A 72,089-nucleotide genomic window follows, 5' to 3' on the forward strand; every position below is an offset into this window, starting at 1 on the left:
GGTCTATTCTTCAACTAGAGATATTGCCTACACATAAATGAAAATTCTTATAAGGCAAGGATGTTATCCCCTCTCTTAGCCAATCGTTTTCTCATGTCCTTGACCTCCTAGACTGAGGTATGACATGGTACCATTATGAATTGGCGGTGGATATACACCAAGATTTTAACTACTCCTCTCTCCATGTCTACTTTATAAGAACTTAATGATTCACTGTGAAATAACACACGCTAATAAAAGTTCGAAAGTCTGTGCCGATGGTTAGACTATGTATAGTAGTCTATCACGCGCACTAACCCATTCTTGCCCTATCATTCTTCTTAAAAGTTTTATGATTCAGTTTCAAATTCCAAACACTGATGAGAACTTGAAAACTCTGTGTTGATCGGTATATCATGTACCATGATGTATTACACGCACCTACCCACTCTCGCCCTCTTTCTTCTAATAGAAGTAGTTAATGATTCAACGTATAAAGTCGTATGCTGATGAGACTACACAAAACTATATATATATATATATATATATATATATATATATATATATATATATATATATGTTGAAATAAAAAAGTGACCCTCTTCAACTAAAAGGAACCGCAAACTTTTGCACTTGGTGATACCGCAGAGAAGTAACTACCAGAGTCTGTTTTGTACGTTGTAGAACCGCAGAGTTGAAGATGAACCGCAGAGTGAAGTTATGCATAAATATAGTTTAAGTTACTTTAATTGACATTGCTTGTATTCCGTGTATTATCCGGTGAACCATTCATGGTCACCGTAGTCAGTTACTTTAGATTATTTTACTCTTTTGATGTAACTTTTGGGACTCTATAAATAGAGCATCCCACTTCATGTAATCCTTACCAATTCACCATTTTATCAATCTATCGATCACTGAATGTTTATCAATATCAGATTGTTCATCTCTATATCTTAAGTTATCTTAATTGATACTTAATCGAGTCCCTTTTCACTTGTGTTGTTCATCTTATACTAATTTGTGTTTGCATGCAAACCTTGTTACGATTCAACCTCGTGTCTACTTGTTTACTGCTTATTGATATAAACTTGCTGCTATTTATTTTCCTTACATTTCCGCAATCTAACTATTATTATTGTTTAGCTAACAAGATCCCCTAAGATTAACTTTAATTTCACAACTTGTTATCTTGTACTAATGTTTGTTCAAGTTTTTCTCTCAACAATTGGTATCAGAGCCAAAGTTCTTGCCTTTTAATTCCTTTTAAAATCGAATATTTTGTTCTCAAAACTCCGATTTAAAAGGTCTTCTATACCACTAAAGCTCAAAAAAAATTTTCAAAAAAAAAAAACAAGGAAAATGGCACAAGATTATACTCTAAATGTTTCAAACAGTGTTGGTGGTTCTAATAGAGCCCCAATATTCGCTGTAGGTGAATATCATCATTGGTACCAAAGAATGGAAATATATCTAAAGAGGCTCCGTAGAGATGTGTGGAGATCTGTAGAAGAAGGACCTCATATCCCTATTCTCACTCCTGTTGCAGCAGACGGTGCTCAAGCAAGACTTGGTGGAGGTCAAGCAGCCATGAACAGACCTACCAATGATGACTTAGAGAAGATGGAGAAAGATGCTATAGCCTTCTACGAAATCTCATGTGGTGTTGCTCCTGACAACTTTGACATCATTATAAACTGTGAATTTGATAAAGAGATCTGGGATGTTCCCAAAAATCTCTATCAAGGGTCTGAACAGGCTCAATACAAGAAGCTTACAACAGCTCTCAATGAATTCACCAACTTAAAAGTCTTACCTGGTGAAAGCCTTGATGACTCCTTTAAGAGATTCAACCTCGTCATCACCAAATTTTCAAACGTTGGCACTGTTAGAAGCAATCATGAAACATGCCTGCAGTTTCTAAATGGTCTTGGTAGACATTGGACTACTGCTAAGATGATAGTCCAAGGAGATAGAAAGATCCAAAATCTCTCACTGTTTAAGCTATATGGTGAACTTCAAGCTCAAGAATCGAGGTGTTAAAGGAATCTACAGACATTGGTGGACCATTTGCTTTAATGTCTCAAGCTCCACAGTACCCATATCCCACATAATCATCATACCAAAACTCATATGATATCTCACCGCAGTCGTATGAAGCTGATGCAGAACTGGATGACGAAGAAGAGTTTCAGAATGTCGTTGCCCTGGTCACCCAACAGTTCAATAAACTCCCACCACCATCCTTTCGTAAAAACCAATAGTTCACCAAACCACCTTTCAATTGCAACTTCAACCCGTGGAGTAACCATCTAAGATATCCCAGGAACCCTCATCATCAATCACAGCAACAGAATGCTCCTTCAAAAGAAACACCACATATCAACAAACCTTCAGACTCCGGTACCACTACCGAAGACAAAGACGGAGTCATTATTTTTCATAAGTGTCACAAAGAAAATCACTTTGCCAAAGACTGCAAAGCAAACATGGTAAAAGATAAGGCATTCTACCTCATAATGACTCAAGAAATATAGGAAAAAGAAAAGGAAAGAGCTTATGTTGCTCAAGTGCGAAGGGATCATCAAGTGTAGTCTTCGGGTGATGAAGATGAAGAGATTGAAAACAACAAGAAGAAAAGGAAAATATGCATGGTAGCAACAAGCGAGGAAGACGGATCAATGAACCTGCAGAGGAATTGCTACTACATGGCAAAAGATGGAAATCTCATAATCGTTGAGCAGGTAAAAATTATGATTCAGTCTAATGATTACAGCATGCGTGATTGTGAACCTTACTTAGAAAGACTTAATGACACGTGTGTTTTCGTCTTTACAAACTACAACCAAGCCCTACATGAAAAGAACATAGTGACCCAAGAGTTGTACCATGTGAGAGGAAGACTAGAAGAAAAAAAATCTTAAGATCACTATGTTAGAAAAAGACTTGTTAGAAAAAGATGCTAGAATGTTAAGTGAAACTTAATTAGATATTGCTTTAAATCAACGAGATATTGCCCGAAAAGAAATTGTACGTTTGAACCGTTTAATTGAAAAACTGTTTAATGAAAGTGAAGCAATTGATAATTTAGTTAACAATGGGACCGTAGACAACACTTACAATTAGGGATGGTCCAATAGGTACTCTACCGATGAAAACTCTCCTCCTCGGTTTGATGTCGATCGTCCCTAAGTCCTACCAGACAGGACTTTTCATTATCCCATCAATGACAAGACTTATCCCGAAGACATAAGATGTCACTTCGGTAGACTTCATGAACTTATCAACAATTGTGTCATTGAGGAAATTCTTCCTGAATCCTCGGGTAATCTAGATGATCTCTTACCCATCATTGGCACTTATCTCGGCTCTCAGTCCATTTCAGGTGTGGGTGAAGAAATTGTTTTGGAAGGACCTGAATTAGTTGTAAATCGTCCATCCTTGCCTTCCAAGACATGTCCCAAAGAGTCACGAAAGACTTACTCTACAGTAGTCCAGTCTTCTCTACCGTAGACCCCAGTCAAAAGCACAACAAATCTTCAGCCCATCTTGCATGAACAACCCATTGAAAATTTTGAATTTGGACAGTGTTCTTAGGGTCATGAACTTTCTAGTTCTCATGATTCAAGTTCTTGATTCTTACCTCAAACAAAAACTTCCAAGAAACCTCAACTAAATGTTTATGATGTTGTCCCACGAAAGAAAGAAGCAAAATTGGCTCTAGGAAAAGAGATCAGATCCCGACGTGAAAAGCGGGAAGCTGGTTCCAAAAACAAAAATTTCAAAAACCAGACCAAGTTTTTAAACAAAAGGAATTTTGAAAAAACCCACTACTGCAAAAAACTTTTCAAAATCCACTGCAGTTGATGGATCGTGCAAAAAGTCATGTCCAGTGACTAAATCTCTTGACTCAAACAAAACGGAAGAATTTCAAAAGGAGGTCAAGTCAACATCATCAAATTCCTTAAAAGACACAAAAATGAAGGATATTTTACACACTTCACAAACTTCGAAATCCCTTCCACCAGTTAAAAGTTCTAAACCTACAACTGCCTCTTTCAAAGGATGTATTCAAAATTCAGTAGACAATACCAAAGAAACATCAAGCTCGGACCAATCACAAACAAAAGACCACACCCTCCAGACCGTTGACCATGTATGGTATGTGGATTAATGAAAAGAACTTATCTTTTTTCTTTTATCCACTACCATCAAACACTTGTCCAATCCCAACTCTAAAAACTCCAAAAGATGTAACACATCGTGGTTCCAATCAAACATGGAAAAAGAAATCTATTTGCAAGACCCACATGCATGCATCTATTAAGAAAGTTTCCCACGTTACCATGGGCTCCAAACTTGTTTGGGTGCCCAAACTAACCAACTGATTGTGTAGAAAATGTGTAAGGAGGAACAATAAGAAGAATGGTTGATCGATAATGCCTGCTCCTTGAACATGACTGGAAGGTTGGAATACCTTCGAGATTTCAGGCCAATCAGTAGTGGTGGACACGTCACCTTTAGGAACAACGCAAACAGGATCATCAAGGGTTATGGAATATTAACTACGAGAAGCTTCTCTGATCAACGAGTTGCTTACGTAGAAGGCCTAAAACATAATTTGATCAGTGTGGGTCAATTATGCAAAGCTGGTAATCGGGTTGAGTTTGATAGTGAATATTGCTACAACGTGACAAATGTCAGAAACACGTGCTTGATCAAATCTAAAGTCGAAGGGACAATGTATCCATTGGATGTCTCTCTGATCATTGGCAAACCGCAGTTGTGTTTTCTGTTAAAGGTAGTATCTGAAGTGAGTTGGTCATGGCACCGCAAACTTGCTCACCTCAACTTCAGATATATCAAAAAACTGGTAACCAAAGAGTTAGTATGTGGACTACCAATCTTGAAGTACAACAATGATACTTTATGCCCAACCTGTGAATGTGGTAAACAAACTAAGGGTATACATCCTATGATAGTTGATTCTTCAATCGTTGAACCTCTAGATTAACTTCACATTGATCTCTACGGTCCATCAATCGTAGCCAGCCTTCACCACAAGAAATATATTATGGTCATAGTTGATGACTTTACACGCTTCACTTGGGTCTTCTTTTTTAGACTCAAATCAGAAACACCGCAGATCATGATCAACTTCATCAATGAAATAGAGCTCCAGATCAAACTACCAGTCATGCAGATAAGGAGTGATAATGGCATTGAGTTTACTAATCAGCCCTTGAATAGCTTTTTAGTTTCCAAGGGAATCAGCTATAACTTCTCGGCACCTTACAAAAACGGAGTAGTTGAGAGAAGGAATAGAACATTGGTCGAAGCAGCTAGATCGATGTTGAATTTTGCCAATTTACCTCTCTACTTCTAGGCAGAAGCAGTGGCAACTGCATGCTTTGTTCAAAATCGAAGCATCATTTGTAAACTCCTCAACAAGACTCCCTATGAAGGTCTCAACAATCGAAAACCCAATGTACGATTATTTTACATTTTTGGTTGCAGATGCTTTGTGATCAAAAACAAGGATCATTTTAACAAGTTTGCACCGATGTCAGATGAAGGCATTTTTCATGGTTACTCAAACAACAAAGTTACATACAAGGTTCTCATACGGCATACAAGACTAATAGTCGAAAGATTTTACGTCAAATTCGATGACTATTACGTACGCAACACTGCTTCTTCAACAGAAACCAACTTCATCTTGGAAAGTAATATCCCAATCTCATCGGTTCTGTTAAACATAGTTAAACTCAACTACGATGACCTCTTCGATCCCGCAAAGATAGCACATCTATCAGAAATTTTGGTGTTTCCGGTATCCCAACAACAAAATGCAGAAGTATCTGGACCAATCATGTCTGAAGGAACGTCATTCAATACTTACACCTCGCCGGTTGAGGGGGAAAGTTCAGTTCCTTTGGAAGTTACTGTTGGGTTTTGAGCATTCTAACACTCCTATGGTGTACATGCAACCCTAGATGCTTTGGATCTATGTTTTCTCTAATATACATGCAAACTTTTATTTTTCCAAAGCATCATCCTAACTAGCATACAATGGAGTATCTTTACTACAAAATTCTAGTTAGATGACATACCTTTTTTGTAGTTGGAAACCTTGGACCTTTAAGAACTTAGTGCCCCAAGTGTTGCAACTCAAATGGAATCACACAACACCACCAACAATGGAGGAACTTGAGAGGAGGTTACTTGCACTCATAAAATCAGCTTGCCCTCTTGTAAGCTTACTTAGGTTTGATTTCATGAGTTAGAGGGGTTCTTATATAGTGTGGCTTAATTAGGGTTACACCGTGCAAACCCTAATGTGCATGACCTTCCATATTCCTCATTCTCCATGGGTTTAAACCTCCATGGATCATCCATGGGTCACCACATGGGTTTAGCCCAACACAAAGAACTATGGATCATAAGCCCACTTAAGAATGAATGATTTACATAATCAATCCCCATATATTTAATTATTCTCTTTTGATCACAAAATTAATTTCAAAGTAATTCTTGATCAATACTAATTAAATAATATGATTTCATATTAATATATTATAACTTATAATATATTAATAAACCATAAATAACCTCTTCTTAATTATCCATCCTTCAGATTGCTCCGGTGCCATGCAACCCAAATGGACCATGCTACTCTTCGGTCAAGTACATACCAATTATAGTTATGGACTTGGACACTAATCCAACAGTTACATCCATTGAGGTTCCAGTAATTGAATATGCTACTCCAACACCCAACCTCAGAACCAATCAGTCAACCGTGTCGGAAGACTCTGAGGATAAAGAGGTTGAAAACATTGATACAAGAACGAATCCAAGGATTATTAATCACTCAGCAGTCCAAGGGGAACCAAGGTCACTGGTTCAGGGGGAAATCCTATATACAATCCAGGGGAACCTCCTTTACCTACCGCAAAACCAATCCCAACAGTCCAAGACTCATCTGCGGGCTGTTCACACATCGAGGGGGAACTACCTTCTTCAACCAGAGCCAAAGAGTCCTTTGACGTGGATGATATTCCCTCAACCGCATCCACTGACCATCAGCAATCTCGTCTACACATTTGGACGAAAGATTCACAGGGTCAAATCGTCGGCAACCCGTCTTCAGGTATTCAAACTCGTTCTTCTACTGACTTAAATAACCATTGTCACTATGCAACATTCATGTCATCTGTTAAGACTGGAACCACAATAGAAGCACTTATGGAGCCCGATTGGATCATTTCCATGCAAGAGGAACTTGTTGATTTTGAACGTAATAAACTTTGGAAATTGGTACCGAAGCCAAAAGGTCACACTATCATCGATACCAGATGGGTGTACAAAAACAAGTTAGATGAATCAGGTGTGGTTATACGAAACAAAGCACGTTTAGTTGCAAAGGGTTATAGTCAACTTGAAGGTGTTGATTACGATGAAACATATGCACCAGTTGCTAGAATGGAAGCCATACGTACTTTCTTAGCGTACGCAACTCATAAAAACATCAAGGTCCATCATATGGATGTGAAAAGTGCTTTCCTAAATGGTGAACTGAAAGAGGAAGTCTATCTACAACAACCTCCAGGCTTGAAAGCTTAGAATTTCCAAATCATTGTTACAAGCTAGAGAAAGCAGTCTACGGTTTAAAGCAGGCACCTGGAGCATGGTATAAGACTCTTTCAGAGTTTCTTGTTTCTTCGGGGTACAAAAGAAGTGTGATTTTTCCCACTTTATTTAGACGAGCAAATGACAAACATTTGATGATTGTTCAAATCTATGTGGATGACATCATCTTCGGTTCAACGGGTCAGGGAATGGTGGATGAATTTGAAAAGCTCATGAAAAGCAAGTTTCAAATGAGTATGAATAGAGAGATTAACTTCTTTCTAGGTCTTCAGGTTAAACAAGTCCCTCAAAGGATTTTTCATCCATCAAGAGAAATACACCACTGAATTGTTAAAGAAGTTTTCAATGGATAATTGCTCCTCGGTAAAGGTCCCTATGGCCTTTGGATACAAAATCTCAGTTGACCCTACCGAAGAGTCAGTTGAACACAAGATTTATCGAGAAATTATTGGCTCATTGATGTACCTCACTGCTAGTCGACCAGATATTGTGTTTGCTACGGGTTTATGTGCTAGATATCAATCAAATCCCAAAGTATCTCACTTGACCGCAGTCAAGCAGATCTTTAGGTATCTAAAGGGAGTAAAGCCTTGGGTATTTGGTACCCTGCGAGTAACGACTTCAGTCTTCAAGCTTTCATAGATGCAGATCATGTCGGATGCAGACTCGATCGAAATAGAACTTCAGGTGGATGTTAGTGTTTGGGTGGAAGATTAGTTAGCTGGTCTTCAAGAAAATAAAATTGTGTTTCTTTGTCTACCGCATAGGCAGAATACGTGGCCGCAACTAGTTGTTGCTCCCAAGTCCTTTGCGTGAAGACACAACTTTTGGACTACGGGTATAGAATGTTGCAGGTTCCCATCTATTGTGATTCAGAGAGTGCAATAGCGATTTCTCATAATACTACTCATTACTCGAAGATGAAACACATAGAGCTACGGTACCACTTCGTCAAAGACCACATTCTCAAAGGTAACATCGAACCTATTTTTGTGCCAACTCATGAAGAAATAGTTGATGTTTTCACTAAAACACTCAACTCCATAAAACTGAATGGATTTTTGGAAATGGTAGGGATGGTGAACCCTGACCGTAGTTCTTCTTTAAAGGATAGGTACCGCATACCTTATTAGGTGTCCGGGTGTGAATAACCTGCTTCTTTTCTTTTCAAATCAAAACTCTTGAAGCACTCTATTCATTGCAGTCTATTTATAGAATAACAAATACAATATGTACTTCATAATTTCTCCTCGGTATACCTTGTATACTAAAGTTACTTATGATCTACATACTCTATAGGTCTTCTTATTTCTTTTATTTCTAACCTTGATGATCTAGTTTGTCTTTCAGCTACCGCAGATGCATTACATGAACCCGCAGTTATCACCTCATAAATGCTATAAATGACAATGTGTGCTACTTAATGAAATTAAAAAAAACATTCTCCAAACATTCATTTTGTCGCACATGATACTTCAGTCTCTTTTCAAATGACTTTCCTCAGTCAGGCCTATTTTTGGATAAAAAGAAAGAAAACTGATTTGCCTTCTGTAAAATCTTTTTGGAAATCCTTTCCAATCATATCAAGCAACCGTTGGGGTCTAATCAATTCCACTTCCCCATTTTCACAACGGTTAATCCCATTTCTCACCCTACGATTATCCAACGTGTCATAATGGGAATGCAAAACATTTAATGCTCCTATTTTCCCGGAAAATATTTACTTTCGATTTATTTTTAATTCAACTGATAATGGTAAAAACCCAAAGGATTTTAACTTTAATAGCTGTAATTAAATTAATATCAATACTTTTTGAAATTCGGAGGTATAAAAACCTCCTTTCTTCCCAAGAGAGCTTTTACGCTTTCTGAACTCAGACGAACTTCGTCTCTTTAACCTTCTTGCAAAAATACTTTCGAGAAAGTTCTTTAAATCTTTTTTCTACAGCAATGGTGAAGTCATGCATTATAAAGAAACAGTCCAAAGCTACTGGTTCAGCACGACCAACTGGGTCAGAATCAACGATCAAAGACCTAACTTCATTCATAGCAGCCGACAATTATAGAGGAATCTTTGAAGATCATCCATCATACAATGAAGCCATCAAACTGATGATCAAGTTTCTTCCATTTCACCCTCTGTTTGGAGTTTTCACTTCCTTCACAGAACCTGTACCACAAGAAGTTCTGTTCAAGTGTGCGTTCTCAGCATTCATACCTCATGACAAACCTCAAGAAGTTCATCTCAATCTCGTCGATGATTCTTTGGTGGTTTTGACAAAAGAAAATTTTCTTTATGCAATCAACCTGAGCGTTCTTCCTTCAAGAAACTAAGCACAACTAATGTGTTTTCTGCACTTTATCAAATAGGGTACCAGGCAAAACTCAAAGGTGTAGGAGAATTCAAGAAAATCAAATTGCCTGCTGTTTGGCAGTTTGTTTGTCATTTTGTGATTAGGTGTCTCTCAGGCAGAAAAGGAGGGACTGATAACATGGGAAAACCACTTTTGGACATCGTATGGAGTATCTACACTGGAAATGCAGTCAACTATGGACAAATCATCTGGGATGATTTTCTGCAATACGTTTCCAAGGATGCACCTAAGGAAGGCATGACAGAACTCATGTTTGCAAGGTTCTTGTCATTGTGCATTGTTGATCTTCACATAGATGCTCACCTTAGCATGGGAAATGACACCAACTTGTTCTTAGCTCACGATCTTAAATGGTACAATCCTTTCAATGATCAATCTATTTTTGGTCCCATTCGTAGACTGCTAATGTATATTCTGGAGTCCATTGGACTTACTACCGTAGAGGTGGCTGATCATATAATGGCTACGAGTGATATTGCCCCATATCACTCTTCCCCGCCAAGACCCAGTCAGCCTACCACAGCCTAGGACCCACAGCCAAAACCAAAAAGGGTTAAATCCCTTGCTAGAAGAACACCAATGAACATTTTCAATAAGGGAGTTGTTCCCTCAAAGAAAAGAAAGGCTAAGACCGCAGAGTCTAATCCTAAAGCTCAACCTTCCATTTCTAAGGCTCATGATTACCCTGCTAATGTTGTCGATGACACCCAAGATGAGCCTTCAGAATCTGCAGACATCTTTAGAAGGAAGAAGGAAGAAGCTCACCCCAAGTCACAACCATATGCAAACAAAGGCAAATGTCGAAGTCTCTCAAAAGACTCCAGTAGCCATTCGAGTCACCGCAGACTCACATATAAGAACCCCATCTCTCCAATCAGATATAAACAGTGTATCTGTTTCATCGCATGATGGAGACAGACCCCCATCTGGAGTCCAAAGGAATCCCGATGTGAATACTTGCCCTAAGGACTCCAGGGCTTCACGATTGCACGTTTTTACTTCCAAGTAGTTGCACTCCATTCTCTTTCGTGTCACACAAACACAACAAACACCTGTTGCACCACATGGCACTTCTTTCACATCCTTTTCCAGAACAGAGCCGATGCCAAACTTTATTTTAGATCAAGGAGACCAAGGAAGCTCTAGAAATCTTGTACCGCCTTCATTACTTACAAGCGGTTTAGGAATGGTGAGCAAAAATGTGCAGGGATCCATGAACCCGAGGGACACCTCGGTGAACAAAGGGTTTGACGGATATGTATCCGATGACTCATGGTCTCAATATCTACCAACAACTTAGTCTAGGATCAGAAAGTTTGAAGCTTTCAAACGGGTTGTGTAAGCCAGAAAACTTCAACAGGTGCAGCAACAACAACAAAAGGATGAATCTATTCTCCTGGTGGCAAAATATTGGGCCACCACGATCAACAATGCCAAAACAGTTCATGACATTCTCTCAATTCAGCAGTGGATGAAGGAGATAGATCACACTGTCTAGAAGATTCAAGATATGGAGAACGTTGTTGGCACCTCCAAGCCTCTTCCAAATGAAGAATCTCATGATTCGAAAGACGATGGTACCGCAATCGACATCAGCTCTGCCTCTATGTTTGGTCTTGATGATGATAATATTGATGATGTTCTACATCATCCTCCTTCCAACGACTTCATTATGGTTATTGCTGATGAAGAATCAAATGGATCTCAGCATTCCACTTCAAATCCCAAGCAAAAGAAGAAAAATAAGATAGCAATTTCAAGAAAAGAATTCCTCAACCTACAAGCCAAAGTAGATCAAATCTTAGCTGCAGTCTCCTCCAAGACCCCGCAGAGCACTGAAACTTCAACCACACAATCACTTGTTGATTGTGTTGAGATTTTGGAGATAAGAGAAAGAATGACAGTAGAGAGGGTTGTTCTACATGTTGAAATGTGTATCCGGGATCTCAACACTCGAAGAACCGCGGACCACAAGGAATTCATGTCTAAGGCTGAAGACTTCGTCAAGGAAGTAAAAGAGTTAAAAAAACGATCTCCAACAAACCCTGCAAACCCAAGCAAGCAACTCCAAGAAGCTTGTGGCTGAAACTCACACCGCATATGAAACAGGGTTTGCGGTACTCCAAGAAACAATCAAGGGATTGAGAAGATGACTCACTGCCAAACAAAGTGTTGATGAAATTCTCCGTCTCACAAATGAGATTCATCAACATCTTTTCAATCATGCGATTCCAAACAACCAACAAGTGTGTGCTCAAATAAAAAATCATTTTGATGCCACATTTTAGAAGATCGATGAATTAAAACACTAGTTTGAGGAGCAGATGGAGCATGCTTCCTCAAAAGGGGGAAGTGATCTAGGAAATCAAATTAGAATTGAAACGGTTTCTGAATCTTCCAAGTCAACAAGTCACTCAGATAACCACTCTGTCATTCCTCCTCAGAATCCACCTTCTCTAGTGCACCGCAGAGAACAAACGCCTCCTCGAAATCAACCTCCAACTGCAGAGGTCAACAAAGAACCAACTCCATGGTCATCTCCTCAAATTTCAACTCATCGGGGTTCACTTTAACAAACTCCTCCTCACCTCAAGACGAAAGAAGAAGAAATGTCATATGACCATACTGATGACTCCCCTGCCATAGTCCAAAGAAAACGATACTGGAGAGCTGCTAGGTTTGCGGATGAAATTTGGAAGGAATAAGGGTTTGACACTACGTTTGATGAAACCCTGATCAACTCATGGGTAAACCCAACCCGTAGACGTCTTGACAGCCAGGGGTTGTTGACGCAATGTCGTAGAGTTTGGTTTACAACGTCAGGTGGTGTGAGACAGACAATTTTAGAGGAGACGCATAAATCTAAGTTTTCTATCCACCCACGGGCTACGAAGATGTACCGAGATTTGAGATTGAGTTACCGGTGGCCCTGTATGAAGAGGGGAGTTGTTTGGTTCATTGAACGATGCTTGACTTGTAGGAAGGTCAAGGCCGAGCATCAGAGACCCTACGGAAAGGTGCAACCATTACCCATGCCTATGTGGAAGTGGGAGGAGATCATTATGGATTTCATCACAAAATTTCCTAGAATGGCACGGAGTGTTGATTCTATCTGGATCATCGTGAACAGGTTGACCAAGAGTGCGCATTTTATCCCGATTACCAAGAGCATATCCGTGGAGAATCTAGTTGATATTTAATTTTGGGAGGTGGTAGTTAGGCACGGGGTGCCCGTTTTAGTAATCTCGTACCGGGATGTTCGTTTTACCTCTAGATTTTGGAGGAAGTTTCATGAGGAGTTGGGAACTCAATTGTATTTCAGTACAAAAACCACCCGCGGACCGATGGCCAGAGTGAGAGGACGATTCAGACACTCGAGGATATGATTCGGGCGCGTGTGTTGGATTTTAGAGGGAGTTGGGATACTTACCTACCTTTGGTCGACTTCTCCTACAACAAAAGTTACCATGATAGTATTAACCGACCACCATTTGAGTTGTTGTATGGAAGAAGGTGTAGGACTGCGGTTTGTTCTGGTGAGGTTGGTCATCGGGTCGTGGAGAAGCCGATTGCGATTCTTAATAGGAAAACTAAGTCTTTGTGTAATAAGGTAGGGAATTTGGTAAAGGTGCAATGGCAGCACCGAAAAGGCTTTGAATGGACGTGGGAGCCGGAACGCGAGATGAGGGAGCACTACCCTGGATTGTTCGAGGCAGCCGACTTCGAGGGTGAAGTCTAGTTCAAGTGGGGGAGAGTTGTAACATCTACAATTATCACGTTTACTTTTGAACCATTGATTTTTAATTTTGTTGCAAATTGGGTCCCTGAAGTCAAAATCTTGAATTTTTGTATTGTTTTTGTACGCGGGGCGTACGTCCATGTACGCTTAGCGTAATGGGTTCCGTACAAGTACGTTGCACGTACTCCAGTACGTAGGGCGTACGTAGCTCAGACCAAAACCCTAAGAATTAGGGTATGTGCACTATTTAAAACTCATTATGGCCCAAGACCCACCCCTACCTCACCCTCTATTTCCTTTCTCGACCCTATTAGCAAACCCTAGTGCATTTTGAAGCTTTTAGAGTGATAGTGTCTGCTTTTGGTTGTGAAGAAGGTTACTCAAGAAGAAAGCTTTTCCCTAAAGACTTTGGATCCAACGTCTTTTCTTCATTTTGCACCACTAGGAAGTATAAAGCTCCAAACTTGGTTTGTGTTTCATTAAGTTCTAGTTTGAGGCTAGTTTCTTCTTTCTTGTCCCTAGAGTTTAGAACTTCGTGAGTATGAGCTACTCCTAAGCCTCCAAGTTGTATTTTCAGACATTTCTAGGCATCTTATATCATAAAGGTGCAAGCTTGGACCTTTTTTAGTCCACATTCAAGAGTTAGAGTGCAGGATAGGGTGATATAAGCTAGGTTTTAGAGTTTGGGCTCCTTGTATCCACCCAAAGGCATAAAGTTTACAACTTTATGGCGTTAATGGTCTAAATGGTTTCAGATATGAGTTTTAGTCGTTTGGTCTTAAGGCTTTAAGAAGTTTGTGCATGGTTTTCATGGGGCCACGTACGTCGTGCGTACTTCCTATACGCAGCGCGTACTGCCTCCCTAGTCACAAATTTCCGCCTCGTCCTATTATGTTGCGCGTACCATTGTTTACGTCGAGCGTACGACCCCGTTAAGCTTGATATGTGTTTTGGGCCCAAATCGATGGGCTTTCTTGTTGGGGTTGGGCCTTGGACTTCCTTCCGTTGGGCCACTTCAGTTGATAAACTCATATTGGGTCTTGGATGATCCTTAAGTTTGGGATTAGGATTGTATTGGGCTTGAAGTCTAGTTTGGCCCATCTTACTTTGTATATTGGTCAAGTATTGTAAGTCTTAGTCCGGATTTTGACCCAATTGTTTTGGGGACTTTATTTTTTAGTTAGCATGGGAATTTATCCACTCTAGCAGCTCGAGCGTTGTCTGGGATTTCAGCAGCTGAGGTGAGTTCTCTTACCATGTTCATGGGCCGAAGGCACCAATTCCGGCCCATTTATTATTATGTGTAATGTTTGTTGCATTGTGATAACTGTATGGAAAAGCATGGGGGTAGCCCATGGCACTTGTATGTAACACCGGGATTTGGCCCTCGGCATCACAATGAAAGACCATGGGGGTAGCCCATGGCACTCAAATGTAAGACCGGGATTCGGGCATTAGGATTGAATGAAAAGACCATAGGGGTAGTCCATGGCACTTATATGTTTTATGTATGTGGTATTTTTGGGAAACTCACTAAGTTTTTGCTTATAGTGTATATTTGTGGTTTCAGGTACTTCCGGCACTAAAGGGAAGGGCCCGGCTTGATGGTGCAACATTCACTCCTCACTATTTTCTGCATTTTTTTATATTATACTATGATGGATTGACATTATTATTATGGTTGGTTTTGGAACAATGTGATGAATGTAACACTTGTGTTTTCTTTTAAAATGAAAAATTGTATCCGGGTTTTTGGGCTGTTACAACTTATATGCTTCCAAACTCTTATGATTTATTTCTATACCTCATTTATTTGATTCAAAACACTTTGTTAACATACCTCATTTATATCTCAATCGATTTTCTATGTCAATTCCACAAGTTCGTGGGATTCATTCTAGTGGATGTAGATAATCAAAATAGTGTTATTGTATCACACACACACACACACACACACATATATATATATATATATATATATATATAATTTGATTTGATAGCAGTTGCTATCACAGAATTCTACTATAGAACCCTCTTTCAACACTTGATGATAATCTCCTTCTGTCTAATAAACTCCCATTAAAACCCACCTTTTTGGTTCAAGTTGGATTTGAATTTACTCAATTCTTCGAATTCATTTTATTTTTCTTGCGACTCATTTGGGTTCTGCATTGGATTTTTTCTGTCACGATTTATAGAAAATGTGAAGATTTAGTGACCGCCCTAAAAGCTTTTGATGAAATGTCAAAGAGAAATGTGTTATGGCCGAATGTATTCTATTTTGCCAGAATGTATTACGAAATGAATGTATTCTTGGAGTCATATTTTCTGCAATAATTTCCCATATTATATTTGACTAATATGTTTTTTTTTTTTTTCAGAATTCATATGTTGTAAATGAATATGAAAAAAAAAATGTTAAAAATATGTGTTGCATGACACGTGTTTATGGAAATGCCTAAAAGAGAATTTGATGTTCAAATTCTAAAAGGACACAAACAGAATTATGACTTGATTATTGGTGTTACTTGGTTCTGACCATGTGCTATGCATTCTGTCGGAATTATTAAAGTTTGTTTTATTATTCTTCATATATAATAACATTCTCACAAAATTTTATTCTTACATAATTCGATTTCATGATATTTCTTCTCATAGTATATGTGAAGGGATCATGATGATCAAAGGCCTGAAGGTTGGATGACAATGTGTGGGATAAAAATGAACAATGGTCACTGATCTTCCAAAAAGAATGAATTATTTATCATTATGTAATAGTATACTAGGTGTAAAACTCGTGTACTACACGGGTTGATTAAAAAAATAAAATATTAAAATGTAAATAATAAGTATTTTTTAAAATAAAATTTTGAAATAAGGAATGAAATTTTTTAAATAAGAAACATATTAATTGCAATTTATTATAATATTTATTACATTTAATATTTTACATGTATAAGTATAAGTATTATATGACTTTTTAATTTTAAAAATTGAAAAAACCCATAAATTGACATGTGGATATTATTTATTTAAAAAATATCACAAAATGACAAGTGTCAAAACTCATTAGAGATTGACATGTGGCAAAATTATCTTCATTTATTATAGTAGATTCCGATAGAATAATCTATATATTGTGTTTGTTTGGTATTAGTAAGTGTAACATTATCATAGAAAAGTACATAAAGTTTTTTTTATTTTCTAAGAATGTAATAAAAAATTTTAACTTGTATCCAAGAATTTGTTATTTTTCAAGAAGTTCATTCAATAAAAAATATATATTCTATCAAAATATTTTTTCTTTTATGGTTCAAGAATATTTGTTATTTTCAATATATCGATAAACATATTCTGTCAGAATGTCCGAGTTAGGAGAATTATCATCCATAAAATCAAATTTTTAAAATTAATAGAATCTATTATCCCTTAAAATTTGTAATTTTCCTTTTTTAAATATAGATTAATTAACTAAACTACCCTTATAGTGAGATTTATGTGATTATTCTATTTTCTTTAATTTAATAATATACATAAATCACTTTCTTAAATTAATAAAAATGATTGGACCACAATTTTTCCTACATCTACACTATAAATAGTTAGAATACAATAACTTAACTATATATATATATATATATAATACAATCATTCCTACATCCACACTATAAATATTAGAATACAATAACCTAACTATATATATATATATATATATATATATATATATATATATATAGAGAGAGAGAGAGAGAGAGAGAGAGGTAGGTTCCATTGAGATTAAAAATAAAATAGAGATCTTGAGATTCAATCCCAGCCACATATTTTAAGCATGCCGCTCTAACCCTCCGGCGTACCGGCGCGGCAGGCCTGTTATAATCATAAATGATTATATAGCGCCACCCGTTCCTTTCTCCTCCGCCACCATGCTCACCACCACAACCGTCACCGCCACCACCACTACCACCACCTCTGACACCAGCTGACCCCACCACTGTCACCTCTGTCAATTATATCACCGCCACCTCTGTCACCACCATCTTTTCTGCCACCAACTGTCATAATCATATATGAATACTCAGTTTGTGAACAAACATATATGTATAATCATTTATGATTACACATACACTGCTGCTGTCAGTACACTGGAGCGTTAGAGCGGCAAATGAGAAATGTATGGCTCAGGTTGAATCTCAAGATCTCTACTTTTTTTTAATCTCTAGTGAACCGTCCTATATATATATATATATATATATATATATATATATATATATATATATATATATATGGGAAAAGTGAGTATACCTTATACCAGGATATAAGCTTAGGTACCTAAAAGTGAGTATACATTATAGCAGGATATAAGCTTAGGTACCTAATTGTCAAAACTACGTAGTTTTGATTAATGATTTTATTTGATGAAAAAGAAAAATGTTATTTCCTGGAAAAAAAAGATAATATGTTCCAATTTGTTTCCTTATTTTTATGAAAATAGAGATCGTATCTTCCTTCTTTTCCGATTGCTGTTGTGATCATCATCGTTTTGAAAAAACGATTACCATACGGCTTTGCTGCTTGAAATCGGATTCCTAATAAATCACGAAACAAAAAAGGTTCAAGAATTGAATTGGATTTTGTCATACGACTTCTAATTGAAGAAACATAATTTCATAGAATTGGATTTCGTGATAGGCTTAAAGAATTCAGATTTCAAAGGATTGGTTCAAGAAATCGCATTGAAGAAACTGCTTCATGAAATCAACCTCCTTCAAAAACTACAAATACTTTGTTTACGTTAAATCTTGAAATCGGATTCTTAGTAATCGGATTCCTACAAATACTCTGTTGTTTACTGATTTCAGAATTTTAATTTTGGGATTTCGTTTTTCATGTTTTCAGAATTTTAATCTTGGATATTGTTGTTTCCGGACTTTGAAATTTGTTGCTTAGTCGTATTTTTCAGAGATTTTATTAGCGACATTGTTGTTTTTTTAGAGCAGTACATTGATGTTTTATAGAGCTCCATATTGTTGGTTGTTCTGAGTTTTCTGAAAGGTAAATATCCAATGTAATTAATTTTTGTATATTCTTCGTTCTCATTGTGCTTTTTAAGTATAATGATTCAATCTTAACTAATAGTAAACAAAATGGTGTTAATCGTTTATTTAGAAACATGAATTGTGGTCTTGTGCAGGCCATAATGGTTGAAACCGAAGCAAATGATCAAGCTATTGAACTACATGTAACTGAAGATATTGACAAAAATGATTTCGTAGAAGCAATATGTGAATCTGAAAAAAGTAATGATGTTGATGTGAACATTGAGTGTGACGAAGATGAAGTTAATGATAAAAGTATATTGGGAAAGGTTTTCGATACCGCGGATGATGCATATGACTTTTATAATGATTATTCGTTTTTACATGGATTTGGTATACGTAAAAATGACATATTTAAAAGCTTGAAAACAAATGAGCCTTTTCGGAAGATTTATGTATGCAACAAAGAAGGGTTCAAACGGATTAAAAAAATAATTCAAGTGAAAGTGAGACAAAACGTCGTAGAGAGGTTAGAATCAGATGCCAAGAAAGGCTTCGAATTACAATACAGAAGGATAGGAAATGGTTAGTGGACTTGTTTAATGACACATATAATCACGAATTGAGCATGATACCAACGAAGGTGATGAAGCATCGATCTCATAATAAGTTCCACCGCTCCATGGAATGTAAATCTCTTATGGTTAAACTTGGACAATCAGGGTTGAAACCTAATATGGTTAAAAAGGCTATTAATGCAATGAAAACCTCAAATGAAGCTGATGTTACTTCAAAGCAATGTGTTGATGTATTATCCGAGCAACGAAAACAACATAAAGGAAAAGAGTTCTATGGACTTATAAAACATTTTCAAGATAAAACATTAGTTGATAATGACCAGTATTTTGTAGTGGATTTGTGCGGTGATGGGTGTCCTAAAAATATTTTATGGGCTTATGAAAAATCAACAGACGCCTATACAAAGTTTGGAGATGTTGTTGTGTTTGATGTCACTTATATGAAAAACAAATTCAAGATTCCTTTTGCTCCCTTTACTGGGGTGAATCATCATGGACAGTCTATACGTTTTGGTGGAGTATTGCTAGAAAACGAAAAGGAAGAAACATTTGAATGGTTAGTTGAGCATTTCCTCAAATGTATGTTTAACAAATATCTGAAAGAAATTATTAATGATCAAGACAAAGCTATGGGAAATTCAATAAAAAGAGTTTTTCCAAACACTCGTCATCGTTTTTGTGAATGGCATATCAAGAAGCATGAACCGGAACACCTCCGACCTTATGTTTCTCGTTATAGTGATTTTCAACACTCATATAGAGAATGGGTAAACAGTGACACTATTGAAGAATTTGAAGCCACGTGGGAAGTTATACGTTGTAAGTACAAACTAGAAAGTAATTGTTGGATAAGTGGCATGTATAATCAACGGATGCATTGGGTTAATGCTTACTTTAAGGATATTTTTTTGGCTGGTATGACCACAACTGAACGAAGTGAGAGTATTAATTCATTTTTTGATGGATTTGTTAACTCAAGCACTATGTTGAATGAATTTGTAGTACAATATGACAAAGCAGTTGCGTCACGAAGGGCCGCCGAAGAAGATGAAGATTTCAAGACTATGAATTCGAGGTCAGTTCTGTCCTCAGTACATCCAATCGAAGCAAAAGCAGGTGAGTGTTATACCCGAAATATTTTTGATATTTTTAAAAAATAATGGATAGAAGCTAATAATAATTTAACTCACGAGACACTAAGCAAAAGTATAGAAGAAAGCAAATATCGAGTTAGGCGACTAGATGTTGATAAAACATATTGGCGCATTGTTACTTTTCGTTCTTTGAATCAAGTCAGCGTCACATGTTCGTGTGCTAAGTATGAGACACATGGAATTTTATGCAAGAATAGCCTGTATGTGATGAAGAAGAGGCATGTTCAAACACTCCCCAGTCATTATATTTTACCTCGGTGGACCCTTAATGCTAGGTACAAGGTAGGTAATGTTAGTATCAGAATCGGAGATATGAATACTGAAAATGGAGTTAATACCTTCACATTATGGTGTGTTCGTTCAAATTTTAATAAACTAATTGAACAAGCAAGAGACTCCCCTTTGGAGATACAGAAACTCAATACACCATTGATAAGTCTTTTAGAGGATCAAGCAGTACGAAAGAAATTTATATCTTTTGAGAGTACATCTCAAGGTTCTTGTATGGGAATTTCGCAAGTAGATATGATGTCACAGTTATCTGTATGTGATCCTCTTGGTCCAACTACTACAAAAGGGCGTCCTAAAGCTGCTAGTAGGATAAAGTCTCCTTTAGAAGCCCCCAAAAAGCAAACATGCTCTTACTGTCAAGGATTGGGTCATCACACTAGTAGTTGTTCAAAAAGAAAGGTACTTATTATTATTATTATTATTACTATTCATGATTTTAGAAGTATGATAATTATAATAATGATTTTTTTTCATGTATCAGGCAGATGAATCGATGCATGAGAAAGAAAAATGAGATGTGTTGTTTTTGTGAGCAAAAGAAAGCGTCATATGCTTTTTCACATTTTTGACATTCTTTTTTTCTTTATGATGTATGAATAATCTTGATATTTTTTATGTTTCTTAACATTGTTTTTATGTTTTCGAATGAAAATTATTGATTATTTCTAATTTGTCTGTTTAAAATTGATTGTTGGTTGTTATTATGGGATAAAAATGAATGTATGATGCTAAAAACGGTAAACAGCAAAAGTATGATGTTATTGCGGGTTAAAAGTGAAAATATACAACCATAATGGGTTAAAAGTGATATTATGATGCTAATATGGGTGAAAAATGAAAATATTCAGCCATTATGGTTTAAAGGTGAAAATATACAACCATAATGGGTTAAAAGTGATATTAGGATGCTAATATGGGTTAAAAATGAAAATATTAAGCCATTAGGGGTTAAAAGTGAAAATATACAACCATTATGGGTTAAAAATGAAAATATACAACCACAATGGGTTAAAAGTGATATTAGGATGTTAATATAGGTTAAAAATGAAAATATTCAGCCATTATGGATTAAAAGTGAAAATATACAACAATTATGGGTTAAAAGTGAAAATATACAACCACAATAGGTTAAAAGTGATATTAGGATGCTAATATAGGTTAAAAATGAAAATATTCAGCCATTATGGATTAAAAGTGAAAATATACAGCAATTATGGGTTAAAAGTGAAAATATACAACCACAATGGGTTAAAAGTGATATTAGGATGCTAATATAGGTTAAAAATGAAAATATTCAGTCATTATGGATTAAAAGTGAAAATATACCGTCATTATAGGCTAAAAGTGAAAATATACAACCACAATGTGTTAAAAGTGATATTAGGATGTTAATATGGATTAAAAATGAAAATATTTGGCCATTATGGGTTAAAGTGAAAATATACAACCATTATGGGTTAAAAGTAAAAGTAGGATGTCATTATGGGTTAACAATAAAAGTAAACATAAAAGTAGGATGTTGTTATGGGTTAAAAATAAAATTATCCATGAACAAAAATAATCAAGAAAGTCAATTTTGCTCCTATTACTCCTAAACAAGCTAACTATTATTTGTGCACACCAACGGATGATACATATTGCATAGAAAAAAGTGTTTAGTGAGGCATATACAAAACACAGTGAATAAATACAACCAAATAGGAAATCTGAAAAATAATTAAAAATCTGGAAACTTTGAAAATCAACTAAAAGTTCAAATTTTATTAAAAAACATATCAATATCCATAAACAAAAAAAAATCAAGAAAGTAGTATTACAAACATACTACTTTTACCAAACATATTACCAATAAAACCTTAGAAATAAAAACATAAAAGGTAAACTAAAATCTCTAAAAGCAACATTGTTGAGGAAAGCTAAACTTGATAAAATCTTGAACTACAGTTTGGCTTCCTTTCAGTGTTATAATTTTCAGCTCTCATTTCAACTGCTAATAGAATTAGAAGATTTAAATTCTTATCTTTACTCTTCAGCTTCACTACTGCTCTTTTCATTGTCAAAATACCCTGAATTCAGTTCGTTTTCAGGACTTTGATGAGAATTTTCACCATCATTTTCAGGGTTGTCATCCAACATCATATTTGTGAAATAATGTTGCTGAAATGGCACTATTGCATTGTTTATGAGTGGCTATCTTCTGAAATTATTTCTGTAATGCTCCATTTTGGTTTTGTAGTTCCTGGTAAACCAGATGTAAAAAAAATTAAAAAATATCAAGAATCCAACAGGACATGATATAACATGACTAGACAAAAATGACAACTTTTTTTACATCAAAAAAGAGGAGGAACAATGTGTGACTGGGGCAGTGTCGGATTTCTTCCTACCTCTTCCCTAATGTGACTTGATTTTCAGGGAGCATGACTTTGTTCATTTTGTACATTGAATAGGAGTCCATGGTTTTGCTTTAAAGTAGTAAACTTGTTCAAAATGATGAAGGAGTGACATGTAATACTTGTGCAAGATAAAATAAGCCATTGTGAAAAGTCGTACCACAATGGAGAATCTGAACAACTTACACGTCGACCAAGGGCACAAAGCGTAAATTCACATTTTGAGTGATAACACCCTTTCTCGATAACAACCTATGCTTTTTAAGCCATTTTGAGACAAAAGTTCACTAGTGCATTTAATCAAACACCTGGTGATCAGACATCTCAATCTAATGAAATAAGTAAAAAAAAATGGAATCAATCTAATTTAATCTCACCGGTGGAACAAATTGAAAAACATAAAATTGAAAAACGCCTCAATTTGTCACATAATTAATCATAGTTGAATTAACGATCTTTGTTGGATACAAGAGTGGAATTAAACGAATCTAGTTAGATAAAGAGTGGAATTGATGAATTTGTTGGACAAGCAAGCAGCAAGATCGATAGATGTTAAAGAGTACACAAATTCTTGAAATAGTGAGGGGCCTGATTGAAAGATTCTTCAAACCGTAACTTGAAGCCACATGCATGTAACATCCATAAAATTCGAGCCAATTTAAAACTTTTAAAACATTTCAAAACACATGTTTATTACACACTTGTTTTAAAAATAGTATGTTGTCAGAGTATCTCATAATCAAATCATAAAATCGTATAATGTGAGGAGCGATACGATCACGCCTTCGCCTTCCCGCGATCATCAGAAGTACCTGAAACAATAATTGATAAATGTAATCTCGAAGGCTTAGTGAGTTACCCCAAAATACCAACGCCATGCAGTCATAATCGTATCATATAACATATAAGCAAACAACATGCATAATGAGACATCAGTCTGACTAGACCGAATCCCGGTCCTCAGTCTATCTGGACCACTCTTCGAGCCCTCGGTACGTCTGGACCGCCCTCCTCGGGGCCTTCAGCCTATCCAGACTGCTCGCTGGGCCTTCGGCCTGACTAGATTTTCCCGGCCCGGGCCTGCAATCTACCCGGTCCGCCCAGGGTGTCTTGGCCTACTACACACAGCAGGACCGGCCTCAACCCTTTCCCTAAACCAACAAACATATGCACGTACATATAAGCAAGTAAACATGCAGATTTAACAGATCACTAACATGACAACCATCCTATAACCAAGATACCGATCTAACCGATCTCTAGCATAGCACCATCCTAAACCAGGATGAAATCTAACATAGCGACCATCCTAAACCAGGATGAAATCTAGCATAGCAATAACATAGCAACCATCCTAAACCAGGATGTAAATCATAAAGGGTCGGCCTTGGTGCCGTAGACCCCGTCGATATAGTGAGGAGAACTCACTTTGCAAATGTCGACTCGAAAGATAAGCTCGCCCTCTCGAATCACAGCCGAAAACCCCACCACCTATAATCGCCATACCACCATGTTCATAAGTTCCCAAAATGCCCCCAAAGTCCAAAAGTCAACCCATGGTCAAAGTCAAAGTCAACCGCCAAGGTCAACGGTCCATGTTGACCTGAACTCGTCGAGTGCAACTAGACACTCGTCGAGTTCCTTGCATAATTAACCCTCTCACCGAGTCACTCTACTGGCTCCCCGAGTTTACGACAATATTCATCGGACTCGCCGAGTTGTTCATCCAACCCGTCGAGTTCATGACCATCTTCATATGACTCGCCGAGTCTACCCTGCGACTCGCCGATTCCCTTCAATCCTCCATCCTTACAGGTGCTTTCTAAGCCATGCAAAGGCTCCATATTGCAGATCTAAGCTCCTAGGGCATGATTATCACGTAAAGTTGCAAACTTTACGTGCATGCAAGATGATAATGCCCCAAAACAAGCTAAAGGAGTGGCTTAAGGTAGAGGAAAGGTCATAGCTGGACAAAGACTGATACTTTATGACAAAGAGGGACTCAAGGAGTCCAGATCTGAGGTTGCAAACCTCAGATCTTAACCCAAAACGGAGAACCACCTCAAAACCCCAAAAAGGGCTCTAAACCCATAAATGAAGAGATCTAACTAAAGGAGAGTCAAGGTAGCAACTTGTTACCTTCAAAACAGTGCCAAAACAGAGAAGAATCCGGATCTACAACAGCCCCTTGCTTCAAACTTCTTGGACTCCAAGCCCCCTTTACTCCAAAGATCTTCTTTCAAGATAAGAAGCACACAAAAATAGAGGGAAAGCACAATTAGGGTTTCTGAATTCGAGGGAGGCAGTAAGAGAGGCTAGGGGGAATAAGTGATCCTTAAATAGGGTGCAAAACCCCGGAAATTAGGGTTTCATCCTCCAGCTCCTACTCGTCGAGTCCCTTCCTAGACTCGGCGAGTAGGTCACTAAAACCACGCGGACCAACCCGCTGCTACTCGACGAGTATGGCAACTAACTCGTCGAGTAGACCTTGAAACCAAGAAAATTCTTATATAAAATCGATACCTTAGAATCGGGGCGTTACAATTCTCCCCCACTTGAACTAGACTTCGTCCTTGAAGTCTGCTGCGGTGAACAACTCCGGATAGTGCTCCCGCATCTCTGCCTCTGGCTCCCACGTCCACTCAGACCCCCTCCGATGTTCCCACTGTACCTTCACCAAAGGTATCTCCTTGTTCCGTAGAATCTTCACCTTCCTTTCTAATATGGCCACGAGCCTCTCAACATAGTTCAGGCGCTCTTCGACCTGAATGTCATCCAGTGATACCACCACCTCCTGGTCCATAACGCACTTTCGCAATTGCGAAATGTGGAAAGTGCTGTGAATCCGACTAAGCTCCTCCGGAAGCTCTAACCTGTACGCCACCTTTCCAATCCTGGAAATGATCCTGAACGGCCCAATATATCGGGGACCCAATTTTCCCCTCTTCCTGAAGCGGATCACACCCTTCCAGGGCGAGACCTTCAGGAGTACCATATCACCGACCTGAAACTCTAACTCAGATCGGCGCCGGTCGGTGTAACTCTTCTGCCAACTCTGAGCGGTCTACAGCCGCTGCCTAATCTGCTGAATCTTCTTGGTAGTCTGCAAGACTACCTCCGTCCGACCCATCACCCTATGTCCGACCTCACTCCAACAAACTGGGGTGCGACATCTCCGCCCGTACAACAACTCGAACGGCGGGGCGCCAATGCTAGAATGGTAGCTGTTGTTGTAGGAAAACTCCGCAAGCGGTAGGTGGGAATCCCAGCTCCCACCGAAATCAATGACACATGCCCTCAACATGTGCTCGAGGGTCTGAATAGTCCGCTCGCTCTGACCGTCTGTCTGGGGGTGAAATGATGTCCTGAAGTGCAACCGCGTGCCCAGCTCCTCGTAGAACTTCTGCCAGAAGCGGGACGTAAACTGAACATCTCGGTCGGAGACAATGGAGACCGAAACCCCATGGCGATCCACGATCTCGCGGACGTACACGTCGGCCAATTTCTCGGCCGATGAGCTCTCCTGTATGGCCAAGAAATGTGCACTCTTGGTCAATCGATCCACGATGACCCATATAGCATCAAGCCCCTTCGCCGTTCTCGACAACTTGGTAATAAAATCCATCGTGATCTGTTCCCATTTCCACATGGGGATCTCCAGGGGATGCAGCTTGCCATGTGGCCTCTGATGCTCGACCTTGACCATCCTACAGGTCAAGCACCTCTCGACATACCAAGCGGCCTCTCGCTTCATGCACGGCCACCAGTAGCTCAAACTCAAATCCCGATACATCTTGGTGGCCCCGGGTGAATAGAGAAATGAGACTTATGAGCCTCCTCCATGACCGTCTGTCTGACCCCACAAGTCATCGGAACCCATACCCAACCGCATCGGGTCAACAACCCCCGACTATCCTGCATAAATCGGGCGCTCTCTCCCCTGATCCTCTCTAGTTTCCAATTATCTGGTCGCATACCCGCCACCTAAGTGTCTCTGATCAAACTCACAAGCGAGGAATCCACTGCTATCCTCATACATATCGCTGGGGTGGAAGACCCAGCTGACTTGCGGCTCAAGGCATCCGCAACCACATTCGCTTTACCAGGGTGGTAAAGGATCTCGCAATCGGAGTCCTTGACTACATCCAGCCACCTGCGCTGTCTCATGTTCAGGTTCGGCTGATCCATGATATGTCTCAAGCTCTTGTGATCCGTGTAAATGGTACAACGGACCCCATATAGGTAATAACTCCATATCTTGAGAGCGAACACCACCGCTCCCAGCTCTAAATCATGCGTAGGGTATCCTGTCTCATGCGACTTCAGCTGCAGCGATGCGTAGGCTATCACTCGTCCTCTCTGCATGAGGACCGCCCCTAAACCTGTGATGGATGCATCACAGAATACCACAAAATCCTCGACTCCCTCCGGGAGTTTCAAAACTAGAGCCTCACACAAACGCTGACGGAGGGTCTCAAACGCCCTCTGCTGCTCAGGGCCCCACCGGAAATCCATCCCATTCCTCTTCAGACGAGTGAAAGGTACTGCAATCTTGGAGAAATCTTGTATGAATCTCTGGTAGTACCCTGCCAATCCCAGAAAACTCCTGATATCTGAGGGAGACTTCGGAACCTCCCACTGCATAACCGCCTCGATTTTGGCCGGGTCGACCAAAATCTCATCTTGGTTAACGAGGTGCCCCAGGAACTGGACCTCTCGTAACCAAAACTCGCATTTCGAGAACTTGGCATAAAGCCGTTATCGCCTCAGAACGCCCAATAACTCCCACAGATGCTCCTCATGCTGCTCTCGGGTCTTGGAATACACCAAGATATCGTCGATAAACACTATGACCGAGCGATCGAGCATCGGTCTGCAGACCCGATTCATCAGGTCCATGAATACTGCTGGTGCGTTGGTGAGCCCAAACGGCATCACCACGAACTCTTAGTGCCCATAACAAGTTCGGAACGCGGTCTTATCCACGTCCTCCTCTCTGACCCTGACCTGATGATACCCAGACCTCACCTCTATCTTGGAAAACCAAGAGGTGCCCTATAATTGATCGAATAGATCATCTATCCTCGGGAGTGGATAACTGTTTTTCACCGTTAACTTGTTCAACTCCCAGTAATCAATGCACATCTGGTGCGAACCATCCTTCTTCCTGACGAAGATTATCGGTGCTCCCCATGGGGAACTGCTAGGTCGAATGAACTGCTTACCCAGCAGTTCCTGCATATCTGGTGGTGCCAACCGGTACGGCGCCTTGGCGATAGGGACCGCGCCTGGCACTAGGTCAATCCTGAACTCGACCTGCCTCTCTGGAGGTACTCCGGGTAACTCCTCCGAGAACACGTCAGCAAACTCCCTGACCACCGGAACCTCTGAAACTGAAACCTGTTCTCTAGTACGCGTATCTACCACGTACGCTAGATAACCCGCACATCCGTGCTGAATGTACTGCCGAGCCCTGGCAGCTGAACAGAATCTTGAACCCAACCTGGTGCCCTCGCCATAAACAATTAGTTCTCCCCCACTTGGGGTTCGAACTACAACTTGCTGACCCTCGCAATCTATCATGGCACCAAAACGGCTAAGCCAATCCATTCCTACGATCACGCACACCTCCCCCATGGGAATCGATACCAAATATATCGGAAAGGACACTCCGAAGATCTCCAACTCACACCCTCGATAGACCGAAGAATCAGAAACTCTGTGCTCGTTAGCGATATAGACTCACAACGGACACTCTATATCGCCCACTGGCACACCAAACTCCCTACTAAAAGTCTGAGATACGAAAGACCGACTCTCCCCCGAGTCAAATAGAACCAAAACAAGCAAGGAGTTCACTAAAAACGTACATAATCACAGGTACAACGGATAAGCATAAAACAAAAATAATAAATGAGATAGAGGATAGAAACATACCAGCAACCACATCTGGTGCTGCCCTGGCCTCCTCCGCTGTAAGCTGGAAAGCACGCCCCTGGGCCCTCGGGGGCACTGCTCGACCTTGACTCCCATCAGTAATCCTCAATGTAGTCGGCGCTGGAGCCTGTGCCGGCCTGGCTGCGAGCTGTAGACAGTTGATCTTCACGTGACCAACCTGATGACAGTGATAGCAGATCATATCCTGAACCGGGGCCGTCTGACGACAATCCCTCGCAAATGCCCCTCCTGGCCGCATCTGCGGCATCCGCTACCAGACCTACAAATCCCCATGTGCCCCTTTTCGCACTTGCCACAAGTGCGGCCCTGATGTCCCTGTGTCCTGGAATCAACGGTCTTAGACCGCTGTCACACCCCAAAACCGGAACGGCGGAAACGTTCTCGGGTGGAGGACGTCATGTTTAGTATCACGACCATTGTATAATAGCAATCATAGTAACACAACCATGACAGTGAGTACATATAGGAAAAATGTTTACATCTACTTAAAACTTGTTTGGATTACATCAAAAATGTATGAAAAATAATAAGACATGATTCTTGTTGCTCCAGCTTCTCAAAAATCCAGGAGGTACCTGTCTACTACTTTCCTGAGAATACAAGCAGTTTTGAAAGAGTATCAGCATAAAGCTGGTGAGTTCATAAGCGATATTTTGAAATGAAAGCTTGTTGATGACTTTGTAAAAATGTTCGCATGTTTCCAAGAAAATCCAATATTTTCTTTAGTGAAAGTGGTGTTATCAGTTCTGTGCAAAACTATGAATATTCGTTACTGAAAACTATTGTGGCAGGTGAAAACACTAGTTTGTATGACTAGCTAAAGCTAATCATAATATGTATGTATTCTGTATGGAAATCATTGTATATCGGTTCTGTTTGAAAACCCTGGCTATCACCAGTATGCGTAGTATGTTTTATTACTTAAAATAAAACCATGTAATGAAATCCCTGGAATCCTCCAGTTGTAGTGTGTTGTAGTTCTATTAGTAAAAATAAAACAATTGAAGCATGAACACCCGTAAACCAAAGTAATTTATGCATATTGTGAGTCGTATAACCATGCTTGATATGACCTAGTGACCTTTTCAACGTTCTTCAGGCGTTGGTTAAATGACATTTGTCACCCCAGGCATGTCTGCCTAACTGTAGCTAGCAGTTCAGGTGTGGGATTGTCAATCCCGAATAGATCTATTCACAAATCTCACGCTCTCCCTTCAGGAGACTCTGGTTATACTATGATAGGATTTAGCCCTGTACACCTAAGGGTACAGTTTTGAAGTACTGCCTCACAATGTTATACAATCTAGTTTACATGTAGTTCTGTAGTGTTATACTGTAGTGAAATCTGTATGTATACTGTATGTAGTGACAATTATACTTAAATAATTATGAAATGCCATGCTCACGTAGTGATGTATACCATAAACTAAATATGCCATAGTTTATATGCTTAGTAGTGAAAAATCTCTGGACTTGTAAGAGTTACGTTTAGAAAATCCCAAACTATACCTATTATAGTTTGTGTGTATGAATATGTATGCACTTGTAAGAATTACCAAACTATACCTATTATAATTTGTATGTATAGTGTAGTTGATGTGAATATTGAATCTAAAAAACTATGCAATTTTGGTTGTAAGTTGAAAGTGTCCCTTATGCTCAACATGGTACAAAAGGGATAAGATATGAGAATTGCATGAGTTTTATACTTGTTAAAAACCCTTTGTATTAGTTCACAAAAGCATTTTTGTGTGGCTTGTATTCCCCTGAAAACGTTTTAAAAACCAGTAAAAGTGTAGGGGTATGAACTCACCTTGAGTGAGTGGTTAGCACGAAAGACCGGTATGGGATGCTGAGGGTCAAGTGAAGCTTTGAATACAATTGGATCCTAATTATCATGTAATAACACCTATATGATTTAAATTAGGGTAATTCACGACTAGACATGATAGAAAACCACTCTACAGACTTGTAAACACTTGGACAAAGTGCTAAAATCACATATGATTGAGTGAGGGAGGTGTACGGCCACCCTAGGGGTGTGTACGGCCATGGGTGTGCGGCCCATGAGGTGTGCGGCCGTACACTCATGATGTAATGTGTCTATGAGGTGTTTCCAAGGTTTATACTAGCATCCATAAAGTGCTCAAGGTTCATGCTTAGTTGTAGTGAAAGTTTGAGGTCAATAAGTATCATGAAAGTGGGTTTGCGGTCCCATTGAGGTGTGCGCGACCGTACATAGGGGTGTGCGGCCGTACACTCCTCATGTTTGAGTCCAAGATGTCTACTTTAAGGTGCAACAAGGCTTGGGTCATGTCCAACTAGAAGATGGGGGGGCCAAACTCTCACTTTGGAGAGTCTTTTAGGAGTGTACGGCCCACCTTATGAGGGTGTACGGCCGTACTCTCTTCAAAACATGGAGAACATGACGAATCTTGTAGAATCAAGGCGTAGATAGGGTGGTCTTTCAAGGATAACAAGCTAGATGATGGATTACTCACGTACTTGAAGCTTTGGAGGGTTCACGGTTGAAGAACTTGAGAGAAAGATGTAGGTGTTGTTGGATTAATGTCTAAGTCCATAACTATAATTGGTAAGACTTGACCCGACCCGGCATGGTCCATTTGGCTTGCATGGCATCGGGACAATTGGATAGACAAGATGAGGAAAAAGGATACTAGTGATTTATATTAATATATTATAAGTTCTAATATATTAATATATAATCATATTATTTAATTAGTATTGATCAAGAATTAATTTATAATTAATTAAGTGATCAAAAGGAACTAATTAAATACGGACTCTAAGATATATGTGTGTGATGGGCCAAGTTCATTTAGGTTGGGCTAAGCTTTCATGGATAGTCCATGGAGTGTTTAACCCATGGATCATATGAAATGAAAGGTCATGGGTATTAGGGTTTAACCCTAATCTCCACACTATATAAAGATGTCCTTGGTTGGTGAAATGGGAACTAGTGTATGTACACAAAAGGGCAAGGCCTATTTCACTAGAGAGAACCAAAGTATCCTTATTCTCAAGGTTATTCCAAGTGTTCATGGTGTTGTGTGAACCATTTGAGGTGTCACACTTGGGGCACTAGGCACTCAAGCTTCATGAAGACAAGTTACATCAAAAAAAGGTATGTATTCTATCTATTTTATTACCCCAAGTATATGATATTTGTATGCTAGTATAGGGTAATATCTTGGAAACTTCATATTTGCATGTATTATAGAGAAAACATAGATCCAAGGTATTTAGGGTTGTATGTGCACCATAGGATGTTGTAGTATACTAAAACCCAACAGTGGTATCAGAGACATGGGTTGTTTTCTATTATATTTGATGCAAATGTATTTTTTTTCAAAGTTGAAAAAAAAAGGAAAAAAAAACATGAAGTTTGTCAAATTTTAAGATAATTACTTGATTTTATGAAAAACTAATTATTTGTAAAATTTGAGTCACTTTACTACAAGAGTTGAATTAGGTCAATTTATTAAAAGATAGAATGATGTGATTATTTTATTTGTTTTAAAAGTTTGATCTAAATGTTTTTATGGAGTTACAAATTTTGTCATAAAATTTTGGAGCTCAAAAGTTTTTTTTAAAAGTTATGATCTTAAGAGTATTGAAACCTCCATAAGTTATGGATATGAAAAGGTTTTTAAAAAAAATTGATTCAAAGTTTTTATGGAGTTACAAAATTTGGTGTTAATGTTTTAAAGAATTCCATAACTTATTCTTAAGTTATGGAACATGAAAAGTTTCATCATAAAACAAGCATTTAACTCCATAAGTTATGGATTACCAAAAGTTCTATGTTTCCTTGATTTATGAGTTAGTTTAGATTAATGGAAAAAAAAATTGTGTTTTAGTTGTTTTGAATCCTAATTAATCTAAAAGTTGTTCATAAAATGTGTTTTTTTGTAACTTGTCCTCAAGTTATATGAAAAGTCACATTTATGAATCTTAAAAACTCATAAATATGCCTTAGGTTACAAAAAAAATGAAGAGTCTTTTCTTATAAATAGTTTTTATGGCTCCATAACTTGTCCTCAAGTTATGGATGTCCAAGAGTCAATATGTGAATTTCTCCCATTGTTGATGTCTGGTTTAGACAACAATGATCTTCCCAGACCAAGCTTCCTAATGAATATGACTTCCCGAGTTTGTATCATGGAAGTCATATTTCTCTTCCTCCACCTCCTCCAATTATTCTCCCTAACCCACAAGTTCAAGGTCACTCAAGCCCTAATGGAAAGGAAGGTCTATGTGTGATCACATCTTAGAGATGAAGTCACATATTGACAAGCCGGGAGAGTTGGGTGTCAAAGTCTTGAGAAAGTTGGATGTTCAATCACTTTCTAAGTCACATAGTGAGTTCCTTTGGGACTACTATGAAACAGACTATGACATGAACCTTAATGATCATATATATTTGCTTGGTGCTGCTGAATCAGCAATGATTTGGAACGATAGTAAAGCAAATTTGATTAGAAGATCAACTTCCAAAAAAATTTATGGACAGTGACAATGGTGACACTGGAAATCCAGAAAAAGCATTCTCTTCCCAATGGAAAGGGATTGGCCATAGTCAACCCGGTTGACCAAATGGTAAAGAGAAAGGCGAAGTCTGAGATAGTCCCATTACCAAAGGGTCCATATGTTTATTTTGCCAAAGGAAGAGGCGTTGATTGCAAAGCTGCCAAATTTACCTAAGGATGTTAAAGTCAATAAGTTTGACTCTACATCAGGTAGAGCCCATTATCTAACTCTGTTAAGTTCTATTCTGAGATCCTCATTACATGATGTGACTGGGTCACATGTTGATGTTTTAAGAATCAAAGAATAGAGAGAAATCTTAAAGGAAGTATATGTTGATTCTGATCGCGAAGGTGGATTTCGATCGCATCAGAATTTTGAGCAATTGCTTAAGAAGTTATGATATATTGCTAAGGAATAGATAACAACAATTTTCCATGTGGATTGTAAGGATAAGTTTTTCCACAAAGTTTTAAAATAAAAGAAAATTGTTTAATTTTATTTATTTGAAGTATCCTTACAATGGCATTTGTGGAAAATTGTTGCTTATATGATTCCACTGACAGCAATATTGGAAAATGGATTTGATTCTTTCATTTGTGGTAGTGTCTAAATTTACCAAATCAGGAAAGTTCCTCATCGCCCAAGTTTCAATTGGACCGAAACTTGGAATCATGCAAGTTGAATAGTATGATGAATGAGAACTTTCAAGCATTGGAAAATCAAGACTAATTACTTGTTCATATGGATGTGTGAGTCAAGTGAAGGACTAAAGGGATCGAGTACACATTCTTGTGCACTGATCATGTCCACCACAAAGCTCGTTAAGACTATTTGATTTACTAAAGTTTAGTAAATATGGTTATACTTACAAGTTTAAGTATAATTCTGAAACATTGGAAAAGTCTCAATGTATGGCAGAACGAATGGGAAGAATCAAATTAGGCAGAAAGATAAAAGTTTCTCAAATCTGAAAAGATGGGAGAGTACTTTAGTATCATGTTTGTGATCATCTTAATGATTTAGAAATCATATCACAATTAGTCCTCTAAAGGTCATCTTAGTGCATTCTTATGACTAAGAAGAGGAGTCATGAATTGTTGAAATGGTTAGATCAGGAAGATGAGTCATACTTCGTTCCAAAACAATTCTTAGAGTCATACTCCAAGATTGTAACTTGAGTGACATACCTTAAAGAAGGTTTATTAACACTAGTGCAATGTAAGAGTAAAAGGTTTTCTACTCTTGTACATTTAAATTTGGTAAGTTGTGATGTTTTGGATAAAACAGAGACCAACTTAGGCCAATTGTGTTAAGTGTTTGTCTTGATTAGAATCCACACTATCTCTTGAATATTTGGCAAGAAAGTCTTATAGGTCAAGGAGACAGTGGGAGTCTAAAAGATCCTGAAAGGGTTTCAAGAAGTAATCAAGAATAAAACATGTATTTCATCACTAGCACACAACTAGAGGTTTATAACCTATCGTGTTGACATTTATGTGCCCATTCCAGTTAAGTTGGCTATATATATATTTGAGTTCTACATGTTCTCAATTGTTTGTATAACTACTTGGAAGCAATGGCAGGACCTTGTGCTGCCAGGAGGCAAGAGGTTAAGATTGCACAAGTTCAATCCATATGAGTTAGGATTTGTCACTAACCTAGTCTTGTGATTATGGTTTGACAAATTCACATGGATAAGAACACACACACCATAAAATCTAAGTGTCATAAGGTTTCTCTCCGATTCATGGAAATGATGGTGAGGAAATTCTTTCACTAAGTAGATTTTAAGTAGATAGCAATTGTGATATTTTCAGTTTCAAAGTCGTTAGTGGAGCGTGCGTGGTTAACCGGCACACTAACATGGACTTATGAGAAATGGCAAAGGTCTAAACAATTGAGACTATGATTACGGCATCCCTTTTCATAGTTCTGAAATTGTTTAGACACACATGTGATCTATCTAAGATAAGGTGTATGATTTTGATAAAGTTTTATCAAAGCATCTCGTATCAGAAATCTGAACTTTGGTAAGAAAGTTAATAAAGTATTGATTTCTAGAACTCCAGCTGATTTCTGAGTACATGTCAAAGCTAGTGGAGCATAAGTGTTATGCTAATAATCTTCATGTTAGTGGGAGCATGATAATTATTGTTAGTGTTGCAAGTTAGCAATGTTAATTATAGAAAACAAAAGTTTCAATTCGTGAGGCTGCAGGGATTGAAAAAGTTGTTTTGCTATAATTAAGGGAGAGGATATACTTCATTTCAGTTCTAAAGGCTTAGATTGAGACCTTAATCATCTTTAGTCAAGAATATATATATGAATTTCATGTTGGATTGGTTCAACTTAAGGAAATTCTATATATTGCGTTCTCAAAATTCGATTATAATTACGGCATCCCTCTTCATAGTCAAATTTTGAAAACATGGAAAATAAAAATATTGTAGCAAAAGACTGGTCTAGAATCATGTCTTTATGTGAGACATCATGAATCGTGTACCATTTGCTTTGGGTACAGGATCGATTGCATGTGCTATAATATTTGTCATTTCTAAATTTTTCCAAATGCCCAGAGGCATTAAGAAGGGAAAAGGTCTAGAATTGGATATGACTAAAATGATTAAGCAATTGTCGAGGACAATCTGAGGTTTACCAAAGATTGGTTGCTCAAGGACAGTTGGAAGTATACTGTTAATATTGGAAGGACCATATTGACATAGTATGAAAAGAGGCAACTCTTGTTCAGAAGTGGTAGTCAAAATGGGGATATAGAGTTGTCTCCATAGATGGAAGCAATCTGTGTAAGATTAGAAAAAACTTAGTGCAAGAAGCATGTCCAAAGCAATGCATACCTTGAACATAAGGCTTTGTGTCCATGGAGTAGGTCTTCATTGGAATACCCTGTAATGGTTGTTGACAAGTCTTTGTGACTTTGTACACATTCATTGCAAGAGGGTAGTGCATTTAAGTTTAAAATCTAACATATTTCGATTTGGGAGTGTGAAATTAGAATCATTGAAAGTTTGGTCAATTGGTTTATTTCACAAAAGTAAGGATCATAGACAAACATAGAGTGCATACTTGGTGTATGGCAAAGCTATTGTTTAGAAAACATAGTGTACATGCTTGGAGCATGGGACACCTAGTGTTTTAATTCAAGTATAAAGTTGATAAAACCGAAACAATGAATAATGAGTAATCAGTATGGTGATAAATAGAAAGTGTTTTATTTATATTCATAGGTTTTGATACCATATTAGATTCATTTATTCTTGAGTTTCACTTTGCATGTTTTGACTTCCATAATAACTAGGTTATTCTTCCGGAATGACTAAGTTATTCAAAACCATCCACTGTCGGTCATATGTTGGAAGTAGATATGAATCAAGACTTTCATGGGTTGGCTTGTAGAGGTCCAAGTTGGTGGACAAAGTTGTTCTACAACACTCATGAGTGCTCATAAGTTCTGAGTATTGGATTCAACCCGCACTCATTTGAATCACTTCATGGATTTTATCACGAGTGATCATGAGACGATAATATCTTATATTCTTAAAACCTAGAGATATGAGTTGTTACTATGATTTGGTTATACATTGATTTCACGAAAACGCATTGGTAACTCGATGTTATAAAACGTGCCTTTGTGTATGATTCAACAAGTAGTAGAACAAGCCATATGAGTTGAAGTTTATCCATTCCTTTTACCTTCGGGATAAAAGCGATATATGTGGGCCCCTCGATGATTTAGCGATGACACATGTGAGTGCTTGGCCAAGCCAGGACTGATTTGATTTGTTCAATCAGTCAGTCATCATGAATCAGAAATCGGGAAACAACAAATGGACAGAGAGAATGATTTATAATCCATGTCTCAGTCCATATGATATCTAGAATGGAGGAATATATGATCCCTTATCTAATGGACAAGTCATTGACAAAGGTCAGAGTTCGACAGAAGCTTTTGAGAGCTACGATTGCTAGTCGGGGTTTGAAGTCATACTCAGTAATAGTTTTAGACTTATCCAAGTGGGAGACTGTTGGATTAATGTCTAAGTCCATAAATATAATTGGTAAGACTTGACCCGACCCGGCATGGTCCATTTGGGTTGCATGGCATCGGGACAATTGGATAGACAAGATGAGGAAAAAGGATACTAGTGATTTATATTAATATATTATAAGTTCTAATATATTAATATATAATCATATTATTTAATTAGTATTGATCAAGAATTAATTTATAATTAATTAAGTGATCAAAAGGAACTAATTAAATATGGACTCTAAGATATATGTGTGTGATGGGCCAAGTTTATTTAGGTTGGGCTAAGCTTTCATGGATAGTCCATGGAGTGTTTAACCCATGGATCATATGAAATGAAAGGTCATGGGTATTAGGGTTTAACCTTAATCTCCACACTATATAAAGATGTCCTTGGTTGGTGAAATGGGAACTAGTGTGTGTACACAAAAGGGCAAGGCCGATTTCACTAGAGAGAACCAAAGTATCCTTATTCTCAAGGTTATTCCAAGTGTTCATGGTGTTGTATGAACCATTTGAGGTGTCACACTTGGGGCACTAGGCACTCAAGCTTCATGAAGACAAGTTACATCAAAAAAAGGTATGTATTCTATCTATTTTATTACCCCAAGTATATGATATTTGTATGCTAGTATAGGGTAATATCTTGGAAACTTCATATTTGCATGTATAATAGAGAACATATAGATCCAAGGTATTTAGGGTTGTATGTGCACCATAGGATGTTGTAGTATACTAAAACCCAACAGGTGTGCGGTCAAGGAGAGAAAGGAATGAAGGAAGGATGTCTACCCCTATATATAAGGGTGTGTGTGCGGCCAATAGGGGGGTGTACGGCCGTACACCCATGTGTGCGGCCGCACACTCCTCCTAAGGGAGTGTATGGCCCGGTTTGCTACTTTGCGACATTGATAACTCCTCCCTATCCTTAACCTTGGTTGCACTCAAGTTTAGAACACTCAACGAACCCTTGAACAGTGCTAGAAGTTAACAGAAACGAGTTCAACATTGATGGAATTGACTAGATGTACATGATAGAAGTTACGGGTTGTCACATCATCCCCCCGTTAGAGGGAATTTCGTCCTGAAATTCAAGAATAGAATACAAATCATGAACTTGGAAAGATATGAGGGTACTTCTGCCTCATCGAATCCTCGCGCTCCCAAGTGAATTCAGGTCCCCGCTTGGCATTCCAGCGAACCTTCACTATCGAGATGCGACTCTGCTTCGTTCGTTTGACTTCCCGATCCATGATTTCAACAGGTTCTTCCACAAAGTGTAGACCCTCGTCTAGTTCGATCTCATCGAGAGGAATCACAAGTGTCTCATCGGACAGACACTTCTTTAGGTTCGACACGTGGAAGACGGGATGGACGTTGCTAAGTTCTCGGGGTAACTAGAGTTTGTATGCTACGGGACCGATCCTAGCAAGGATCTCGAAGGGTCCAATGTACCTTGGATTTAGCTTCCCACGCTTCCCAAAGCGTATCATGCCTTTCTAGGGTGAGACCTTCAGAAGGACACGGTCACCAACCTGGAATTCCAAGGGTTTTCGTCTCTTATCGGCGTAGCTCTTTTGTCTATCTCTTGATGCTTTCAGTCAATCCCGGATTTGCACGATCCTTTCAGTCGTCTCTCGAATGATTTCAGGACCCGTGAGAGTGCTGTCGGGGACTTGACCCTTGATTAGCTGTGTGCCACCCACCTCAACCCAGCACAGAGGGGATCTGCACTTACGGCCATAGAGGGCTACAAATGGCGCAGCCTTGATACTGGTATGGTAGTTGTTGTTGTAGGAAAATTCAACTAAGGGAAGATGAGTGTCCCACGACGTACCGAAGTCGATGACACAAACTCTTAACATATCTTCCAATGTCTGAATTGTTCTCTCACTCTGTCCATCTGTCTGTGGATGATAAGTCGTGCTCATATCCAACTTAGTTCCAAGAGCCTTCTGTAGTGGTTGCCAGAACCTCGAGGTAAACCTGTTATCTCAATCGGAGATAATGGATACAGGTACCCCATGAAGGCGAACTATTTCTCGAATGTTGATCTGCGTGAGTCTCTCCATCTTGAAGTTTTCTTTGATTCGCAGGAAGTGGGCGGATTTGGTCAACCGATCGACAATTACCCAGACGGCGTCGTGCCCACTCGGAGATCTGGGTAACTTGGTGATAAAATCCATTCAAATCCTTTCCCACTTCCACTCAGGTATTTCTGGCTGTTGAAGTAAACCTGAGGGCTTTTGATATTCTACCTTCACCTTGGCACAAGTCAAGCACTTGCCCACGAAGGTTGCAATTTCTGCTTTCATGTTCGGCCACCAATAGAGTTGTTTGAGATCCAGATACATCTTATCTGAACCTGGGTGAACGGAGTATCTAGACTTGTGAGCCTTATTCATGACAACCTCCATGTACCCACCGAACTTTGGGGTCCAGATCCGGTTCATGAAATAGTAAACTCCGTCTCCCTTGACCTCTAAGTTCTTTTCCATTCCCCGTAATGCTTCATCTGCTATGTTCTCTGTTTTCAAGGCTTCCAGCTGGGCCTCTCGGATTTGTGCGGATAAATGGGAATGGATAGTCATTGTTAGTGCCTTCACCTTACGACCTGAATACTCCTTTCGGCTGAGGGCATCCGCTACTACATTGGACTTGTCGGGATGGTAGCGTATTTCGCACTCGTAACTCTACCCATCGCTGCTGCCTCATGTTTAACTCTTTTTGATCAAAGATATGTTGTAATCTCTTATGGTCGGTGAAGATAGTGCACTTGGTTCCGTAGAGATAATGTCTCCAGATCTTTAACGCAAAGACCACTGCTGCCAACTCAAGATCGTGAGTTGTGTAATTGACTTCGTGCGTTTTCAACTGCCTCGAGGCATAGGCGATAACCTTTCCTCGCTGCATGAGCACACAGCCTAGGCCCTGATTGGATGCATCGCAGTAGACAACGGAGTCTTCCGTCCCTTCGGGCAGGGACAAGATAGGTGCGCTGCATAAGGCCTGCTTCAAGGTTTGAAACGCAGTGTCTTGCTTGTCTCCCCAACTAAAGGTTACACCTTTCTGTGTCAGGGTAGTTAGAGGCCTAGCAATTCTGGAGAAGTTCTGGATAAACCTGCAATAATAGCCCGCGAGACCCAAGAATTGTCGGATTTCTGTAGCTGCTGTGGCAGCCGCTTCAGTGAGGGCTGCATATCGATCATCGAAATACTCCACCATAGCGGTCTTAATAGACCCGAACATCTCCGACAACTCGGCCCGGAACAAAGCAGCAACCTCATCATGCAGGATCTCCCGAATCCTGTCTTCCATCCCATCTGGCCTCATTTGGCCGATCGTCTCGGGCACTGTCGGCGCCCCCTGTCCGCCCTCTGCCTCTCCTGATCCTAATCCCGAACCGGATCCGGTCATCACCATTCTGAAACATAACACAAAGTATCAGATAATCCATACAAAGAACTGGGAACCAACTCCCAACAAAATCCTAGGGGTTGTGACTTCCTTGATACGCGTATGGGTCCTGTGCTTTCAGTAGTACGGGCCCATACTACCTTCCACACTTACCCATATTTGTCTCAAGTACCATCACAACGCCCCAACAATATACATAATCATAGCGAGCGCTCAAGCCTCACTCCTAGAGTAAGGCTAAATATCTCGTAGTCGGCAGACTCATCCCAAACAACCTACCCATCCATGAAACTTCCACCAACCCTGCAGCACTCGTGTATGCTAACCATACATAACGTTGGACCTTATAGACTTTCGAATACCTGATCCTACCCTAAGCCCTTCATCAGATAAGAATAGGAAATAAGGCCAAACCAAACATTCTCAGGCTATAAGATCTTAATTATGTACAGTCGTGATGCATACACTAAGCAACTACAGTAATGATGTCAATTTCATATAAGGAAACCCTAGGCTATTAGGCATCATATAATCAGGAAATTCTATCATGAAATTCTTGAAGATCCCTAGCCTAATACTAGCATGCTGTTCTAATCATATCTTATAACTCAAATAATCCGTAAGGTATTTTGGGGTCTATCCGCGAGCTCCGGCTGATCGTACACTTGCATCCTCCTTTATTATTTTGAAAACATTTTAAGAAAATCGTTTTAAAATATTGTCCTCAATTTGAGACTCGAGACACGCGAGTGTTTCCTCCAATTCACTCAAACCAAGGCTCTGATACCAACTTGTAACATCCATAAAATTCGATCAAATTTAAAACTTTTAAAACATTTCAAAACACATGATTATTACACACTTGTTTTCAAAATAGTATGTTGTCAGAGTATCCCAGAATCAAATCATAAAATCGTAAAATGTGAGGAGCGGTACGATCACGCCTTCACCTTCCCGCGATCATCAGAAGTACCTGAAACAATAATCGATAAATGTAAGCTCGAAGGCTTAGTGAGTTACCCCCAAAATACCAACGCCATGCAGTCATAATCGTATCATATAACATATAAGCAAACAGCATGCATAATGAGCCATCAGTCTGACTGGACCGAATCCCGGTCCTCAGTCTATCTGGACTGCTCTCCGAGCCCTCGGCACGTCTGGACCGCCCACCTCGGGGCCTTCAGCCTATCCGGACCGCTCGCTGGGCCTTCGTCCTGAATAGATTTGCCCGGCCCGGGCCTGCAGTCTACCCGGTCCGCCCAGGGTGTCTTGGCCTACTGCACACAGCAGGACCTGCCTCAACCCTTTCCCTAAACCAACAAACATGTGCACGTACATATAAGCAAGTAAACATGCAGATCTAACAGATCACTAACATGACAACCATCCTATAACCAGGATACCGATCTAACCGATCTCTAGCATAGCACCATCCTAAACCAGTATGAAATCTAACATAGCGACCATCCTAAACCAGGATGAAATCTAGAATAACAATAACATAGCAACCATCCTAAACCAGGATGTAAATCATAAAGGGTCGGCCTTGGTGTCGTAGACCCTGTTGATATAGTGAGGAGAACTCACTTTGCAAATGTCGACTCGAAAGATAAGCTCGCCCTCTCGAATCACAGCCGAAAACCCCACCACCTATAATCGCCATACCACCATGTTCATAAGTTCCCAAAATGCCCCCAAAGTCCAAAAGTCAACCCATGGTCAAAGTCAAAGTCAACCGCCAATGTCAACGGTCCATGTTGACCTGAACTCGTCGAGTGCAACTAGACACTCGCCGAGTTCCTTGCATAATTAACCCTCTCGCCGAGTCACTCTACTGGCTCCCCGAGTTTACGACAATATTCATCGGACTCGCCGAGTTGTTCATCCAACCCGTCGAGTTCATGACCATCTTCATATGACTCGCCGAGTCTACCCTGCGACTCGCCGATTCCATTCAATCCTCCATCCTTACAGGTGCTTTCTAAGCCATGCAAAGGCTCCATATTGCAGATCTAAGCTCCTAGGGCATGATTATCACGTAAAGTTGCAAACTTTACGTGCATGCAAGATGATAATGCCCCAAAACAAACTAAAGGAGTGGCTTAAGGTAGAGGAAAGGTCATAGCTGGACAAAGACTGATACTTTATGACAAAGAGGGACTCAAGGAGTCCAGATCTGAGGTTGCAAACCTCAGATCTTAACCCAAAACGGAGAACCACCTCAAAACCCCAAAAAGGGCTCTAAACCCATAAATGAAGAGATCTAACTAAAGGAGAGTCAAGGTAGCAACTTGTTACCTTCAAAACAGTGCCAAAACAGAGAAGAATCCGGACCTACAACAGCCCCTTGCTTCAAACTTCTTGGACTCCAAGCCCCCTTTACTCCAAAGATCTTCTTTCAAGATAAGAAGCACACAAAAATAGAGGGAAAGCACAATTAGGGTTTTTGAATTCGAGGGAGGCAGTAAGAGAGGCTAGGGGGAATAAATGATCCTTAAATAGGGTGCAAAACCCCGGAAATTAGGGTTTCATCCTCCAGCTCCTACTCGTCGAGTCCCTTCTTGGACTCGGCGAGTAGGTCACTAAAAACACGCGGACCAACCCGCTGCTACTCGACGAGTAGGGCAACCAACTCGTCGAGTAGACCTTGAAACCAAGAAAATTCTTATATAAAATCGATACCTGAGAATCGGGGCGTTACAATGCAGCTCTTTATTTTTTCAATACTTTGTCACAGATCTAATTTTAGACCCAGTGTTGAGTCTTTTGCATCATTGCTTACGATACTGATCAAGAATTGATTTTTAAATGTGGCTGAAAATATCTGGATTTCAATGGTGAAGGCTTGCGAAACGGATGACGATGCGAGGTTTATTTCAGGGTTTTTGGTGAACCCATTCCCAGGAACCACCACCGTGGACGGGTGAAGATCACGAATATGTTCCTCTTTGAAACTGAGAAATAAAACCAAAACGATGTTTGTGGGATTAATCAGAAACCTGATGTCTATAAAATAAAAAGATAAAGGAAATGACACAATATTATATATCAGGTACCTAAGCTTATGTCCTGTTGTAAGGTATAATCATTTTTCCATATATATATATATATATATATATATATATATATATATATATATATATATATATATATATATATATTATCAATTATCAATTTAAACATTCCCTACTAAAGCTTCAAACCCTACTTTTTCAACAAGGGTAAATAGCACAAAAGACACTTAGTTTACACCAAAATTCTAATTTGATATTGTGTTTTTTTTAGTAAATTACATGAATGATCCCTGTGGTTTGGGGTAATTTTCACGCTTGGTCCCTAACTTATTTTTTTAACTCGGAAAGTCCCTACTGTTTGTTTTTGTTACGTGCTTGGTCACTAGTGTTTGTTTTTGTTACGCGTTTGGTCCCTATCTTACCTAAAAATACTATTATTTAAATAGGGAAAAATTGTTGGGTAGGTAAGGTAAGGTGAGGGGGTTGGTTTGAGGGTTTGTTTATTTAAATAAATTAAAAAATCAAGAACGAAATAGTTTTTTTAGGTAAGACAAGGAACAAACGCGTAACAAAAACAAATAACAGGGACCTTTCAAGTTAAAAAAAATAAGTTAGAGACCAAACGTGCAAATTACCCTAAACCATAGGGACCATTTGTGTAATTTACTCTCTTTTTTTGTCTCAAATTTGACATTGTGTGTTACAATTTGTTACATTTCTGACCACTTGACCGGTTAACCAGGTTACATGTTGACGTGGCATGATGATGTGTCAGTTTTGATAACGTTGCATGCTAACATGATATGCTGACGTGTCAAAATTGAATTTTTTTCCTCAAAAAACACTAAGTTTTTATTTTTTTTCGATTTTGACACTAAGTTTAATTTTTTCTTTCAATTTTGACACTTTTTTTTTCTAAATCGAACATCATTTTTTTCAAATTTGTTCAATATTGACAATTTTCTTTTTGGAACTGTATGAATATGTTTTTAATACATTTAAACCGTATAAATACATTTTTTTCAATTAAAAACCATAGTTTTGTATAAATACAAGGTTTTTTTTTACATTCAAACCATAATTTTATGTATAAATATGTATTAGTTATATAAAAACTGTATTTTATATTAAATATGCAACTTCAAAATGAATTTGGAGGTTTGGAGGCGTGTAGTCGATCAAAACCCGGATGTCAAGTTTGCAACCCATGAAATTTTTACGTCTTATTAGAAGCTTATGGTTAGTTTGATTCTCATGATATAACAAATGCATATTGATACATTATGTTTATGATTTGAATGTAAAAAAACAAAAAAAAAACACCTTGTATTTAAATAAAAATGTGGTTTTTAAACGAAAAAAATATATTTATACGGTTTAAAATGTAATAAAAAAAATATTTATACGGTTTCAAATGGAAAATGATCAAAATTGAACAAAATTTGATAAATGATGTTCTACTTGGAAAAAAAACATAGTGTCAAAATTAAAAGAAAAAATTAAACTTAGTGTCAAAATCGAAAAAAGTGAAAACTTAGTGTTTTTTGTGGAAAAAAAAATAAATTTTGACACGTCAGCATATCATGTCAGTATGTCACATCATCAAAACTGACACCTCATCATGTCACCTCAGCTTGTAACCTGGTTGACCGGTCAAGTGGTCAGAATTGTAACAAATTGAAAAACATAGTGTCAAATTTGAGACAAAAAACAAATTGAAAAACATAGTGTCAAATTTGAGACAAAAAGAAAACACGGTGTCAAATTAGAATTTTGGTGTAAACTAAGTGTCTTTTTTGCTATTTACCCTTTCAACAAATAAAATAAAATCAAGAACAATATATTGAATACGTTAATTTGATTGATGTTATCAAATAATCAAAGGTTGCTACAAAGGGTTGAAAGTTCTCAAAGTCCGTCTATTCTTAAAGTTCATCTATTCTAAAAGTCCGAGTAGTGGGATTTGTTGGTGTTTATTATCTTTAGTTTTTTTTTTTTTTTTTTTTTTCCTACAAGGTGTGATGACTGTATCAATTAGTCGTTAGATCCTAATGGAGTTTTCACAGTTTCTTATGCTTGATTTTTTTTTGGACTGTGGCATGTTGGTTTATTGGTATCACCACGAGACAGAACAATCGTGTTCCCATGAAACTAAACATTTTTTTAGGAGGATTGCTCAAAATCGTATTCATACTCATGCTAAGACCATCCGTTATATCCACCACATACCACATATGTGGTGGGTGCCACATCAGCACCACATTTTCCTACCACTAGCATGGGATACCTATCACTAACACACCACTCTACCTCATTTTTTTATTTAAATTTAATTCAAAAAAATAAAAAAAAAACATTAAAAAAACATTAAAAAAAACTAAAAATTTCAACCATAAATAAAATAACCTACCACATACGCCTACGTCGGACTCGAACCGACTATTTCATCGCTTGGAAAAGTTCCAACTCTTCGCCCTCGAGGTCGTCCACTTTCATTTTCAAGATTTTCATATCGGTTTTTGTTTGAATCGTCGCTTGTGCCTCTTAAAATGATGTTTGTGCTTCGATCATTTTTTGCTCCATCAGAGTCATCACCTCGGCCTTCATTTCTTGAAGTTGCACATATCGATCAAATTTATCGCCAAACATATCCATAACACTAGAATTCGAAGATGTTGAAGCCGATTTTTTTGTTTTATTTCTTCCAACGGGCCGACGAAGAGGTTGGTCGTTTTCAAGATCTAGCGGATCGTCGTTGATGTCGATGTGTGTTCGGCCGTCCGATTGTTGGGAAGTTACATCGGGGTTTCTCGAACGCTTTGAACCGGAAGATTGCGAAGTTCCTTCCTTTTGCTCTTTCCATTTTGGGGCGTCTTTCAATTTTAGTCACGGTTTCATATACGGAAAAGTTTTGCGTGTTGGCGTTGTTTTTTCAAATTGCTCCATGGCCGCCTTGAAAACATCAAAATCGTTCGAGCCGCTTTTGCGTATGTTTAGGAGGTTGTTGTAGATTCCTCCAAACTCGGTGCATTTTAGTCGAATATCTCGTCATTTCGACGTAATTTGATCGGCGTTTCGAGTTTCACTTTCCATTAACTCGTAGAAAATGGCTCGGACTTTCTCCCAAAAACTTTCGTAAGGCTGACTATCTCCTACAATTGGATCTTTGGAAGCCGCCACCCATGCCTCCGCTAACTTTTCTTCTTCTTCTTTTGTCCATGGGACCCTTTCTTGGGCGGTAGTGGGTCGGACCGCTTTTTTCCCTTTTTTCTTTTTTGGTTGAGGTGGTGGTGAAGGTTGCGTTTCCGCAACAAAATCCGGCGAAAGTGGTGGTTGTGAGCTTGGTGGTTGTGAAATTGGAGGTTGTTGTTGTGACGATTGTTGTTGGAGTTGTTGTAGTTGTTGGAATTGTTGAAATTGTTGGTATTGTTGTGAAATTTGTTGATGTTGGAAAGACGGAAAAAGTTGATATTGTTTTTGGAAAAGTGGTGTTTGTTGGATAGGGGAACCGGTTTGAAGTAGATTGATAAAACCTCCTTGAGGTGACTCCATAATCGGGAATTGACGAGGTGTTGTATCTAACGCAAAAGCGTTATCGGGTTTGCAATTTCTGTAGTTTGGAGAGGTATTTTGATTGGGATCCATGGTTTTTGGTTGTGTATAGAGATAGAAAAGAATGGTGTAAAAAATAAGAAGTAAAAGTGTTGTATTTATATAGGTAAATGAATTGATGATTTTTTTTAACAAACTAGCCGTTCAACGGCTAGTGTAACGTTCAAATCGAGTGCTTCAATTTAATTGGTCGTGCCATTCCGTTGTCCCGAACACAAGCAACAACGAACACGAGCCACCACGAAACAACGGGGTAGTGTGCACGCCTGTTGTTCGTGGCCAGCTCTACCACGAACATGCTCGTTGCATGTATACCGTATGGCCTAAGTTGAACGATAGAGGTATTAACTTAGATTCCATCGTTGTGTCCTGATTGCCTTTCTGTTGTTGAGACTGTGCAACATCTATTTGTTTTTTTGCATGACCACTATGGATATATGGAAGTTAGTTGTTGTTTGGTGGATGTGTCGTGTCCTCCGTCTCTTTCAATAGAGAGTATCCTTACGGTGGCAGATATATCTAACTGCAATGTCGTGCACAAGAAATGTTTTGATAGGTGATTCTAACATCTTTTTGGGTGATTTGGAAATTTCACAATAACACTCTCTTTGGAAGGGTAAAGCCTAAGAAAAGCGGCACTTTTTATGACATAGCCTCTCTTTTTCTCTTTTGGATTTGTAATAAGCGAAAGAAGTATAAGATGAACCGGATTGCTTAGTTGCAAAACCCTTCTTTACTTTCCACAACTATTTATATCGTTTCTTTCTAACTCGTTGTTAGTTTAGTTTATAAATCTAGCCGTTTCAAAAAGATAAAATAAATAAACATATAAAAGTCATAGCTTAAACCTTTAGCTGTAGAATGAAAATGAGTTGAAATTAATGGATATAGGTAGCACTTTTAATGACAAACAGCAGCACCAGTTTTTTTTCACAAGAAATTTTGTCCTATGATTTTTTTAACAACTAGTCCAAAATACAATGGGTTTTTGATGTATTTTTTTCCGTACTTTGTTTACTAAACCTGTGTTAGATAAACTAAAGAAAAATACATAATCCTTGGATATTATCGACTACTATAGCCGTTGTGTCCTCAGTCACCATAAATCATTGTTTATTGTAAAAGAAATTCGGTAACTAAAGATACTCTTGAAGACTACATGATATTATGATAATAAAATACTTTAACTCAAACTATCATCTTTAATCAACCACAAATTATTCATGGGCCACGAAGAAAAAAGAAGACAAAGGTCAAATCTACAATAATAACGGACCTACATGACGAAAATAAGAAAAGAAATCTCTTAAGAATCTGCAATCCGATCAAAGTTATCTCAATAGGAAATTTTTAATTAAAAATCCATAAAAGGGAATACATGTTAGTAGTAGCTACGTAAAAACTACGTGAAATAATTTGAAAGTGTGATTCTCTAGTAAAAATGTAAAAAAATAAATACCGGTCCAATTGAACATTTAGGGTAGATACAGGAATTAATGGCACGATGCCAGCCAAGCTAGTGACAAGAATCCATCACCACATGTTTTGTTTTGTTTTTAAATTAATAATTACATTATGTTTTGTCACCATATGAGGCATATATAGAGTAAATTACAATTTTGAATTTCCAACTTATATTTTAACATATATTCATGGTTGAGGTCTTACAAGAATCTTGGATATTTTAGAGTGGTTCCTTAAATAAATGTTGTGATATGTTGTTGAACACCTTCAAACTTAAAAACGTTTGAAATGTATTTTTAACTTACAATTTGGATTTTGGGATCGTTCATTTCCGCAAAAGATGACTTAACTGGTTAATTATTTTTAAAACAATCTGTTTGACAAGATAAAAGAGGGGTGTTTCAAGTTGGGACCCACGAAGAAATCCCCCTCACCCTTACTTGATACACAATCCAACTAACCGTGACATTTATATTTTTTGATATTATCGACTTCATTTTGGTTTTCACATAAACACGACCACAGGATATGTTATCTTGTTGATCATCATCCGTAAAGATTCACCGTCTCCCACATATTAGTAACCCTTTCAAATCCATGTGAAGTCCATACACATAAAAGAAGGCCTTCTATCTCATCCATACCATACACTATTGGATTGTATAGCTTGTTGTTAAATACCTCAATTTTAGTTTCTTTTTTAAAGCATCACCGAGCACATATATTAAAAGGGAAAATGACAATAATAACTAATCCCCCTAGTCTTTTCCAAAAAATAGCCAAAATGCCAAAAGTAGTAATGATTTTCGCAGGTGGCCACTGCGAAAATCGTATTTTTTTCTTGTCAGCTTCGAACATTTATAATTCTTTCATGCGAACTTCGCTTGAATTAAATTTTTATTCTCATTGTGTTCTTTGTAACAAATGCTTTATATGTACCTATTACACTTCAATTTTGGATGTTATGAATTCATAATTTTTTAACTCCAAAGTATGGTACACGGTGAAAAATATGAATAAAACTAAACTAAATTTTAATCATTCATAACTATCGCATGCGAACTAAGTTTGAGTTGGGTTTCTTTACTGGGAAAATACCAGCAATAGTCAAAAAATAGGGGGTATTTTCAAAAAATAGACACAAAAAATTGGATTTCCGGATATAGACATGGATTCCGCGGAGGTAGCTCCGCGGAGCTCCGCAGAATCTACTGTAGCTCCGCGGAATGGCAAAATCGTAAATAAATGAATGTATTAAAAAAAAAAAAAAAAAAAAACCTTAAGATTCATTCTGCGGAACTACCTCCGAGGAATGGATCTTCAGTTTTTTTTTTTCACATCGATTCTTCGAGGTTTATATTCATTCACCAACTAATTATTTTCAAGCAAAGATCATCATACTATCATAATTTTTTTCTTGAAAATAATTAGTTGTGGAATTAATATAAACCCCGAAAAATCGATGTAAAAAAAAAAAAAAAAAAATCTAAAGATCTACTACGCGGAGCTACAGTACATTCCGCGGAGCTCCGCGAAGCTACCTCCGCGGAATGCATGTCTATACCTGGAAATGTCCATTTTCATGTCTAAATTTTGAAATTATCCCCCATTTTTTGACTATTGCCGGTATTTTCTCTTCTTTATTGTGTTCTTTGTAACAAAAGCTATTCATGAACATGTTACACTCCCAATTTAGATGTCATAAAGTCATACTTATTTAGCTCCAACGTAAACTATTCGGTTAAAATTATTTTTTTAAAAAAAAACTTCATAACATTTGTATACGAATTTCATAATAATCATCGGCCCAGTTCTTTCAATTACAAGGGTGACCTGCAAAACCTCAAAAAAAAAAATCACTAGCCACTTAGATTTTCACAAATGTTGGCCTGCGAAAAAAATTTAGAAAAAAAAAAAAAAAGAATTCGCTGGCTACCTAAATTTTCGCTGGCTACCCAAATGTTGGCCTGGGAAAATCTTAAAAACAAAATAAAATCGAAGGCAACCGAGATTTTTATTAGAGAGTGGCATGCGAAAATTATAGATATTATAATCATTTTTCTTATCATTGATTTTTTTTAAAAGAAAAAAAATTTGATGTGATTAGCTATTGCGGTCATTTTCTCTATATTAAACTATTTATTATTGACAATTAACGAATTAGTTAAGGATCCATTGATTAATTTAAATATCTTGGTAGCACGTATAATCAATATAATCAAATGTTAGTTAAAACTTATAATCAAGCGTTCATTATTAGTATAAAAATATGGAATAAGTTTTGTAAGTTAAAACTTATAATCAAGCGTTAATGATTAGTTTAAAAATATGGAATGAGTTTTGTATATTGCCAAAAAAAAAATAATAAAAAAAAGTGTACACTCATGTTTTACGACTCAAACTGACTACTTAAAAAAATATAATGTGTCAAATCATTTGTATTTTATCGATAATTGATCAATTATATGAAAAGGGAAACTGTAATTTGTAAGAGGAATAATGTTTCATACTTCCTTATTTAACAAAATTTAATTCTTATTATTTCAATAATAATTTTGTGTAATCATATTTCATACATTAATTTGTATAAATTTTAGAGAAAATATTAATGAATTAACTCAACCTAACCGATTTTAACGAACTTCTCAATCTCACGAACTTTCCTCTTTCGGCAATCGGCATCCCTTTTGAGATCATGCATAAGAAATCCCTATGTTTATTATTGCTGCTGTGATCTAAAAATTTGATCGATATTCAAACATGTTATTACATAATATTTAAAATAAAAAATAAAAAAATAGTAATATAAATGAAATACTATTCCTTTTTATACATTTTAAACGGATTTGTAGGCTACCAACACAGAAGTCCATGGTGTGATCCGATCGTAGATGTGAAAAAACATGCGCTCTAAATTTTCAATTTTATATAGAAAATATATATTTAATTTTTAGTGATTGGTTATATAAAAATAAAAATGCAAAAGTTGCATAAAAATAGTAAGGGTACATAAAATTTGGAATTTGACATTGTGTTTTATTTTTTCTTAGTTAAGTCACTACTTTTATAATTTTGTTACAATTTTAGTTAATCGATCATTTCAGGTTTTTCATGTTTCTCACTTGCTGACTAAACAAAAAATTGATGTGGTTTTCACATATGAGTCTAGTTCGCAAATATTTAGGTTAAACTGAACCCTTACATAGATTTGTACTCGTTTCCCTTATTTCTTCTTCTTTAATTTTCTGAGAACATCACGATTTTGAGCAATGGTTTTCCAAGATTGTTTAAATGGCTCATCATCACAAAATGGTATAAGCAAGATAATGAAGGTTCTCCACAATAACATTTCCTAAAGAAAACATTTTTTTTATCTTGCTTACACCACTTTGAGATAATGAATCATTTGAAAGACGTTGAAAATCCGTTACACAAAATCATAATGCTTTGAGAGAATAAAAAAAGAAAAAAAATAAGGGAAACAAATATATATATATATATATATATATATATATATATATATATATGTATATACAGACGATGAATCAAACATATGTTTAATATTTTTTATAGTTTAGTTATAATCCATATATAAATATAACACGGAATAAAGTTTTCTTACCAAATATTTTTTACAGTAATAAAAATCTTATCCACTTTTATAAATATTTTTTATAGTTTAAGTATAATCCATATATAAATATTTTTTACAGTAATAAAAATCTGATCCACTTTTATTCACTTATTAATAACGAGAGTTGAAACTAATATATATATATATATATATATATATATATATATATATATATATATATATATATATATATAATGTTCAATAGAAAACCATAATTAACAAAGAACAAAGGAATCAATCGTGAGCGTTGGAAATCATAATGATCAACGGCCAAGGAAATTGATACACACTTTTATATTGGACGCACACATATCGGATTATACCAAAAAATCCACCTCTTTATCAAAAAAACTCACCTCTTTTTTTCATTTAAAATTTTTTTAGGCCATATTTTTTATCAAAAAAAACCCAATATACTATTGTTCTCGATTTTTCATCCTCTTTCCATAGAGATCCATATTGATATATAAAAAACGAACTTTTTTTTTTCGAAAAAAACTCACTTCATTTTGTTAGTTTTTTCAATATTTAAGTTTGTTTTTATAAAAATAAATAAATAAATATAAACTAATTATACCAAAAATATTAATTTTTGTACTCTATTAATAAATATTAACACCGACAAAAAAAAAAAAAAAAAAAAAAAAAAAAAAAAAAAAAACTCGAACAGTGTAGATTCACACTGTGAATCTAAACTGTAAATATTTCAATTTTCAACATTTACACTGTGAAAAAGCTCGATCAGTTTAGATTCACATTGTGAATCTGACTTACTATTATACACACTATGAATCTGAGAAAGTTCAAAAAAAAACGTCGATCAGTGTAGATTTACACTGTGAATCTAAACTGTAAATATTTCAAATTTTAACATTCACAATGTGAAAAAGCTCGATCAGTTCAGATTCACACTGTGAATCTGACTTACTATTATGCACATATGAATATGAGAAAGTTCGCAATATGAATCTGAACAGCTTCACAATATGAATCTGAACTGAAACATAGTTTTTTTTTTTACCCGAATATGAATCTATGTTTAAAAAATATAAAAAAAACCATGAATTTTGATAAATTTATTATTTTTTTCTATAAAAAAATAGACCTTAACTTTTCAACAAAGAAAATGAAGTGAGTTTTTTTTCGAAAAAAAAAATTCGTTTTTTATATATTATCATGGATCACTTTGGAAAGAAGACAAAAAATCGTGAACAACGGTATACTCGGTTTTTTTTCGATAAAAAACATGGCCAAAAAAAAATTTTAAAACGAAAAAAATGAAGTAAGTTTTGTTATAATCTGGTGCATGTCCGTCCATTGTAAAAGTCTACAATCATTCCTTTTGCCGTTGATCGCTTTAAATTCCGACGCTTTGGATTGGTTCATTGATTCCTTGATTAATAATGGTTCTCTATTGAACTTTTCCCTATATATATATATATATATATATATATATATATATATATATATATATATATATATATATATATATATATATATATATAGGGTTAGGTTCATGTGAGACGACCTAATTTTGTGAGACCGTGAGACGTAATCTTAGCCATTCGTTTGGTAGATAAAACAAAAAACATTTTTATAATACAAAATAATTGAAAATTTTCGGAAAAAAATTTTCAAATATTATTTTCGGAATTTATATTTTCCAAAAAAAATAAAAAATTACATTTTTTTACATATTCTAGTAGAATAATAGAATATTCTACGTATCCGAGAAATCTAGTATAATATTCTAACATTCTAAAAATGACATTATAATATTTACAGTATAATACTTTATTAGAATATTTCATGTATTTTTCAAAAAAAAAACGGTATTTTTTTTTAGGTAATTAAAGTTCCGAAAATAATAATTAAATTTTTTTTTTGGATTTTTCCTTTTATTTTTCATTTTAAAATTATTTTTAGATTTGGTCTCACGGTCTCACAAAATAAGCATGGTCTGAAATGAACATGAATATATATATATATATATATATATATATATATATATATATATATATATATATATATATATATATATATATATATATATATATATATATATATATATATATATATATATATATATATATAAGGATGTCTATTTATTAAGGATAAATAATTATAAATTTTGATATATTAAAAATCGTTTTTCAAAAATAAAGTTACTTAAAAGTTAAAAAACGAAAAAAAAACATATATTAAGGTAACAATTAGTATAATTTAATGAAACATTTTTGTTTGAGAAAGCACACGTATATTGATTTCCCCTTTCCGTCGGTACGACGGAGGGTTTTGCCGCAAAAATAAATAATTAACTGAAAATGATTCTCTTATTCTCAATATTTTTTATTTTTTCAACTGAATATATATATATATATATATATATATATATATATATATATATATATATATACACAAATATTTGTTTTGTTTTTATAAATTAGTTTTTATAACTTTATTTTTATAATATCATTTTCTAGATTTTTAGATATTCGTTTATATTAAAATATACTTTTTTACAAGTCTTTTTATATGTTTGTTAAATTACAAATTCATTTTATGTCTGTAAAAAATATGAAGACCGTAAAAAAATATAAAATTCATAGAAAATATACACTAATTTATTGTTATAAAATGAATTTGTTGATAAAACATTTGTAACAAAAATCTGTATAAAACACATAAAAATGTAAGAAAACTTTTTTATGTTTTTAAGTTTCTTCGTAAATTTAGGGGAAAAAGAACCTTAAAAACACGCATAAAAACAAATATATAAAAGAAAATAATTTGTAATAAATAAATAATTTGTACAACAGATTTATAAAAAAATTAATCTTCAAAAAACATGTAAAAACAAAGTTCTAAAAATGGGTAAACCTACAAAAAGAATTAGACAAAGTTCTTAATAAAAATTAAAACATAACACAATGATGTAAAAAATAAAAATTGGGAACTATAAAGTGTAAACCTACTATATAGCACATCTGATTACCACTTTATAACAAGTTTTATAGTTAGTTACCTCTCAAAATATTAAAACGTGTAAAATATGGTTTTGGGTACAATGAAAATCATTGGTTGGTTATAACTTTCATTAACTCTAAATAAAATCATTTCCAAACTAATTTTTAAGTGAAAAAACTTCATACATGGTCCATGTGGTATTCTAAAATCTAAAGTTTAGTCCCTAAATTTAAAAAATCTCATAAATGATCATTATGGTTTCAAAACTTTTAACAATAGGTCGTTATTTCTAACTCCGTTAAGTGAAGGACATTTACGTCATTTTACTACCACGTGGACCATTTATGAAGTTTTTCGTCATTTAATATATATATATATATATATATATATATATATATATATATATATATATATATATATATGACTAGGTTATAATGTGGATGAACAATTATTGTGCGGACGTGTGGACAATGTTATTCTATGAGAATTACTAAAAGAATAAGTTGTTTAGTAATGTGAATACGTTCAACCTCACACAATTATTATCATTTTCATGCATTCTCACTAATTGTTATTCAATTTTGTTCTCACGCATCGTTTTTCACACATTTTCATTCTTATAGAATACGACTCAATAAACATCTTGAAAACATTATAACAGAATGAGAATAATAATAATAATAATAATAATAATAATAATAATAATAATAATAATAATAATAATAATAAGTCTATAAAAACCTTATAGACGATTTAACCGGTGAGAATGCGTGATAATGACAATAGTTATGTAAGATTGAACATATTCACGTTATCAAACAACATATTTCTTTGTCATTCTCACAGAATAGCATTGTCCACACGTCCGCACAATAGATGTCAATCTACATTTGAACCTAGTTCTCTCTCTCTCTCTCTCTCTCTCTCTTTCTCTCTCTCTATATATATATATATATATATATATATATATATATATATATATATATATATATATATATATATATATATATATATATATACAGAGAGAGAGAGAGAGAAAGGGTTTCATTTCTCTCTCTCTCTCTCTCTCTCTCACACACACACACACACACACACACACAAAAATAAACTCTTCATTCCCCAACCTCCATCTACCATGCCTTATCACCCCCATTTGTTAAAGAAATCAACAATCCTAAATCAAACGATCAAGAAACAATAAACCAATATACCAACTTCAAAATACCCACTGATGGATTTTCCCAGTTCAATAGTTCATCACCACTCTAGTAAAACCAAGCATTTAGGAGGACCTTCAATCATGTTTCCACAACAACCATCAAACACCAATTTTTTGACAAAGGCATTACATCGAACATTTGGTAGGAAGAAAATCAATAGTTGTCATTTTAGCTACAATACTAGTATACCCATAGCCATTAACCTTCAAACATCATGAACCTTGCAACAACAACCTCCACCTTGAACTAAACATACATTTTAGTTACAATACTAATATAACCATAGCCATTAACCTTCTTACATTCACTACTAGAAAAAGGTGGAGTTTCCTACAAAAATTTCCTAGGACCAGAAATTTCTCGCTACTTCCTACTCGTTACCGAGGAATTTCCGAGGAAAACGTCTTCCTGACATTTCCTTAGAAGTTCCTCGGTAATAAGTAGGAAATACCGATGAATTCGTCGTCCTCGGAAGTCCCTCGGAAGTTCCTACGCTTTTCCTAGGAAATAAATATATATTCAACGTTCGTAGGTAGTTCCTCGGTAGTTTTTTCTATTACCATTTTATTAATATAAACAATTCATATCATTTTTCTTCAAGTATGCCAAAGAGCTTCACATTTACGTTAGAAGTGTTTCGCTTAAGTGGTTCCTAGGAAGTTTCTCAGAACTTCTGAGGGATTTCCTAGGAAATTTTCGAACCAATGTCTCTCGCCAAACATGTCAAACATATATTTACCAATTGTCCTAGAAAGACCATCGGATGTTCCTATACTTTTCCTAGGAAATTAATATATATTTAAAGTTCCTAGGAAGTCCCTCAGAAGTTCCTACATTATTCCTAGGAAATAAATGCATATTAAACGTTCTTAGGTAACTTCTTGGTAGGTTTTTTTTTATTACCATTTTAAAGTTCCTAGGAAGTCCCTCAGAAGTTCCTACGCTATTCCTAGGAAATAAATATATATTAAACATTCATAGGTAAACGTTCTTAGGTAACTCATTGGTAGGTTTTTTATTACCATTTTAATATTAAACGTTCCGTCTACAATATTGAACAAAATATATTATGAAAATATGTAGAAAATACCAAGGGATTTCATACACAATACACAATTTGTCACTAATCAATTGGAAATGCATAGGTACTTCCAAGAGATTTCCAAGGACCAAAACCTGTTTTTTATTTTTTTTCAAGGTTCCAACGTTGTTCTTTTTCGTTTCATATTTTTTACAACTTTGTTATACATTAAATACTTTTATCTTACCAAGTTATACATATTATACACATACACACACACATACATATAGATTTATAATGCTAAACGAATGTTTTTGAGTAATGGGTTGTGATGGTGTACATCTATGTATGTATGTATGTAACGTATACAACTTGTTAAATAAAAGTAATTCATGTATAATGAAGTTGAAAAAAATACAGAACGAAAATAACGACGTTTGAACATAAAAAAATGAAAAACATATTATGTTCCTAGGAAATCACTTGGAAATGCATATGAAATACCGAGGGGTTTCCTACACAATACAAAATTTCTCAGTAATCCCTTGGAAATATGTAGGTATTTTCTAGGGATTTCCTAGGACCAAAACTCGTTTTTTTTGTTTTTTAAGGGTTTAAACATTTTTTTTCGTTCCATAATTTTGTACAGCTTTGTTATACATTAAATACCTTTTATCATTCAAATTTATACATGATATACACATACACAACCACACATCTGTACACATACATATAAATTTACAAGGATAAACAAATGTTTTATGTAATGGGTTCTGATGGTATGCACGGATGTATGAATGTATATATCGTGTATAACTTGATCAAATAAAAGTAATTCATGTATAATGAAGTCGAACAAAATATAGAACGAAAAAAAACGTCATTTGAACATCAAAAATTGAAAAATGAATTATGTTCCTATGAAATCTCTTGGAAATACCGACGGATTTCCTACACAATATAAATTTGGTCACTAATCCATTGGAATTGCGTATGTATTTCCGAGGGATTTCCTAGGACCGAAACCCGTTTTTTATTTTTTCAAAGTTCAAACGTTGTTTTTTTTTCATTTCATATTTTGTACAACTTTGTTATAACTTATCTTTTATCTTACCAAGTTATACATATTATACACATACACATACATATAGATTTAAAATGGTAAACGAATTTTTTGAGTAACGGGTTCTGATGATGTACACGCATGTATGCAAGTATATATCGTGTAGAACTTGTTGAAATAAAAATAATTCGTGTATAATAAACTTGAACAAAATATAGAACAAAAAAATGATGTTTGAACATAAAAAAATGAAAAACAAATTATGTTTATAGGAAATCGCTTGGAAATGCATAGGAAATACCGATGGATTTCCTACACAATATAAAATTTGTCACTAATCCTTTGGAAATACATAGGTATTTCCAAGGGATTTCGTAGGACTAAAACTTTTTTTTGTTTTTTCAGGGTTTAAATGTTGTTTTTTTCATTCCACATTTTATACAACTTTGTTATACATTAAATGTTTTTATCTTACTCAGTTAAATGTGATATATATACATGCATGCATTTGCACCTTCATAATCTATTAGTCAAAACACTCATTTTTATTATATATTTATTTTTGTGTATGTATGTGGATAATAAATATAACTTGGTAAGCTAAAATTATTTTATGTATAACAAAGAAAAAAAAAACTAAAAAAATGGCGTTTGAACCCAAAAAATGAAAAGAAAAATTATTTTTCTAGGAAGTCACTCGGATGTTCCTACGTATTTCCGAGGAAGCTGAATATTATTTATTATTTTTCCAACTATTTTATACGGTAATCTACGTCTTTCAACACATATTTAGATATGAAATTTTTATTATTATTACTATTATTATTATTAACAACATTGTTATTAATACATATACATACTAAAAATAATCCTAATGATGGTGTTATTTGAATAAACGAAAAAAATGTGTTTGATTTCCTTGATAATATTCAAATAATATTTGTGATAATAATCTTAATTAAAGTTAATGATAATATTATATAAATGTTTGTAAAGATATTCACAAACAAATGTTTCGATTTCCTCTCTATTTTCTCGGTATTTTCGAGGACCTTCCTAGGAAACGCCCTAAAAATTTTGAAAATTTTAAATCCTAAAATCGCATTCTAAAAAATTCAACCATTTTCAGTTCCCGAAAAATGCTTCTCTTCCTGGTTTTAGGTTTACCCCAAAAATCTGTGCCGCCATTTTGCAATCCGATCTCTCACTCCTCCTCTTCGTCTCTCAGTCACGCTGATCACTCACACTGGAGTAAGGTAAACACGCATTCTCTCTGATTTCTCTCATCTTGTTCTCTCTCTCTCTCTCTCTCTCTCTCTCTCTCTCTCTCGTTGACCTAACCTGCCCTCAACGCCACACCATAACTCACCATTGAAGGCGGTGCAGCAGTCGATCTGCAACCCTTCACCACCAGTCAGTCAACGTCCAGCCTCCGACTTCGTTCTCCAGTCTCTTCTTATGTGACTTCGTCGTCCTGCATGTCACTGCCTCCGTCCGTCAACGCCCTTGTCGCCTCCCTTGTCAGCGTCATTACTGCCTCCCAACGCTAGGTTTGATCATTCTCTCTCTATCTCAAGTATCAAATTATCTGTCTGAATAGAGTCATATGAATCATAAATATAAATGCTTACTGTATGTTTGAGCAATCGATTAGTAAACACTGATGAGATGATCATTAACATTCGTTGTGGTCTTTGACTCTGTTTTTTCTTTTGCTGTTGATGGGGTGTAAGGTGTTTAAGCTCAAATATTCATTTATATTATTGTCTCTAAGAAGTATGAAAATGTTATTTGGGGGAAATTAAGGGTGCGTTTAGTTGCGGAAAAATGGGTCGTTTTCCGGAAAAATTTTCCAAGAAAAATGAGAATTTTGAAAACGCGTTTAGTTCGTCTATTTTTCTAAATTTTTCACGGAAAATGAAAATTTTCCGTTTTCTAAAATTACAAAGAAGTTGGAAATTTTTGGAAAAAACAATAATTATTGTTTTCCACATTTTTCTAATTCCAAAATTTTTCTAAAATATAAACACACACTCACTCCCATCTCTACCTTCCCCCACCTCTACACCTCCAACCCACCACACCCCTACCTACCCACACCCACCCACTCCCTAGCCCACCCCTACAAACACACACCTACCCCCCCCCCCCCACAAACAGACACACATACATACACATAAACAAACACGCACCCCTACCCCCAAACACACACACACAAACCCACACCTACCCCACCCCCACAAACACACACACACACACGCACATACACAAACCCACCCCCACCCCCCAAACACACATACACACACACGCATACACAAACACAACGCCACCCCCACCCCACAAACAGACACACATACACACACATAAACAAACACCCACCCTACCCCCAAACACAGACACACACACACACCCATCCCCACCCCCACAAACATACACACACACAAACCCACACCTACCCCACCCCCACAAACACACACACACACACACACAAACCCACACCTACCCCACCCCCACAAACACACACACACACACACACAAACCCACACCTACCCCACCCCCACAAACACACATACACACACAAACCCACCCCCACCCCCCAAAAAAAAACACACACACACCCACACCCACCCACCCACCCACCCCCACCCCCACAAACGCACACACACACACCCACAAACACACCTACCCACCCAACACCACTACCACAATCACCGACCTACCATCATCATCACCATCACCACCACCACTACCCCTATCAGCAGCACCACCACCACCACCACCACCGCCACCGCCATCACCACCACTGCCACGATTATCGCCGCCACCACCACCGCCTGTCATCACCACCACCGCCGCCGACCCGCTACCATCACCGCCCCCACCCCCACCCTACCACCGCAACTGTTTTCTAAAAATGAAAACCAATAGAAAAATACACATCTAAACACGTTTTCTAATTTTCTAAAACTGAAAATGAAAAATGAATAAGTTTTAACTAAACGCGTTTTCTAAATTTTTCAATGAAAAATGAAAACGGAAAATGAAAACTGAAAAGGGAAAACGAAAAATAGAAAATGAAAACTGTTTTTCTGTAACTAAACGCAACCTAAGAGTTTGATTTATTTCGGTTTGTCTTTTAGTCTCATTGTAGGTGAAATGGAGAACCTCTAACCCCATAGCAAATCAACTGCCAGAAGCAGTTTGGATGCCTGATGGGTAGTGAAAATTCATTCAAGGAATGATTTGGTTGTGAATCACTTAAGCTACCATTTATGTTGCAGCTACCAAGCAAGGAATGCTCTGGTACACATTGTTTATTATAGTTATTTGTTTAATATTTGGTTAAAGCTAGTTGTGTATCAGAGAGATTGTTTGAAGAATGTGGATGTAAAGAGGGGGAATAGGACAGAGTTTGGTGAGCAAAACAAATATCTTAAAAATTACAAGTATTATTATATGAGAGCAATTGGAATTGATGTTGAGATGTAGACAATGAACAATAGTTTTTTGTCAATTAAAGAACATAAACATTGATAATGTAGGTCCAACCTTTTCTGTTTTTTTTAATATAATCATCATACTCGTGAAAGTATTAATAAATATTAAGAAGATTTTTATTTTGTTATCTGAGTAAACTGCAGAAATGGTCCATGTGGTTCTAATTTTTCTTTGCTTTTGGCCAAATAGGAACCCTCTTTTTGGCTCTTATTAGGGGGTTTTGTTTTTCTGTTGGTACATGAGGTTAACACGGTTTACTTAAATACATTAGATCATTGTGAAATGAATTTTAAATATATAGTCATGCAAAATGACTAAAGTGCCATTATCTAATTCTTTTAAACAACATGCCACCCAAAGGAACAACTTAATTTTGGAGTGATTAATCTCAAATGATCTGATCACCACTGTTTATTAAAGTTATTTGTAGCAAATCAACTGCCTGTATACACACTGTTTATTCAAGTTAGCTGTTTAATATTTGGTTAATTGTAGATCCATTGAAGACCCAGGTTCCGGTAGTGATCAAGTTATGGCATGGAGGACCTCAAGTTCTAATGGTAAATAAATTTCTTGTTACTTTACAAATATTGAATGAGTAATTGATGTCATAATGACAAATAAATTTCAACTCTTTTGGTTTTGAAGAGTAATGGACTTCTTGGTGGAGATGTTCTGTAACTTATACAACATCAAGATTGATCCATGCAACAAGCTTGCAATCCACCTAATTATCCTTAGATTATTGTTGTAAACACTATTACCGTTTAGAACAATTATATTATTTTATGTTTAGACATTTATATTATGTTTGTTTTTAAACCTTTGTTTAGAAGTTGTGTTGTAATGGATAATATTTTGGATATATGTTTATTGTGTTTGTATATAAACTTCAAACATAATTTGGTCATTTGAATTAGATTTTTTTCAATATTTTGGGCAGAAAAAAATTTGGTTTATTGTGTTTATTTATTATTTTTATAATTCATGTTTCCTCGGAAATGCCTAGGAAAATCCATTATAAAAGTGTCACTAAAAAACTGTTGCGAATACTGTCAGAATAAATACTTCCTAGGAAATTCCTCAGAAAAGTATTGTACAAGGAAATGTCTCGGAAATATATTCCCTAAGAAATTCCTTGAAAATTTCTCGGAAATGTATATCCTAGAAAATTCCTCGGAAAAATATTTCCTAAGAAATTTCTCGGAAATATATTTCCTAGGAAACTTCTCGGAAAAATATAGCCTTGGAAATTCCTCAGAACTACCGAGAAAACATATTTCCTCGGAAATGCCTCGAAAATTTCCTCGGAAATCCCTTACAAAAAGTTTCCTAGGAGGGTTTTACATACGCACAACTTTTCCTCGGTATTTCCTCGGAAACAACGGTTTCCTAGGAATTTCCGAGGAAATTGTCCCTCGGAAAAGGCGTGTTTTTTAGTAGTGATTCACTAAAACCTTACACATACTTACACACACCTGCAAGTCGAAGCACACACACATACACCCCTTTAACCTTTGTAAAAACAGGTTGTTGCAATTTATCCTAGTTAACATGTAGAAGAACATGTAAAAAGATGATGTACAATCTGGAGGGAGAGAACCGACAGATGAGATAATGAATGGAACCCATAAAATCTCTTTAATACTAGAAAATCTATACCGACCCACAAAATAGTGAACACGGATTGTAGAAAATCAAAATTCAAAACTAACCTAGAAATTTGTAGAAAACACAAAATCAAAATCTAAACTGCAACCCTAGAAGATTATGACGGTTGAGTGAAAGAGATAAGTATGCCCCTCATCAGTTAGCATGTTTCAAGTTGTCAGCTTTGCTACCGGATACAACATTGCTGACTTCATCGAGGTTTCGTGATTATGGTCAGTCTAGATGGCAAGCTTCAAGGTACAAGACGTAAACCAATGGTTCAAGAACGAGAGGGGGAACGAAGGCAGTGTGAGGTAAGATACTAATCTGCGAGTGATAGGGCTTCTCTAGGGGAAAGAAGGGTGATAGATATGAATATGAACAGATCGTCGACGTATTTCTGGAGGGAGAGAGAGAGAGAGAGAGAGAGAGAGAGAGAGAGAGAGAGAGAGAGGAATGAGACCCTTTATAAATTAAATAATTATATTTTTTTAAATAACAAAAAATTCATAAATGGTCGTTGTGGTAGTGAAATGACGGAAATGCTCTTCATTTAACGTAAAAAACTTAACAGAGTTAGCAATAAGGACCTTTTGTTAAAAGTTTTGAAACCATAGGGACCATTTATGGATTTTTTTGAACTTAAGGACTAAACTTCAAATTTCGAAATACCACAGGAACCATTTATGAAGTTTTTTCTTTTTAAATAAATGTACAAAATCTAAATATTTTACTATAACAGAAATTAAATAGTGACCGGTATAAAATTTTGGGACTTTGTTTTATATTCTTATCGACGGTATATGGGTTAAATTTTTTTTTTTGGAATCATATTTGTTGGGAAAAATCTTTAAAGTTTAATTAGTGTATATGAACATGGTATATTGCATGGGATTCTTAAGTTAGTTACGTTAAAGGATATTTAGGAAGAGTTAAAAATCTATGACCAACGCACTTTTAGTTGTGGAAAGGGACTTTTCAAATTTTGTTGATACACCTTTATTCATACTAGCAACCTGCAACCTATTGATGTCTTTGATTAGGACAAGTAGCTACCCAAATTGCTTATTCCTTGTATTTAATATATTACCCTGAAGATAACTACTCTTTGAATTGACATAATCATCTGAGTTATATCATCTTTCAATTCCAATATGGATTAAGTGTGCACCAAGCGCTTACGTCAGTCACATAGACATAGTAGGTTATTGTGTCTAATTACATCTCACATGATGCCTCCTAAAATGAGATGGTATGGATGAGCTTAGATGTTTAGGAAGAATAACTATTTTGACATTTCTATAATTTGTATAATCCTTTAATATGTGTGTTATTCAAATTCTTTGTGAAAATAGCACAAAGACACAATTATGTATATAATAACCAATAAAAAACATTTTAATTTAAACTTGCAAACATGTAGGTCAAGAGGGTGATAACCTACGTCCCTTGCAAAATTAGGAAGGGTATGTTTTGGAGTGACATGAAAGTACACACATTAAGGGCCATAGCCTTACATTACTTACAAAAAGTCTCCAAAAACCGTTCTTTATGTTCTTGTTGTGTTTTGCAATGACATGTGCGCCTATATGTACATGTTTTTGCTTTGTTTATACGTTTTGATTACCTACGTATTTAACTTCTTACCATGAATATTTTTCTTTTACTTTTTTGTCTATGGAACATTGCTTAGCTTTGACTTTAAGATGTATCAAGATATAAGTCTTTTTTTAGTGACGATACACACGCTATATACATTATTTCTAAGTTATACCACTTTCTTGGAGACTGAAACTTTCAACAATTTAGGTTATGTTTGACTACCGAAAAACTAGTTTATTACTGAAAAGCTAGTTGTTAACTGATAGTTAGAAAAATTAGTTGTTAACTAATAAAAAATGATGATTAGTAGAATTAGCTAATAAACCAGCTAAAATATATAAAATGACATAAAAATATATAGAAAATTCAATTTTTTTGTAAGTATCAAATGGTATTTTGAAGAATTAAAAAATAAAAAAAATAAAAAATCTCTAGTCACTAAAAAATTAGTTTAAGTATCATTTTAAAAATCTATCTGTTAAACTAATTTATAAATTACTTTTGTCACAAAACATAATATTTAATAATAATAATAAGTAAACTAATTGTGTAATGCAAAACAGCAAAACATAATCTAAGACAGAAGGACACCATGTCAATATCACATCTTGTTACCCCGTAAGTCATTTGGGATTAATAAATAAATAAGAGGAAATGGGTTTCAACTTTCAATTAAAAAATAGAGAAAATCAAGAATTGTTGTTATTATTTAAAGTATTATTGTTTTTATAGACATTGACATTTTTCTTTCTATTTACATTTAATTTGCTTTAATTACTTAAGACATGTGATTGCCAAACAGTACAAGATTCCTATTCAAGCACCGACGGCAAACGATGTCGTTTCAAACATATTCCATTCTTTTTGAATTTTGATGTCTATTTTCTTCCTTTTCTTAATATAACCAACAGTCACATCACTTAATACTGGTGATATGACAAAAATACCCTCGTAGTTTCTCTAAATTTTACACGACTCCTTGTATTTACTAGTAATCATGTGAATGGTTAAATTCGTAAAATACTAACTTATTTAGGAAAACAACTATTTATACAATATTTTTTTTATGTTAATAACAATATATTATAATTATCATCCATTTTGGACTAAATTTTTGTGCAGTTTTCTTAAGTCATTACGACTACTCACTAGTCTAACAATTTAATTGTTATACAATATAACAAAAGATAAAAAAAAATAATGAACGAAAATTAAACGATATTGTTATCATATAGAAAATGATGAAACACGTTTCCTAAAATGTACAAAAAGCAAAATGTACTTTTTTACGTACATAAAACACGTCGTGTAATATGGTAATTGAGTTAATTATATTTCTATAACATTCATTTAACTTTTATATGAATATTTTTTTTACTAAATTCTGTAACTGATAAATCATTTAGAAAATAAAGTATACACCATTAATCGTGAAGCTACAACATGTATATATGTATTATATTTTTATACTATTTTTCTAAAATCAATTAATCAATCATGTATTTTATCATTATTATGGAAATATATTAGCAATATGAATTTTAGTTGATGATATTTTGTCATAAACATCTCATTTTGGTAGGAAAAAGAACTTATAATACACCAAAGGAGATGGGACAAATTGGTGGGTAGCAATCGACCACATGCAACATCACATATTGTTTGGTTGCATATCCAAATAGTGATGTTTGATATTTATTACATGTAAAGTCAAAAAGGCCATAAAATAATATAAATGGACATGATAATAAGGACATATATCTAAAATCGCAAGACATCTTGCATAATCGCAAGACATCTTGCATGATTGCAAGAATTTTACTATATTAGATTAATGTTTATTTTCACTTTATAGTAACAAGTTCAAAAGTAATAACAATTGTTTTATCATAGAAATATAAACATAGTTTTGCACCTTATGAGAAATCATAACCATGAGCCGATCACATTACTAACCCGATTTTATCAATTGGTGTCTTTAATTCATACTTTGTTTTTACATACTTTCAATAATGTCTTTATAATTTTGCATTGCCATTGCTAAGTATGAGAGAAAGTTATCAAAATTGATTGAATTCGTCTTCTTTTTTCATTATTCTTATTTACTCTTCAGTTGGTTGATCTAATTTTGTAAATTTTTTCCGATTCGTAATGTCATTTTCGATCAATTTCAATAATAAATTCAAAATATCACAATGTGTATGCTTTAGATGTTGCAAATAACATATGTAGTGCAACTTGTGCTCTGATCCTATCAAGGAAGAATATTCCCAATGGACTACTCTGGACTACTCGAATGAAAGGCTATCTCGATGGTCTCGATGTAAAACTATGGAATTCAATCGTTAATGGTCCTCATAAAGCAACAACATGAGTTGTGACATCCCCAATTTCACAGCCAGAAAAGACCGATTTATTTATGCTTTATTTAAAAATCAGAGTACTTATTTGAAGAAAATGTTGCAGAATTTGTACCCAAAAATATGATAAAAAATTTATCAAAGCATTTCCGAAGAAATGTATTTTCATTAAATTAAAACATCGGGATGTCATTGTCAATACAGATCAAACACATAAACAAAAACAACATAGACCGTACAACATTTTATTTATTTTTACTGGCCTATAATCCATAATCTCTCATCAGATCATCGCATCTATGCTCTTGTGCCACTACTTGTAATACAAGAAACTGAGTGGGTCAGGCTTGGGAGTCTGGTGAGCACATAGGGTTTTCAACCCACAATAATTAAGTTTATTAATTTCATCAAATCAATCAACTCGATTATTCATTCCCATTATCCTCACTTTTTGTCCCTAAAGCATCTAAATTAAGGGAGCTAGCCTAAGGATTTTCATCTGGATGACAACACTGCTTAGGGGATTCCTCAGCAATACATGTCAAATAAGGCAACCATGAGGGGATGGAGTACACCTGGTGAACACTTAGTTCAAAAACACCTACAGGTTGTGAGCATGCTAGCGTTCCACTAGATTGTCTAGAATAATATGTGGTCGTCATCTATACTCCGCTATCATCTTAAACATCGAGGCCTCTCATCATTTATTTCATTATCTATATCATCTACCCATCTTTACCCATCGTAATTATAGGTACAAAATACATACACAGTTTAAATCAAGTAAAACATGTATATTTTGTTCATCCAGCATAAATATCAAGTACACAAATAATATGCACACATAGCACGTAATTTATATTAAATACTTCATATATATGTGTAAGATGAAAGTAACTATGCACTCACTTGTTAAAGTGATGATTTCAAACTCGTGCAGCGCTTCGCTTCTAACAATTATATTTTCCTTCGTCGAAACCTAGTATCATTACCGCTAGATTTTAGTCTGATATTTATTGTGAGTATTTACGAGTGATATTGTTTTATAAGTGTTAAACAATACTTTTCAACCACTATCTACAGACAGGGGGCAGACATGAAACACCAGAGGGCAGGACCATTTTGGCATTATAGCACTTCTGAAATCCAACAACCCTATACGACCATTCAAACCAGATTCCCCGTACCGCGAGCAGTTAAAAGATATTATAATAACACTTTATTTTTTATAATACTTGGCACATATATTGTTTATAGGTTCATAATAACGATAATGAACTTAAACATAAGCTATACTTAAAGTGGGGTAAGCATAACTTACTTATAAGGGGGTTTAGCTAGGAGTCGGGCTCTACGGGGGCAGAACTTCTGAGCCGAAAGCTCTTCTTCTCATAGTCTTCTGGCGCTCCAGGACTCGCCTCTCGCACTTGGGAAGTGTTAAGGAATGGAAAAGGCTAAGAGGGGTATTTGAGAGAGAAAGAATGAGAAAGGTGTGAGTTTTTGGGGTGATTTACGCCTCTATTTATAGGCTGTCTAGAGGCCTCTCACGTCGTGAGCCTTGTGTAGGCACCAAGGCGAAGCCTGGTGCTGACACGTGGCACCAGATACAGGTAAAACAACCAATTTTAAAAAATTCATAACTTTCACATACGAGCTCCGTTTTTAACGTTCTTTATATCCACGCGTAGGTATTAACAAGATATACAACTTTCCTTTTGACCCCATTGGATATTTCTTGACCTATTTTAAAATTAACCATCTGAGAATATTACACTGTTAACTACCGTGTAAAATTCATAACTTCTACATACGGACTCCGTTTTTTACTGTCTTTTTATCGTTGAACTCCTATTAATGAGATCTTCAATTGTCATTTACGTTGTGTCGGTTAGAAATCGATCGATCTAAAATTCGATTTTCGGGCTGTGCACTGTTATGTTAAATCTTAGAAAAAATCATAACTTCCTCAAACGAAGTCAGATTTGGACGTTCTTTTTATGTACGTTCTCGGTTTAACATATACTACGACTTTCGATTAGATTGATAAGGCTAAAAAGTAGTTTATCGCAAGCTCATTTTTTATGATACACAACGTCGTGTTGGTTTTGCCGCAAAACTTCGACATGTCATAACTTCTTCGTTATAAGTTGGATTTCAGCGTTCCTTATTTCCCTAAAATCCTTATTACGGCTACTTCAACTTTCTTCATAGATATTGGGTCTATCTATTATTTTATTTTTGACACTTATTTTTATTATTATTTTATTACATTGTTAATAGCAAGTATAATGCACATAAAAATCACATAACTCAACATAATACTCAAATAATTCTTCTTCATTACTTCAAAATAGGTTACACTTGTTGACACTAACTATTACATCATACTAGTAATGCTTAGCCTAGAGACACGGACGTTACACGAGTACCAGCAACACCTTCAAATGACCAAACTGAAAGACTTTATCAAATTGAAATTCTAATTCCTACCGATAGAGATAAATATCTTTTGGCAAAAGATACAAGAGTTAAAAGAGAGTTAATGTACGGAATTCTTTCAGTTATCCATCAATATATATAGAATTCAACAAATAAAATTTACTTACTTTGAAAAATCAGCTTGAGGACTTGAGAAAGTTCAAGATAATTTAAGAGGTACTCAATTTAATAAGTTTGATACTTTCATGATGATGTCAAAATAAATCATTGTTAGTCACTTTTAGTCGATATATTTAATTGTGCCTAAAAAAATATTTAAAAAATAAATAAATAAAATAGAAAGAACATAATCGCAGGAACTAGCCAAAACAAAAAAAAACAGCAAGCAATAGCCAAGTGAAGGTTTTGAAGTCAACTAACTTGGTTAATGTTTTTCTTAGACCTATCATTACACCACAAAACAATTATTTGACAAATCTGTCAAAAAGATTCACCGCCCTAGGCTTAATAATCGCAAAAAGCCTGGTATTCTTCAAGCTCCAAATGTGCCATAAAGAGGCATAAAACGTACCTTCCAAGAAGATTTTCACGAGAGCACTAAGACGGTGAGGATTAAACCAGTACAACCACTGTGAAATCCATTGCCAAAGAACCGAAGTCACCGAAGTCGCACTAATACTCCACCACCATAAAATCTGACACCGGAAATCCATTGCCAAAAAACACAAGAAAAACAAGTGACTATAATTTTCAATATCAATCTCACAAGTCAGGTAAAGAGACGAAAGCACATCCACACCACGAGAAACTAAATTCCCCCGAGTAGGAAGTTTATCAATCGACAACCTCCACGCATTATAGGAACAAATTTAACATACCCCGTATGAGAAGGAGAAATTGGTAAAAACTTCTCGTCAATGAAAGAATGCGTTGAAGCAACGGAGAAAACTCACATCTCTGATAAAGACTACACCCATCTGCCAGTCAAAGACGACGAGGTAACTGAACTCAACAACTCCATCTACCCATCCCACTGAAAACTTTTTGCACCTCCCTTAGGAGACTTGAAAAAAGACACCAACAAAAAAAAAAGAATGGTGCATTTTAGCATTTATCCGTCCCTAAATTAAAAAGTATAGGAAATTGACTTTTTAAATTAGACCCTCCAACCCAAGAATCCTCCGTAAACGAAGTAGAAGACCCGATACCAATCTTCTTAACACAAAACTGAAATAAATCCATCCCTTTTTCCTTAAGCTGATTAACAACTTTAAGAACATTTAACCAGAGAGAATTATGATCTGAAGGAATTTGACAACCAATGAAGGCTTTTTCTCCATGAATCGCCTTAACAGCTTTCACCTAAAGCC

General features: G+C 36.0%; 1 protein-coding gene and 1 pseudogene across 1 annotated transcript; both read left to right on the top strand.

Annotated features, from left to right (window-relative positions):
• The first annotated feature begins 7,188 nt into the window (after positions 1 to 7,188).
• LOC145122374 (putative mitochondrial protein AtMg00820 pseudogene) lies at positions 7,189 to 7,605 on the top strand (annotated as a pseudogene).
• Positions 7,606 to 18,916: 11,311 nt separating this feature from the next.
• Positions 18,917 to 21,319, top strand: LOC145122375 (protein FAR1-RELATED SEQUENCE 5-like). Its single transcript, XM_079057982.1, has 4 exons — positions 18,917 to 19,367; positions 19,505 to 20,476; positions 20,528 to 21,204; positions 21,287 to 21,319. The coding sequence occupies exons 1-4, from the start codon at positions 18,917 to 18,919 to the stop codon at positions 21,317 to 21,319; spliced, it is 2,133 nt and encodes a 710-aa protein (XP_078914108.1).
• Positions 21,320 to 72,089: the final 50,770 nt, after the last annotated feature.

This window comes from Lactuca virosa, chromosome 6, assembly GCF_052849685.1.
Source record: "Lactuca virosa cultivar CGN04683 chromosome 6, Lactuca_virosa_CGN04683_v6, whole genome shotgun sequence".
NCBI classification, from domain to species: Eukaryota; Viridiplantae; Streptophyta; class Magnoliopsida; order Asterales; family Asteraceae; genus Lactuca; species Lactuca virosa.

Coding starts and splice junctions, on each gene's coding strand:
- LOC145122375 (XM_079057982.1), top strand. CDS start 18,917: ATGAATTGTGGTCTTGTGCAGGCCATAATGGTTGAAACCGAAGCAAAT. Junction 19,368..19,504: donor ATACAGAAGGATAGGAAATG/GTTAGTGGACTT, acceptor TTGGACAATCAG/GGTTGAAACCTAATATGGTT. Junction 20,477..20,527: donor TCCAATCGAAGCAAAAGCAG/GTGAGTGTTATA, acceptor AATAATGGATAG/AAGCTAATAATAATTTAACT.